We start from the raw sequence: 72,089 nt of genomic DNA, 5'->3' as shown, positions 1-72,089 counted from the left end.
GTGACTCCGCTGAACATCTGAACAACCTGGAAGAGGTTCTACATCATCTGGACAAAGTGGGACTCAGACTGAAACGCTCGAAGTGTGTCTTCATGGCACCGGAAGTCGAATTCCTGGGGAGGAAAATTGCTGCTGACGGTATCAGGCCTACGGACCCGAAAACCAAGGCCATCAAATATGCACCCAAGCCTCAGAATGTGACGGAGCTGCGTTCGTTCCTTGGTCTACTCAACTACTTCGGTAATTTCTTACCTAGATTGAGCACCTTACTAGAGCCACTGCACATGCTGCTAAGAAAAGGCGACAACTGGGTTTGGGGTGCGTCTCAAGATAGAGCTTTTGAGAAAGCTACTAATCTGCTTTGCACTAACAAGCTGCTGGTACATTATGATCCGTATAAGCGTGTAGTATTGGCCTGTGATGCTTCGTCACATGGAGTTGGTTACGTGCCCCAACAAGCTAATGAGTCGAGCAAATTACAACATGTTGCATATGCTTCAAAAAGTTTGTCAAAGGCAGAAAGAGCCTACAGCATGGTAGAAAAAGAAGCACTAGCCTGTGTGTATGGAGTTAAAAAGATGCACCAGTACCTGTTTGGTCTTCGGTTTGAACTGGAAACAGATCACAAGCCACTCATTTCATTGTTTTCGGAAAACAAAGGTATCAATACCAATGCATCATCCCACATCCAGAGGTGGGCGCTGACATTATCTGCCTATGATTATGTCATTTGCCATAGACCTGGCACTGAGAATTGTGCCGGTGCATTGAGCCGTCTGCCGTTGCCCACACCGGAGGTGGAAACGCCACAACCGGCAGACCTACTGTTAGTCATGGATGCTTTTGAAAGTAAGGGAACCCTTGTCACGGCTCAAGTCCAAATCATCGATATATACTGTTATGTATACAATACCCTGTAACCAGCATTCTACCGCCACCAGAGGGCGCATCTGTTGGAGTCCCAAGGGATCCCAGAATCCCTTGGGAGCACTGTATATAAAATAGGCCTTCCATGCTGTGCGGGCACTCTGGAGTCAGAATAAAGAGACTCAGGTCACACTTACACAAGTCTACAGTACTCAGTCATGTTGCTTTATTTGAGACGTAACAACTGTCGATGAGTAAGATAACGAACCAACATGCGAAAATGCACCAACAAGTTAAGACCTGGATCAACCAGGACCCGATATTATCAGTTGTGAAATGCTGTATCCTTAATGGTGATTGGTTTGCCATACCCAAACAAATGTGTGAGGAGACCAAACCTTACATCCATCGCAAAGACAAACTAGCCATTCAATCAGATTGTATACTGTGGGGTAATCGTGTTGTTATGCCTAAGAAAGGCAGAGAGAAATTTGTGCATGATCTACATAGCACGCATCCTGGTATTGTCATGATGAAAGCCATTGCCAGGTCTCATGTATAGTGGCCTGGAATTGACTCTGATCTGGAGTCATGTGTGCATCAGTGCAACACTTGCATGCAGCTTAGTAAAGCACCAGCAGAATCGCCGCTGAGTCTGTGGTCTTGACCATCTAAACTGTAGTCCACATCGACTTTGCAAGTCCCTTCCTGGGAAAGATGTTCTTAGTTGTGCTGGATGCTTATTCCAAGTGGATAGAGTGTACAATCATATCATCCAGCACATCCACAGCTACCATTGAGAGCCTTGGTGTCATGTTTGCTACGCATGGTCTACCTGAAATCGTTGTAAACGACAACGGATCTTGCTTCACCAGTATGGAGTTTCAAGAGTTCATGAAACTCAATGGTATCAAACATGTGAGGTCAGCACCATTCAAACCCGCATCCAATGGACAAGCAGAGCGTGCTGTCCAAACCATCAAGCAGAGTATGAAACGTATAACTCAAGGTTCACTGCAAACTCGCTTGTTACGCATATTGCTTAGCTACAGGACAAGACCCCATACACTTACCGGGGTCCCCCCTGCTGAACTATTGATGAAGAGAGGTCTCAAGACCAGGCTCTCTGTTGTCCACCCCGACTTCAATAATCATGTCGAATACAGACATCAAAGTCTGTTGTGTATGTATAATATAAGTATACTCCCTGTACACTCAATGTACAGTTACATAAGACTGCTGGATGTACCTTCACACTGTATACACTATGCCTGTACCACCAGAGGGTGCAACTGGTGGAGACCTCAGGGTCACCTGTACATGACAAGTAACCAGGTATGCTGTACCTTCACTCAGGAGCTGTAATAAATGGACTAAGGTCACCACAGTTCAAGTACAATACCTTGCGTCATGGAGTCATTACTAGAGTGCTTACAGACACAACAACTGGTGACGAGATTACGAATTTCCACGCGAAAATGGCTAACCTTGGCACATTTCAACAATTCGCCGATGGGGAAGATTGGGAGGCCTTTGTGGAAAGGCTCGAACACCTTTTCATTGTGACCGACCTGGTGGGTCCCGACCTCGCTGGCTAATAAGTGCAGAGCTATCCTGCTCAGCAGTTGTGGGCCCACCGTCTATGGCCTCATCACGGACTTGCTAGCCCCAGAGAAGACAACAACCAAAACATATACGGAGCTCGTAACGATGATACAGGAACAGCTCAAACCTAAAGAGAACATCCTCACAGCCAGACACCGGTTCTACATCCACCGGCGGCCCGAAGGCCAAGAAATTGCAAAATATGCTGCAGACCTCAGACGATTGGCTGCACCGTGTGATTTTGGCAACCACCTCAGTGAAGCACTGCGGGACACTTTCGTTATTGGAATCGGCCACGAGGGCCTTCTCCACAGCCTGCTCTCTGCGGACACCATGGTCACCTTGCAGAAGGCAATTAACGTGAGCCAGGCATTCATGGCCTCAGCCTGTGATTCCAAGCGGATGACTCACCCCCAGGACGCTAACCCGGCAAGTACTGTGAACCAACTGGTGCCTTTTTGAGGCAAGGCTGCTGCAAGCAGTCTCTCTCAGGGAAGAGAGAACAGAACCCCGAGTCCCGCAACCCTGAGTCCGCCACATAGGGCCAACCGGCCAACTCTGTGCTGGCGCTGTGGAGGAAATCACAGGGCCCACCAGTGCCACTACAAAGACTATACTTGCAAAGGCTGTAGCAGAAAGGGTCACCTCCAGCGAATGTGCAAGAGAACTTGTACTCACCAAGTTGATGAAGAGTTGGCCGATCATCTGGATTCCAATGACGATGAAGAGAGAGTCCATGAGGCAGCTCAGCCCCACGATGAGGTGTACGGAGTGTTTACCTGCACCACCGAGAGTTCTCCGATGAAAATGGAAGTTGAAATCAATGATGTTCCAGTCACGATGGAAGTGGACACAGTGGCGAGCCAGTCACTGATGAATCAGGCGGCCTTTGAGAAACTTTAGGACAATCCAATCAAACAACCTAAAATGATCCCGATCCAAGTGAAGCTGCTCACCTACACAAACGACACATCCCAGTCGTTGGCAGCGTGGATGTCCAGGTGTCCCATGACGGTGCGATGCACAAGTTACCTTTGTGGATCATTGCTGGTGATGGTCCAATGCTGCTAGGAAGAAGATGGATGAAACAAATCCGTTGGAGCTGGGAAAACCTCCAGCCTCCAGCGATCGACGTCCTCCGCGGCCCCGAATTTGGATCCAGCACAGCATCTGAAAACCCAGCCGTCCAACTCGACTGCATGGAGACGACCCAGACCGCTCAACCCAACGGTGAGATGATCCAACCGAAATGACCCAATCTCACCTTCCAGGCTCCAGTAGCAGGACTCCGGATGAAGAAAATCGGCGCAGAAGGCAACTTCTCTGCTTCCTTGTTAGAACCTGGGGAGAAAAGGATCACCGCAGCCTACCTCATGGAGAGAAAGAAGATGGCGCCCGCACCATGAGGTGAAGCACCTGAAGTAAAGATGGCGGCGGCCAGACCACAAGGGGCAGCATTGATGGAGCAACATGTGATGCCGAGCAGCGAACCGGATTGGGGTAAAGATTTCAAGGCCCTCTTAATGGAGACCGGCAACCCATCACAATTAAAGGGTTCCACTCTTCATACAACGATGCCGGTGATACATATGTAAGTGATGTAATTGACAAATGCAAATATGTAAATGTAACTAACCATGTTAAGTCAGATGATTGCGGTCGTAACCAATGTATTATGACAGTAAATGCAGTAAATGAAGTGATGATCTGCGATGCCGGGTTCTACATGTATGCCGACAAAACCAAGGGCAACCTCCCGTTGGAAGCACCCAGGTCCAGCGAGCTACCTGACCATATAGCATGCACCTCCGGGACCAATGTGATGCCCCAGAGGGAGCGTGGCCACACACAGAGGGAGCATACCAGCTGCAGGGCCAGCGATCAGAGGACGGCAAAGGCACCACTACAGGTACCCTGCCCCTGATCGGCTCTACCTCTCTGGCCACCAGGGCCAGTACCGGGAGAAAGAGGCTAGCACCCTCCAGTTCTCCCAATGGGACCTAGGATGACCAGGCTCCCACTATCGCTGAAGGACAGCGAAGAGATACCTCAACCCTCAAAGGAGGACAGGGAGGCCACACATTCCTGTGGCTCTGCCCACCACTACACAACGGCAAGTGCCCCGAGACTCAGCCAGGTGAGCGATCCAAGCCCACCCAGCTGGCAGGGGACACAGCGCCACCATCAGACAACCGGGACACAGTCCGGTTACTCTGGAACTAACGTCCTCACCCACCTGCACCTACACAACCCAGGGGCAAGACTGTGATACCACGTATGTACCTTACCTGTAAAATGTACTTGTTCCACTACTGCAGAACCCAACCAGTGATGTAATTAATCCTATATTTTTTCTGTTCATTCTTTCTGTACATGTATGCACATGCAGGTGTTGAGCCACACAAATGGTCTATGTATGGGGGGGGGAAGATGGATGTATGTAGCCATGGACATATATGGATCACACCCAGAACCCACTCAACCCCCACTGCAACCTCAAACCGTCCACTGCTGACCATCTCCCAATGTTGTGGCAATAAGGACTTGGGGGTCAACAGGGAGAGAGCCAAGCCAAAGCATAGACAAGGTGCAAGGGCACTCAAGTCTAGGACCAGAGCACACAATGCAAAGGCCAGTGGCACTAGGGGTGAGTGATGTTGTGTATGTATAATATAAGTATACTCCCTGTACACCCAATGTACAGTTACATAAGACTACTGGATGTATCTTCACACTGTATACACTGTGCTTGGACCACCAGAGGGTGCAACTGGTGGAGATCCAGGGGTCACCTGTACATGACAGGTAACCAGGTATAAAAGGGAGCTCACCATGCTGTACCAGGAGCTGCAATAAATGGACTACGGTCACCACAGTTCAAATACAATACCTTACCTCATGGAGTCATTACTAGAGTGCTTACACACACAACAAAGTCAGCAAGGGTATCATGATTGCACTACTGTGTCATGCAACATTTCTGTCAATGATCCTGTGTATGTACTGAATTATGGTCAAGGTCCCAAATGGATCACCGGTACTGTCACGGCCAAGGAGGGTAACAGAGTGTTTGTCGTCAAGCTCAAGAATGGGCAGACATGCAGGAAACATGTTGATCAGATAAAGCTGCGGCACACGGATGAACCGGAATAGTCTGAAGAAGACATAATCAGTGACCAACCAACCTACCCTCAGTCATCAGAGGACTCCACTGTCATCAATAAATCTGCACTTTCAATCCCTGACATGGTCAATGAATCTTGACTTTCAATCCCTGATGTGGTCATAGCCACTCCCATCAGATCGGTTACCCAGTCCCAGTCATAACAGACTCTGAACGCTCGCCCAAGGCTGGAATTGAACTGAGACGTTCAACTCCAGCAGAAAGCCCCAGACCATCTCAATTTGTAAAAAGACCGTTACTAATATCTTAAAGAGGGATATTGTCCACCTTTATTAACCACCAGGTGGCGCCACTGTCAGAGGTCATTGGGCTGTGCGCAAGTATAAAAGGTCAGCCATCTTGTAATGTGATCACTTCGGGCCCTAATAAAGTAGAGGCAGCTTTCGGAGTCTACAGTATTCAATCTTTTGAGTTATTGCATACACAACAACCAGATAACCTGTTTTTTTGTTTTGTTGATTGAGGGATAAATATTGGCCAGCACTAACTCCCCTGCTCTTCTTCAAAATAATGCCATGGGATCTTTTACATCCACTTGAGAGAGCAGACAGGACCTTGGTTTAACATCTCATCCAAAAGACAGCACCTCCGACAGTGCAGCACTTCCTCAGCATTGCACTGGAAGTGCCAACCTAGGTTTTTTTGTACTCAAGTCCCTGGAGTGGGATTTGAACCACATAAACCTTCTGACTCAGAGGCAAGAGTGTTACCCACTGAGCCACAGCTGACACTACATGGTGGAAGGTTTCGGAGCATTAGGAGCAGGAGTAGGCAGTTCAGCCCCTCGAGCCTGCTTCACCATTCAATTAGATCAAGGCTGATTTGCGTGGACCTGCTAGCCAATAAAGTAGATGAGGGATAAAACAGCGTGCATAATAAGGGTTGACTAAGTGCTTAATCCGGTATGAAATTTAATTTTTCATTTGCATATTAGCTTTTACCATTCTGAGAGATGTGAATGTAATTAGATCAATTTAAATGTATTATGAATGGAAATCATATACGGGAACAATTTTCTCCACAGGAGCAGCATTCTTTCTAATTAGTTCTCCAGAGTTCATCTTAATAGCTGCTTCCTGCAGATTGATGAGACGCAGGATCAGGCATCAAGTAATTGTATCTGTACTTTTAGTGAAAAGTCATTGTGTTGTCAAGGTTATCTGTAATTTCATTGCCTGCAATTATGGTTTTCTTACGCGATTTTTCATTTCTTCCTCCTTTTCTGAAGGCGTTCTGCATTCTTAGCAGGGTACAGCTCTGTCCAATATTCGCCCCTGGTATTTTTGGGCGGCGCACGCATTACTTTACAGGTTTACACATACATGGAAAAAGAAAGACTTGTATTTATATAGCTTCTTTCACGACCACCGAACGTCTCAAAGTGCTTTGCAGTTAATGAAGAACTTTTGGAAGTGTAACCACTGATGTGGGAAACGCGGCAGCCAATTTGCGCACAGCAAGCTCCCATAAACAGCAATGTGATAATGACCAGATAATCAGTTTTTTTTGTCATGTTGATTGAGGGATAAATATTGGCTCCAGGACACTGGGGATAACTCCCCTGCTCTTCTTCAAAATAGTGCCAACGGGGCCTCGGTTTAATGTCTCATCCGAAAGACGTCACCTCCGACAGTGCGGTGCTCCCTCAGCACTGCACTGGGAGTGTCAGCCAAGATTTATGTGCTCAAGTTCCTGGAGTGGGACTTGAACCCACAACCTTCTGACTCAGAGGCGAGAGTGCTGCCCAAAGCCAGTCCCCGGGGTGTGCAGGACCGGCAGAGTACTGCATGGCCACGCAGCTTAGAGAAAACCATGCCTCTGTCTCTCTTTCACCTTGTCCAGGAGACCGCTGTACCTCTCTGAGACAGGACCCTCCAAGCTTTCGATCTTCAAGCGTAGCTTGGAGCCACAAAACCTCTCAGCTGAAGGATGGCACCTCTGACAGTGCAGCACTCCATCAGTACTGCAGTGGAGTGTCAGCCTGGATTTTTGTGCTTAAGTCGCTGGAGTGGGACTTGAATCTACAACCTTCTGACTCTGTCTATCTCTGTCTTAAATGCATTCAATGTCCCAGCTTCCACAGCTCTTTGAGGCAGCAAATTCCACAGATTTACAACCCTCTAAGAGAAGAAATTCCTGCTCATCTCAGTTTTAAATGGGCGGCCCCTTATTCTAAGATTATGCCCCCTAGTTCTAGTCTCCCCTATCAGCGGAAACATCCTCTGTGCATCCACCTTGTCAAGCCCCCTCATAAGGGGTTATGAGGCGCGGGTAGGGAAGTGGACCTGAGTCCCTGATCGGATCAGCCATGATCGTATTGAATGGCGGAGCAGGCTCGAGGGGCCGAATGGCCAACTCCTGCTCCTATTTCTTATGTTCTTATGACTCAGAGGCACGAGTGCTGCTCACTGAGCCACGGCTGGCACTAGCTACTTAGGAGCTGCTGGTCTTTTTATGCCCTGCCCAAGTAGGCATTAACGTGTGAGATTAGATCGGGAGTGTTGGCGGGCTATTTTTCTCGAGGAACACTGCAGCTGTGACTGATCCTGTCCTCATCGGGACATCCACACATTCTACCGTGGGGAGGGGTCACTGGAAGGCAATCCGGAATTGGAAGTTCTGAGCTCACCGTCCAGTCGCTAAACCAGGGTGCTTAGGCCAATTGTAGTGCCCTATCGCCAACCCAGTCTAACATCAGCTAATACAGTACTGCCTGACCTCCAATCCGGGACCCTCCTGGTCTCTACACTCAGCTGTTCACTGCTTGAACCCGCTGAACTATCAGGGGGGGAAATCGATAAAGTTTGAAAACAATTTTCAGCATGTTCTACACTGTTCATTTATTCTGGCTATATAGCGGCCGTTTTCTGCATTTAGCAATATTGGTGTTGCAAGATTGTGAAATAAATTCTGCTATAATTAAATTTATTGTTCAGTCACTTATGTAGATATAGAAAAAATCAAATCAGCAGAAAAGACTAAATGTAGCAAACCTGCTGAGACAAGTATGTTTATAAAACACCGTGTTACCCAGCTAAAAATAAAAAGCAAGTTAGTCACTACTTGTTCTTGTCCACAGCTCCCTCCGTAACCTCAGCCCACTCTACCTCGGTGACCTCCTACAGCGATATATCCAATCCACAGTCCCTTGGTCCTCCAACTCTGTCCTCCTGTGCATCCTCTCCTCCCTCCGCTGTACCACCGATTTGAGCTGTCTCAACCCTCGTCTTTTTTTTTTGGTTTGGAACAGAATAGGCTGAGGAGAGGCGTATTTGGGGTGTATAGAATTATGAGGGGCCTAGATAGGCTGGATTGGAAGGACCTGTGTCCCATCCGATATTCCAGTCCTGAACTCCGATTGAAGGGTGGAAGATGCCTGTGCGTGGATTCTTTTAACGTGTGGTGGCCGTTGCACATCAGCCACCACACGGGGCTTGACAGAGCTAGGTCTTGGTCCAGTGGCAAGGGTTAACCAGGACGACTGGAGACCTGCTCTGCCCATGTGGAACAGAGATGAGGAGAAATTTCTTCTCTCAGAGGGTTGTGGATCTTAGGAATTCGCTGCCTCGGAGAGCTGTGGCGGCTGGGACATTGAATAAATTTGAGACGGAAATGGACAGGTTCTTAAACGATAAGGGGATAAGGGGTTATGGGGAGCGGGCAGGGAAGTGGAGCTGAGTCCATGATTAGATCAGCCATGATCTTATTGAATGGCGGAGCAGGCTCGAGGGACCGTATGGTCTACTTCCTGCTCTTGTTTCTTATGTTCTTATGCCAGACATGACATGGATCCCTTGTTTCTCCTTCCACCACTTTTCCCAACACAATCTCATCCCTAGTCGAGAGGTCAATAACCAGGGGCATAGATTTAAAAGTAATTGTTACAGATGGAGCATCCGAAATCTGGAAACATGCTTTGAAGACTTGCAAAAAAGGTATGTTAAAGTTTTAATTTTTAAAATTCGTTTTCAGTGGTTAATTCGGCTTAAAAAAATGTCCGGATTCCGGAACATTTTCCGGATTCCGGATGACCCCGCCGCGGATCGGCCTGGTGTCCAGATTCCGGAACATTCCGGGTTTCGGAACTCTGGATTTCAGACACTCAACCTATAGAAGGATTGGAGGGGGGGTTGAGGAGAACTTTTTCACCCAGAGGGTGGTGGGGGTCTGGAACTCACGGTCTGAAAGGGTGGTAGAGGCAGAAACACTCACCACATTTAAAAAGTACTTGGATGTGCACATGAAGTGCCGTAAGCAGCAAGAATCAGAGAAAATTACGACACTAAAGGAGGCCACTCGGCCCATCGTGTCCGTGTCGGACGAAAAAGAGCTACCCAGCCTAATCCCACTTTCCAGCTCTTGGTCCGTAGCCCTGTAGATCACGGCTTTTTAAGTGCACATCCAAGGATACGGACCACGAGCTGGAAAGTGGGATGAGACTGGATAGCTCTTTTTGACTGGCACAGGCACGATGGGCCGAATGGCCTCCTTCTGTGCTGTAAATTTCCATGAGTCTAGGATTCTATGAACCATCTCCCAAACCCCTATCCTGCCTCAAGTCATCTCTTCCTGCCTTTCTCAAAATCCATCTATGTGATCATACATAGAATCATAGAATCTGTGGGCTCAATTTTCCCCAGTATTTGCACCGTTTTTTTTTGGAGTAGGCTGCTTCTTCTGGCCTAAGTTAAAAATCCCCAGTTTCCCCAATCAATTTGCACCAACGTAACTCAGTTAGTTATGTTTTTTTTTAGGTACGTTTTTTTTTCTCAAAAGGGGGCGTTACCAGCCACCTACGCCAATTCTGGCCATTTAGGGAACTTTGGCCAGCTGATAGTTACTCCATTTCTACTTAGGCCAGCATATGTGGCCTCCCGAGAAAGCCCTTGCGGAGAGTTAAAGAAATCGGCACAGGTAAGTAAATCGGAGGCCATTCAGCCTGGGCTAGGGGCGGGATTTGGAGCGGACCTAGACCGGCACGAAATCGGGGGCCACGGAGCAGCGGGAAGGCACTGGAAAGGCTCGAGGTGAAGGAAGCGAGCTGGCCGGCATGAAATCGGGGGCCAATGTTTCCGTGTCGTATATCCTAAGTAATCCTATATAAATCAGAGGTCAGAGTTGGATGACTACGTGGCACAGGCAAGGCTGAAGGAGGTTTGCAGAGGCAGAATGGAACAAAGGCCAAGGGAGGTCTAAAGAAGGACAAGGATTTAGGAATTGAATATTATATAGGATTACACAGGATGTACGGCACAGAAACAGGCCGTTCGGCCCAACCAGCCCATGCCGGCGTTTATGCTCCAATCGAGCCTTCTCCCGTCTTTCCTCATTTTGAGACGTCCGGTGGTCGTGAAAGACACTATATAAATCCAAGTCTTTCTTTCTTTCTATTAGGTCACTCCTCAGCCTTCATTTTTCAAGAGACGCAGCTTGTTCATCCTTTCCTGATATGTATTTCTGGTATCATCCTTGTAAATCTTCTCTGCACCCTCTCCTCTATATCCTTTTACAATATGGCGACCAGAACTGTACGCAGTACTCCAAGTGTGGTCTAACCAAGATTCGATACAGGTTTAGCACAACTTCCCTACTGTTTAATTCTATACCTCTAGAAATAAACCCTTGGTTGGTTTGCTTTTTTATGCCCTTGTTAACCTGTGTTGCAACTTTTAGTGATATGTGTATTTGTACTCTGAGATCCCCTTGTTTCTCTACCCCATCAGACTCGCACCCTCCAAGTAATAAATGACCTCCCTATTTTTCCTCCCAAAATGTAATCATCATCATAGGCGGTCCCTCGAAACGAGGATGACTTGCTTCCACGACAAAAAAAAGACGAGTTCACAGGTGTTTCAATGAAGGACCTGAACTACATCCTGAAGGGTGGAAGATGCCTGTGCGTGGATTTTTTTTAACGTGGGGTGGTCGTTGCACACCAGCCACCACACAGGCTTGACAGAGTTAGGTCTTGGTCCAGTGGCAAGGGTTAATCAAGGCGACTGGAGACCAGCTCTGCTGCACGGGCCTAGTGCGCACACATATCGCAGTGTGCGCTGGCCTGTGCTGCCCCTGGGCTCCTAACTCGCACCTCCCCTGGGCCCCGATCACGTCCCTCTACAGTCTCTTGCCGCTCCTGCTGTATCTGCCCACGCTCCAATCACCCACCTGGATCTTGATGGTGTCACTCTTCACAGCCGATGCCCTCCTGCACCAGCTCGCGCTGTACCTTGAAGTAGTATGCCTCCACGCTGCCCATGGCCGCCTCCCGACCTGCCACTTCACATTTGTCTGTGTTGAACTTCATTTGTCAATTATATGCCAATTCTGCAGGTTTATTAATGTCATCCTGTAATATGTTGGATCACAACGGGAGAGGTGTGCACGTGTGAGATTTATGGCATCATAGGTACCATCATCATCGTAGGCAGTCCCTCGGAATCGAGGAAGACTTGCTTCCACTTCTGAAATGAGTTTTTGATGGCTGAACATTCCAATACGAGAGCCACAGCCCCTGTCACAGGTGGGACAGATAGTCGTTGAGGGAAGGGGTGGGTGGGACTGGTTTGCCGCACGCTCTTTCCGCTGCCTGCGCTTGGTTTCTGCATGCTCTCAGTGATGAGACTTAAGGTGCTCAGCGCCCTCCCGGATGCATTTCCTCCACTTAGGGCGGTCTTTGGCCAGGGACTCCCAGGTGTCAGTGGGGATGTTGCACTTTATCAGGGAGGCTTTGAGGGTGTCCCTGTAACGTTTCCTCTGCCCGCCTTTGGCTCGTTTGCCCGTGAAGGGGTTCCGAGAAGAGCGCTTGCTTTGGGAGTCTTGTGTCTGGCATGCGGACAGTGTGGCCTGCCCAGCGGAGCTGGTCGAGTGTGGTCAGTGCTTTGATGCTGGGGATGTTGGCCTGGTCGAGGACGCTAATGTTGGTGCATCTGTCCTCCCAGGGGATTTGTCGGTCATCATAGACTGCAGTGGAGGTTTGTTTGGTGCCTGCAAACAAATTGCTGTCAGTAGGAAAGTTAGTTTAGGCTGAGGTTTTGGGACTAACTACAATGGAGAGAATGTGGAGAGAATGAGGTTGAATAGGTTGGGCCTGTACTCTCTCTGGAGTTTAGAAAAATGAGAGATTCCAGGTGGGTTTGACAGGGTAGATGCCGGGAGGATGTTTCCCTTGGGCTGAACTGTCTAGAACCAGGGGTCACAGTCTCAGGATAAGGGGTTGGCTGAGATGAGGAGGAATTTCTTCGCCCAGAGGGTTGTGAATCTTTGGAATTCTCTGCCCCAGAGGGCTGTGGATGTTGAGTCTCAGGCAGGAAGAATGTTCCAGAGTACTTAAGGAAGTGGCCCTAGAAATAGTGGATGCATTGGTGATCATTTTCCAACAGTCTATCGACTCTGGATCAGTTCCTATGGACTGGAAGGTAGCTAATGTAACACCACTTTTTAAGAAAGGAGGGAGAGAGAAAACGGGTAATTATAGACTGGTTAGCCTGACATCGGTACTGGGGAAAATGTTGGAATCAATTATTAAAGATGAAATAGCAGCGCTTTTGGTAAGCAGTGACGGGATCGGTCCAAGTCAGCATGGATTTATGAAAGGGAAATCATGCTTGACAAATCTTCTAGAATTTTTTGAGGATGTAACTGGTAGAGTGGACAAGGGAGAACCAGTGGATGTGGTGTATTTGGACTTTCAAAAGGCTTTTGACAAGGTCCCACACAAGAGATTGGTGTGCAAAATTAAAGCACATGGTATTGGGGATAGTTTACTGACGTGGATAGAGAACTGGTTGGCAGACGGGAAGTAGAGAGTCGGGATAAATGGGTCCTTTTCAGAATGGCAGGCAGTGACGAGTGGGGTGCCGCAGGGCTCAGTGCTGGGACCCCAGCTATTTACAATATACATTAATGATTTGGATGAGGGAATTGAGTGTAATATCTCCAAGTTTGCAGATGACACTAAGCTGGGTGGCGGTGTGAGCTGTGGGGAGGATGCTAAGAGACTGCAGGGTGACTTGGACAGGTTAGGTGAGTGGGCAAACGTGTGGCAGATGCAGTATAATGTGGATAAATGTGAGGTTATCCACTTTGGTGACAAAAACACGAAGGCAGAATATTATCTGAATGGCAGCAGATTAGGAAAAGGGGAGATGCAACGAGACCTGGGTGTTATGGTACATCAGTCATTGAAAGGTGGCATGCAGGTACAGCAGGTGAAGAAGGCAAATAGTATGTTGGCCTTCATAGCTAGGGGATTTGAGTATAGGAGCAGGGAGGTCTTACTGCAGTTGTACAGGGCCTTGGTGAGGCCTCACCTGGAATATTGTGTTCAGTTTTGGTCTCCTAATCTGAGGAAGGACGTTCTTGCTATTGAGGGAATGCAGCGAAGGTTCACCAGACTGATTCCCGGGATGGCAGGACTGACATATGAGGAGAGACTGGATCGACTGGGCCTTTATTCACTGAAGTTTAGAAGGATGAGAGGGGATCTCATAGAAACAATAAATTCTGATGGGACAGGACAGGTTAGATGCAGGAAGAATGTTCCCAATGTTGGGGAAGTCCAGAACCAGGGGTCACAGTCTAAGGATAAGGGGTAAGCCATTTAGGACCGAGATGAGGAGAAACTTCTTCACCCAGAGAATTGTGAACCTGTGGAATTCCCTACCGCAGAGAGTTGTTGAGGCCAGTTTGTTAGATATATTCAAAAGGGAGTTAGATGTGGCCCTTACGGCTAAAGGGATCAGGGGTTTGGAGAGAAAGCAGGAAAGGGGTACTGAGGGAATGATCAGCCATGATATTGAATGGTGGTGCAGGCTCGAGAGGCCAATGACCTACTCCTGCATCTATTCCTTGTGTTGTGTGAGCTCCCAGCACTGGCTCCATGGAACAGGCACTTCTGGATGTGCGCTCTGCGCATGCGCCAATTGAGCGCGCGTGCGCAGTCTCCTCGCGGTTGACGTCACCGCCCCGCAGCCAACGCGCCTGCGTCATCAGGAGCCGCCACGTGACCCCCTGGCCCGCAGGCCCGGAGCCCGAGCACCACCGGACCGCGCCATGGACATCGCCCACCTGAGGAGCGGCAGCTCGGTGCTCAGCAACGTGGCCGAGGTGGTGGAGCGCATCCTCACCTTCCTGCCCACTAAATCGCTGCACAGGAGCGCCAGGTAACCGCCCCTGGCAACCATCCCCCTCCCCCAGGCAACCCGCCCCATCCCCTGGCAACCATCCCCGGTAACCATCACCCCTCCCCTGGCAACCAGCCCCCTCCCCTGGCAACCCGCCCCAGCAACTAGTCCCCCTCCCCTAGCAACCATCCCCCTCCCCTGGCAACCATCCCCGGTAACCATCACCCCTCCCCTGGCAACCCGCCCCATCCCCTGACAACCATCACCCCTCACTGCCAACCAGCCCCCTCCCCTGGCAACCCGCCCCAGCAACTAGTCCCCCTCCCCTGGCAACCAGCCCCCTCCCCTGGCAAACAGGCCTCTCCCCTGGCAACTCTCCCCAGCAACCAGCCCCTCCCCCTGGCTACCCGCCCTGGCAACCCGCCCCCTCCCCTGGAACAACCCCCCCCCCCCCCCCCCCCGGTAGCTGCCTTTGGCCCACCCCTGGCTACTGCCCTCTCCCCTGGGCACCCAGCCCCCCCTCCCCCTCCTCAGCCTGGCATACACCCCTCTGACCCCCCACCCTCCCAACTCAGGGGTCAGAGCCCCCATTCCCTCTGGAGGATGAGGCCAGAGTCCAGGAGGAGTATCAGTGGATTAAATGCTGTCAATCCACTGATAAATGCTTATACAATGGAGGTAGACAGAAAGAGAAAAAGAAGAAAGGCCTTGCATTGATATAGCGCCTCTCTCATCCTCCAGAGCCCCAAAGCAGCTCACAGCGATGAGTTACTTTGCAAGCGAAGTTACTGTTGTCATGTAGCCAAATGCTGCAGCCAATTTACGCACAGCAAGATCCAACAAACAGTAAATAACCAAACCGTTTTGAGAACTTCCCATGCTCTTCATATCGTGCTGAGACATTTTATCTGCAGGGCATAAGCACACACCTGTATGTATGTGTATATATATATTTATGTATATATATATTAGGCACTGCCCATGGGATGTAGGATGTAAACTTCTTTCTCTGCATCGTGCTGGTCTTTGCCTCATATGACTCATTTCTCACTGTCCTCTTATGTGTTCTATTGTTCCCATGGCAACTTAACCTCTGCTCATGCGCTGTTATGTGTTCTACGTCCTGGTCAGCAATAGGTCCTCTTTTGACTTGGGTGTGTTTGCATCTCAGTCATTGCACCTCTTTTGATGGTGCCTACGTACCCCATGTTGTCCTGCCATCCATTGTCCCACTGTCCCATGTCCTCTTGTGTTACTAAAAACCTGATGCTGCTCTATGTCCTCTTATTGTCATTGCACCCCGCCCCCCCATACCCCGTCTCTCAAAATCCTTTCTTGCTGCAAGCATTCCACCTATCATTGGCTCATGTCTGACTGTAGTTGCCCCAACCATCTATCTTATTGGTCTCTGATGCTCTCTCGTCATGTTGCCCCACGCCCCCCCCGCCAACCCCCACCTCTGTATACCCCTTGTCTCACTGCTTCCCATATGGTCCCATATCTCCCTATTTCCCCATGTTACTCCCCAATTCCCTGTGTCTCACTGTTCCCAGTCATGGCTGGGAGGCCCAACATCAGACAGACCCCATCCCAAACTATTAATCTGTATCTCTCTTTTCGGGTGCTGAAGTTTTCAATTTGTATTCCTGTTGCATAGCAATCTGCCTTCAGTACACTTGGAGACACAGTCAGCCTGAGTGGGAGGTAGTTTCACAGGGTGAAGTGCCATTGCCGGCAAAAGAAAGGAATTGCTGCAAAGGCTCTTTCACCAGGTTTGTCAACTTACTCTTTGGTTTGTGCCATTGCTGGGGTAAGCTTTTCTGCCAACAAATTAAAAATCACATTGCTGGAGGAGTATGACCCTCAGTACAAATGTTTGGTACTCAAGATCAGTATTCCCCTCGATGTTGACACTTCTATGATTTAAAAAAAAAAAAAATTTGTTCCTGGGATGTGGTCATCACTGGCAAGGCCGGCATTTATTGCCCATCCCTAATTGCCCCTGTGAAAGTGGTGGTGAGCTGCCACAGCAGCAGTTTGGTACAACAGAGTGGCTCGCTGGGCCATTTCAGAGTCAACCATATTGCTGTGGGTCTGGAGTCACATGTAGGCCAGACTGGGTAAGGGCAGCAGATTTCCTTCCCTAAAGGACATTAGTGAACCAGTTGAGTTTTTACAAGAATCCAGTAGATTCATGATCACCATTACTGATACTAGCTTTGAATTCCAGAAGATTTGTCAAGGGAAATCATGCTTGACAAATCTTCTGGAATTTTTTGAGGATGTTTCCAGTAGAGTGGACAAGGGAGAACCAGTTGATGTGGTATATTTGGACTTTCAGAAAGCTTTCGACAAGGTCCCACACAAGAGATTAATGTGCAAAGTTAAAGCACATGGGATTGGGGGTAGTGTGCTGACATGGATTGAGAACTGGTTGTCAGACAGGAAGCAAAGAGTAGGAGTAAATGGGGACTTTTCAGAATGGCAGGCAGTGACTAGTGGGGTACCGCAAGGTTCTGTGCTGGGGCCCCAGCTGTTTACACTGTACATTAATGATGTAGACGAGGGGATTAAATGTAGTATCTCCAAATTTGCGGATGACACTAAGTTGGGTGGCAGTGTGAGCTGCGAGGAGGATGCTATGAGGCTGCAGAGCGACTTGGATAGGTTAGGTGAGTGGGCAAATGCGTGGCAGATGAAGTATAATGTGGATAAATGTGAGGTTATCCACTTTGGTGGTAAAAACAGAGAGACAGACTATTATCTGAATGGTGACAGATTAGGAAAAGGGGAGGTGCAACGAGACCTGGGTGTCATGGTACATCAGTCATTGAAGGCTGGCATGCAGGTACAGCAAGCGGTTAAGAAAGCAAATGGCATGTTGGCCTTCATAGCGAGTGGATTTGAGTACAAGGGCAGGGAGGTGTTGCTACAGTTGTACAGGGCCTTGGTGAGGCCACACCTGGAGTATTGTGTACAGTTTTGGTCTCCTAACCTGAGGAAGGACATTCTTGCTATTGAGGGAGTGCAGCGAAGGTTCACCAGACTGATTCCCAGGATGGCAGGACTGACCTATCAAGAAAGACTGGATCAACTGGGCTTGTATTCACTGGAGTTCAGAAGAATGAGAGGGGATCTCATAGAAACATGTAAAATTCTGATGGGTTTAGACAGGTTAGATGCAGGAAGAATGTTCCCAATGTTGGGGAAGTCCAGAACCAGGGGGTCACAGTCTAAGGATAAGGGGTAAGCCATTTAGGACCGAGATGAGGAGAAACTTCTTCACCCAGAGAGTGGTGAACCTGTGGAATTCTCTACCACAGAAAGTTGTTGAGGCCAATTCACTAAATATATTCAAAAAGGAGTTAGATCAAGGTGTATGGCGAGAAAGCAGGAATGGAGTACTGAAGTTGCATGTTCCACCATGAACTCATTGAATGGTGGTGCAGGCTAGAAGGGCTGAATGGCCTATTCCTGCACCTATTTTCTATGTTTCTATTCCAGATTTATTTAATTAGCTGAATTTTAATTCCCCAGCTGCCGTGGTGGGATTTGAACTTGTGTCTCTGGATTATCAATCCAGAACTCTGGATTATCAATCCAGAACTCTGGATTACTAGTCCAGTAACATAACCACTATGCTACCGTGCCCTTGATGGGGTAAGTTGACGGGTACTGATGGTTAGTTCTTGGTTGCTGTGCCTTCATGCCAGGAAAAAAAACACCATCAAATCTAGATGACTCTGTACTTGAATCATTTGAGACTCTCCGCCACCCTTCCCTAGTCAAGAGCTGGTTGAGATCAGGGGCCATATTTGGGGCCCTTCTCTTTATTGCCTGTTACCACACACTGTGCTGTCATCATCATAGGCAGTCCCTCGGAATTGAGGAAGACTTGCTTCCACTCCTGAAGTGAGTTCTTTGGTGGCGGAACAGTCCAATACGAGAGTCACAGTCCCTGTCACAGGTGGGACAGATAGTCGTTGAGGGAAGGGGTGGGTGGGACTGGTTTGCCGCACGCTTTTTCCGCTGCCTGCGCTTGGTTTCTGCATGCTCTCGGTGTTGAGACTCGAGGTGCTCAGCGCCCTCTCGGACGCACTTCCTCCACTTAGGGCTGTCTTGGGCCAGGGACTCCCAGGTGTCAGTGGGGATGTCACACTTTATCAGGGAGGCTTTGAGGGTGTCCTTGTAACGTTTCCGCTGCCCACCTTTGGCTTGTTTGCCGCGAAGGAACTTCGAGTAGAGCGCTTGCTTTGGGAGTCTCGTGTCTGGCATGCGGACTATGTGGCCTGCCCAGCGGAGCTGATCGAGTGTGGTCAGTGCTTCGATGCTAGGGATGTTGGCCTGGCCGAGGACGCTGATGTTGGTGCGTCTGTCCTCCCAGGGAATTTGTAGGATCTTGCGGAGACATCGTTGGTGATATTTCTCCAGCGACTTGTGGTGTCTGCTGTACATGGTGCATGTCTCTGAGCCATACAGGAGGGCGGGTATCTACAGCCCTATAGACCATGAGCTTGGTGGCAGTTTTGAGGGTCTGGTCTTCAAACACTCTTTTCCTCAGGTGGCCGAAGGCTGCACTGGCACACTGGAGGCGGTGTTGGATCTCGTTGTCGATGCCTGCTCTTGTTGATAGGAGGCTCCCGAGATATGGGATGTGGTCCACGGTGTCCAGGGCTGCGCCGTGGATCTTGATGACTGGGGGACAGTGCTGTGCGGTGAGGTCAGGCTGGTGGAGGACCTTTGTCTTATGGATGTTTAGCCTAAGGCCCATGCTTTCGTACGCCTCAGTAAATACGTCGGCTATGTCCTGGAGTTCAGTCTCTGTATGCGCGCAGACGCAGGCGTCGTCCGCGTACTGTAGCTCGACGACGGAGGTTGGGGTAGTCTTGGATCTGGCCTGGAGACGGCGCAGGTTGAACAGGTTCCCACTGCTTCTGTAGTTTAGTTCCACTCCAGCGGGGAGCTTGCTGACTGCGAGATGGAGCATGCCGGCGAGAAAGATTGAGAAGAGGGTTGGGGCGATGCCGCAGCCCTGTTTGACCCCGGTCCAGACGTGGATTGGGTCTGTGATGAATCTGTTGGTAAGGCTCATGGCCTGCATGTGACGAACTTTTGGGGGCATCCGAAACAGAGGAGGACATTCCACAGACCGTCGCAGTTGAAGGTGTCAAAGTTTCTGTGTCTTCATGCCAGGAAAAAAAACTGCACCAAATCTGGATGACTTTGTACTTGAATCATTTGAGACTCTCCGCCACCCTTCTCTAGTCAAGAGCTGGTTGAGATCAGGGACCATATTTGGGGCCCTTCTCTTTATTGCCTGTTACCACACACTGTGCTGTACTAGCCCATTAAACATTGGAGTGTTAGGAGTGCAGCATTCATTTGGGATTGATAACACTAATATTTGTTCAACTCGCTACAAGTTTTGCTCATTTTGCCAGAAACCTGTTATTTGAGGAAACGATGCTTGAAATAGAATGCCTGTCATTTTTTTCCATTCTGATCTCTAGGGCAATCTTGGCGCAGTGTGCAGATTTCTACACTTGCTGTTTGTCACGTCGTCTGATCTCCACCATTCGGGATACAAAATCCTAGAGGCAGTAATAAAGCCAGTTTCCGTTCAGTAACAAATCTCTTGCCTGTACTGACCTCTTAATACTAATTCCGCCGTACACCGTATTTCAGCATTTAATATTTGTGTTTCAGGGTATGCAGGCTGTGGCGAGACTGTGCACGGAGGGTCATCAGGATGCATCAAAGGCTGTCGTGGATCTCCACAAAAGGCCAGTCCTACATAGATGACGATGATGGCTATCACTTTCTGGTGAAAAAAATGATTGTTGACTTGGAGGTCAGTGGTGTGCGTTGTTCCTGTGAAAGGCTAAGACTGTTAGGACATTTAGTAAAATATAAAAGTGATGCAGGATTCCAGTTAGCCCGCATATATTTCCTGCAGCGTGGAGGCCTCGATCTGCGTGAGAATACCAGTGGCAGGTCGGGGCCATAAAAGGAGCGGCGAGCAGTGGCCTGGGAGCAGCGTGGAGTCATGCCACTTCAGGGAGAAGCACGAGCTGCGATGGCAGCAAAGAGCGACGTCGTCAAGGTCCAGGTCGGTGATTGGAGCGTGGGCAAACATAGCAGGAACGGCGAGATCGGGGCGAAGGAGCGGCGAGAGATTGTGGAGGGATGTGACCGGGGCCCGGGAGAGGCGTGAGTTCGGGGTCAGGGGCCCAGGAGCAACATGGCCCAGCCCACACTGTGCGATATGTGGGCGCACTAGGTCCGTGCAGCAGAGCAGGTCTCCAGTCGTCCTGGTTAATCCTTGCCACTGGACCAAGGCCTAGCTCTGTCAAGCCCGTGTGGTGGCTGGTGTGCAACGGCCACCGCACGTTAAAAAAAATCCACGCACAGGCATCTTCCACCCTTCAGGATGTAGTTCAGGACCTGGAATTTTAGTTCCTTCATTGGAACACCTGTGAACTTATCCTTTTTTGGTGTGGAAGCAAGTCATCCTCATTTTGAGGGACTGCCTATGATAATGATTTCCTACATCACAACAGCGACTTCACTTCAAAAGTACTTTGTTGGTTGTAATGTCCTGTGGTTGTGAAAGACGCTTTATAAATTCATATTGGCACCCCATCCATCACCTTCAACATTCACTCCCTCCACCACCGGCGCACCGTGGCTGCAGTGTGCACCATCTACAGGATGCACTGCAGCAACTCGCCAAGGCTTCTTCGGCAGCACCTCCCAAACCCATGACCTCTACCGCCTAGAAGGACAAGAGCATCGAAATCACCTCCACATTCCCCTCAAAATCACACACCATCCCGACTTGGAAATATATCGGCCGTTTCTTTGTCGTCGCAGGGTCACAATCCTGGAATTCCCTCCCTAACAGCACTGTGGGAGTACATTCACCACACGGACTGCAGCGGTTCAAGAAGGTGGCTCACCACCACTTTCTCAAGGGCAATTAGGGATGGGCAATAAATGCCGGCCTTGCTGACGATGCCCACATCCCAGGAACAAATTTTTTTCAAAATTATTTCTTTATCAGCAGCTTTGTCATGGGCCAACAGTAAAGTTGAATTCAAGAAAAAGCACATTCTAACAGTTTGTTCCAGTATTTTCTGTTTTAAGATTTGTAGCATTTCTGCCTGATTTGTATGTCTGTAAAGCGCCTTGGAATGTTTTCCTACATTTAAAACGCTGAACAGGAACAGGAGTAGGCCATTTAGCATTGCGAGCCTGTTCCACTATTCAGTTAAATCACAGCTGACCTGTACCTCAGCTGCATTTACCTGCCGTTGCTCCATAATCCCTTGATGCCCTTACCTAACAGATATTTGAGTCTTAGCAGGGGAAGGGGAACATTTACTCTAAATTTTGTAAACCAAAGTATCAGCCCAGATTGTTTGCTCAAGACGGGAGAGGGTTTAAATCCATAATCTTCTGCCCCTTGGATGAAAAGGTTACCAACTGAGTCAAGCTGACATTAAATGATGATCTCATTGCCAATTAACACAGATGAATCTGAATGTTGCCTTTGTCCTATCCGACACTAGGCCCTGCTCGTCCATCATCCCCGTCCTCAACCACCTATATTGGCTGCCAGTTCCCCAACACCACAAATATAAAATCCTCGTCCTTGTTTTTACATCTCTTCACTGCTGCACTCCTCCCTATCTCGCTAATCTTCTCCAGCCCTACAATGTCCCCGAGCACTAAGCCTTCATTCCTCTGACTCGAGGCTCTTGTCCGTTCCCTCCCTTTGGCAGCCGTTCCTTCAGGTGCCAAGGCACAACATTCTGGAATTCCTTCTCTTAAGTTGCCCTGCTCTCCATCGCCGTCTCCTCAAAACTAGCTTTTGTCAACCTTTTCCTTTCTTTGACTTGGTGACCATTTTGTTTTCTCCTGTGAATCATCGAGGTGTTTTTTTTCTACATAGAAGGTGCTCTATAAATGTCAGTTTCTGTTAATTGTGTTTTTCTTCATTTTTCTTTGCTTTTCAAAATCAAGGGAAGAACCAAGTTGCCAGGGCAGCAATATCCTACGTGAACCAGTTTGTGATTTTACAACAATCCGGTAGCTATTTTCTTTCCCCTCTCTTGTAGCCTGCCCACAAATGACCAAATTTATTGCCTGCAATTTCACACTTTAGCGAGGTGGGATTTGAACTCGTGACATCTAGTCCCAGTAGCGTAACTACTACATGATTGAACTATCCTCCATCAAATTCCACTCGCTGTTCCTAATGGCTGCCATCCTCGGTGCATACTGATGTGCTGCGATTGGAACTCAGACATCAAAGCCAGCGGGCACTCATTTAAATTTAGACTATTTTAAATGATCAGCAGAGCTCCCGTGGCTTGGCTCACAGTAAGTGCAATGATGCGTGTCACACAGTATAGAATTCATGTTGTTATGAAACACAATATATTCTGCGGCTAAGATGGAGATCTGTTTAAAATGATACGTCCTTTGAGGCAGCAAAGTCTTAAGCCAGTCAGATTTTAAGAAGGTAAGAAATGGGAACAGGCCATTCGGCCCCTCAAGCCTGCTCCACCATTCATTAAGTTGATGGATCTATCTCAATTCCATCTTCCTGCACTGTCTCCATATCCTTTGGTTCCCTTAGTATTCAAAAATCTATCGATCTCTGTCTTGAATATTCTCAACGACTGAGCATCCACATTCCAAGATTCAGAACCCTCTGAGTGAAGAAATTTCTCCTCATCCCAGTCCTAAATGACCGACCCCTTATCCTGAGACTGTGAAGCCTGGCTCTAGGCTCCCCAGCTAGGGGAAACATCCACCCAGCATATATCCTGCCAAGCCATGTTTCAATGAGATCACCTCTCATTCTTCTAAACTCTCAGGAATATAAGCCTAGTCTACTCAATCTCTCCTCAAAGGACAATACCCCCATCCCAGGGATCTGTCCAGTGAGCCCTGGACTGGGTAAGGCAAGTGTATCCTTCCTTGAGTAAGGAGATCCAAACTGTACACAATATTCCAGGTGTGGCCTCACCAGGATCTGATATAATTGCAGTGAGATTCTTCACTCTTGTCCTCCAATCCCTCTGTAATAAAGGCCAACAAACCATTTGCTGTTTGGTGAGAGGGGGTTTGCTGATTGCATGGAGCTTATAATTTCTGGCTCCCGGTCAGAATTAAAAACAGCACAAAAATGCCTGCATCTCTTTCTATTTCTACATAATTTGGACACTTTGAAATGTGATGGGACTCAACATGGACTAAAGATGGAAATTGGGAACCTTCCCCGTTTCAGTCCCGGATTACTTCCACGTTACCCTGTGTACAGCTGAGCTGTCGGAGCTATCAGCGATGCTATCTCCAAGTACAAAACCTTTTTCTAAAAAAACACCCGTTGCCTTGCTGTTTTTTTGACTTGCTCTTGTGATCATAGGCTGGTTCTGGGCATGTTTCTGCTCTGTCGTTTGGACAGTGTGTTCTATTGATATTACTGCAAGTCTTTCTTTTGAACAGGAGGTCTATGTACTGCCAGACACAGTACTTTACATGGCTGGCACTGACACCTTCAGCGCACAGAGCTCCAACAGACGAAAGAAAGGTGAAATACTTTTTGGGGATTATAAACAAGATGATTTCTTAATTTCAATTACGGAGTGACTCTTGACAACGACTGGAAGCAGCGCAAATTTAAAAAAAAATAACCGGCAAATTAAAAACAAATCACGGCTCGTGTAGCTCCGTGGCGATGAAGCCACATCGCTTCGCTGTTAAAATGCTTTTTACTGAAATCGAGAGCCCTCTAACCACCCTAGCTCAGGAGTTCAAAGGGGCCGTGACATTTTTTTAGAATTGTAAAAATCTAAATGTTCATTTAAAGAGCCGAAGATTTTTGGAGGAGAAAGAGGATGCGAGGGGATACACCTGTTTAGACTGTTGCCATCACGCTAGACTGAAGTCAATTGAAGCAATCCGCTGATTTATAGGAATCACGAGGGCTGATTTTGAACCAGTGCCCCCTCCACGTGTCAAATGCAACTTAAACGTATTCAGCACGACGCAAGTAGGAATGGAGATCTGTATCACTTGTCAGGGCTGTCAACGCGGGAGCTGTTAGCTGATCAGAAACACGGAGGCAGATCACAATCTCTTTTCAAACAAGTGGTTCAACCCTGAATCAATTCTACAATTCACACAGCTAATAAATCAAACTACAACTGAGCAAGATTTTAAAAATTCACTTCTTAATTCTTCATTTTGGAGAATCGGGCGGCAAGAAACAAACAAAAATGAACTGCGCATGTGCAATTACTTCCAGTTCGTTGGCAGCAGTCGCGTCCCCTCAGTTAAGCCGTGCAAATAACACACTTCATTCTGAATTATCAGTGAATTCGAATTGAGCAAGTTTGAATTAAGAGAAGTGACTGTATTTTGATACAAATTACTTATGACTTTTTTTTATAGCAACATTAATATGGACTTTCGTTTATATTCCACTCGAGCCTCCTCCCACCCCTCTTCATCTAACCCTATCAGCATACCCTTCTATTCCTTTTTCCCTCATGTACCTATCTAGCTTCCCCTTAAATGCATCTATGTTATTCGCCTCAACCACTCCCTGTGGTCGCGAGTTCCACATTCTTGCCTCTCGCCGGGTAAAGCGGTCGTTCCTTAAAACTAACGGGAATGAAAAAACAGACATTGTCTGTGCTACTCCCTAATTAATGGCCTTTAACTAACTCCCATGCTTCAGAGCTGTGCTTCCCCATAATTCCATCAGTGAAATGATAGCGGGGACAAAAATGGAGTGCTCTGCTGTGAAGAGAAATTTCAGGCCCATTAAATACAAGCTGGAAAACATTATCTTACAAATGCTTTATTTTGGAAATAGTTGCTCAAAAAATATTTTTTCCCACCTCCGAAACAAGTGTGTTTGGGATTTATGACGGTTTCACGCTGTCTGATTTTATTATTCTGAAGTTGCACACTGCTACTTTAAGACAGCTACAGATGGAAACCGTGCCGTGTACAATTAGTCACAATGGAAATCTTTCGTCTGTTATTTTATTAACTCATTTATTTTAAAGATTAAACATTCAGTTGAAGTAGTAGACTGAGGAATTTCATAGATTAATGCAATCATTTTTAATGTATCACAAATTTCTATTGTGTCAGCTGTGGCTCAGTGGGTAGCACTCTCACCTCTGAGTCAGAGGCTGTGGGTTCAAGTCCCACTCCAGGGACTTGAGCACACAAATTTAGGCTGACGCTCCCACTGCAGTGCTGAGGGAGCGCCGCGCTGTCAGAGGTGCCGTCTTTCGGATGAGACGTTAAACCCAGGACCCTTCTGCCCTCTCAGGTGGACGCAAAAGATCCCATAGCACAATTTTGAAGAAGAGCAGGGGAGTTTCCCCCAATATTTATCCCTCAACAAACATCACTTAAAAAAAAAACAGATTATCTGGCCATTATCACATTGCTATTTGTGGGAGCTTGCTGTGTGCAAATTGGCTGCTGGGTTTCCCACATTACACTCCAAAAAGTACTTCATGGCTGTAAAGCACTTTGGGACTTCCGGTGGTAGTGGAAGGCGCTATAGAAATGCAAGTCTTTCTTTCTTTAACTGTTTAGACAGAGCTGCTTTTCTTTCTAACATTGGCATGTATCATTTTTGAGATGATGGGAGAAATTATTAGTTTAATCACTTCTCTCTTTTCCTCCCTGGTAAGTTTAACCAAATTGCTTCAGGTTTAAAAACATTTTTATGGTTTTGTTCCTTATATTGTTAATTTGTTAAAAGTATGTGTTTGTTTACATTTGGCGTAATGTAAAATGGTTTCATTGCCTGTAGCGTGGCCCCTTTTCATATGCTGTACTTGCATGGATGCATATATTAGGCCATAGCTAGTAATTCTCTTTCCTTTTTCTAAACAATTGCATACTACAGAGAGGAGAGATGGGCCGTCAAAGAAAAACAAGGATGCAGAAGTGGCAGCTACAGTGGAGAATTTACTGCCTGCGGAGTGCAAAATAGTGGGGGTCAGTTGCCCCGGAATCGTCTGTAAGTGGCATCTCTTGGGAGTACCTTGTGTGCTGTAGATTGTGCGATTGAACTGCATGAGGTGAACTGGAACAAAACATTGAAGAGATTAAATATTACAATATTTACAGTTCTTCGGAAAATAATTCCACCTCAAATTTTTACCCCTCGAAGGTTAATGCTGTGATGCCAATCTGCAGGTTGCTCTCTGTTAGTACACCTGCATGGCCGTTTTTCATGCGTGTCTAGAAAGTGAATGTTGCCTGGCCATTCAGCTAAGGGAGGCATCGTAGCTGAGCCTACTCCTGTCCTCAGCCAACACACACTTGCATGCTTTCCAGCAGGAGTTCCTAGTTTGCCTTTAGTAATGGGATCCCTCGCTGATTTATTTCTCCCCCCCCCCCCCCCCGCCCCCCGAGTGCTGAGGTGAACTTTTATTTTTTTTCGTTCATGGGATGTGGGTGTTGCTGGCAAAGCCCAGCATTTATTGCCCATCCCTAATTGTCCTTGAGAAGGTGGTGGCATTCCGTGAGCTGAAGGTGCTCCCACAGTGTTGTTAGGGAGGGAATTCCAGGATTTTGACCCAGCGACGATGAGGGAACAGCCAATATATTTCCAAGTCAGGATGGTGTGCAACTTGGAAGGGAACTTGGAGGTGGTGATGTTCCATGCGCCTGCTGAAGAACTTGAGCATATCCAACCCACTTGTTTGCCAATGGGTCGTGGTCCTGTAACTATACGTAAAATGGAGGACTTGTTTAGTGACGGCGTTGGTAAGAAAATGCTTGTTGAATGATTTGAGTGCTTGCACAGGCAAATACATCCAGCTTTGCATCCTCATGCAAGATGTAAAGCATGCCTTGAGAAGAGAAACAGTTTCAATAAATTGCTTTTTTGCGGTTCTAAGTTGCCGTTCTAACTGATGTTTCACAGAGGGACTGTGCAATTCGAATGGAAAGATGGATCTATCTTCAGTATGCAGCTGATTAAATTTTTGGATAGTTGGTTTTCTGGTATTTGGGCACAAGCATGTCATTTTGCAACCTGTCTCCCTGATGCTTTATATTTGTGATCTGCGGAAATGTAATAAAACATTAAACTAGGGCCCCGTCTGCTCTGTTGGGTGGATGTAAAAGATCCCACGGCACTATTTGGATATCAAGGGATATGGGGATAGTGCAGGAAAGTGGAGTTGAGGTCGAAGATCAACCATGATCTTATTGAATGGCGGAGCAGGCTCGAGGGACCGATTGGCCTACTCCTGCTCCTATTATGTTTTTATTTCGAAGAAGAACAGGGGAGTTATCCCCCGTGTCTTGGGCCAATACTTATCCCTCAATCAACATAACAAAAAACAGATTATCTGGTCATTATCACATTGCTGTTTGGGGGAACTTACTGTGCGCAAATTGGCTGCCACATTTCCCACATTACAACAGTGACTACACTCCAAAAGTACTTCATTGGCTGTAAAGTGATTTGGGACGTCCGGTGGTCGTGAAAGGCGCTACAGAAATGCAAGTCTTTCACTCATACCTGACTCCAGGTAATGGATGCAAAAATCCTTTTGCTGTATGAGACCAAGTCCAAATACACACAATATCTTTAAACTTTAGATATTACAGAGAAATAAAACGACCGTGTGATACCTCACTGGTAGAGAACTCATCGTTGCTCCTTCCACTGCTGATTTTCTCTACAAATTGTACAGAAAAGCTTGGAATATTTATAGTGGGGTTCTCACGAAACAATGTCAGTAACGATCACGCAACAATGACTAGGGTTATTGAACAAGACTCCTAGAAAGGATATATTTCCTTCAAAATAACAAGTATTTCCGTGAAAAACAACAGATGCCACATGTTCATATCCTATTAACCATTGTTATAACCGTGACTAACTCATAAGTGGCCACAAACCAAGTCACTAATCTAACGTTCTGTGTTTCAGCAAAGAGTTGAAAAGTAGTGTCAACTAAACCAGCTGCTTGACGCATCAAATTCTAAAGCATCTTGGGAATGAATAACTTTGTCCATTTCATTCAGTATTAGGAAGCCAAAAACGTCAACCGTATAAGATTAAACCATAATCCTAATCTTACGTGTGTATATATAGGTATATAACTACAAAGGTATCTTGCAGAAATTGGGGTGTAACTTGTCAGTTGTGTTGCCAATTCTTTCATTGAGTACGATTTCCCAAAAGATAAATCATTAAACAGCCCTCCGCTACAAACCGCCATTGGAATTTTTCTTTAACTGGACTCCAACACGTAAATTTCTCTAACTAGGTATGAGACAGAAATGTGTTGACTAATTTGAGATGGGGAACCCTACCTTGTATTTAACTTATGCAGTTAAAGGTTACATCCCAAATTACACGCAGTCACCTTCTGAGTCCGTGTGCGGAACAGCCTGTCAAACTACTGCATTAAACTGCTGACATTTATAAGAACATATGAACATAAGAAATAGGAGCAGGAGTCGGCCATTTGGTCCCTCGAGCCTGCTCTGCCATTCAATAAGATCATGGCTGATCTGATCTTGGCCTCAACTCCCACTTTCCCGCCCGCTCCCCATACCCCTTACTCCCTTATTGTTCAAAAATCTGCCTATCTCAGCCTTGAATATATTCAATGACCCAGCCTCCACAGCTCTCTGGGGCAGAGAATTCCAAAGATTCACGACCCTCTGATTGAAGAAATTCCTCCTCATCTCTGTTTTAAATGGGCGACCCCTTATTCTGACACTATGCCCTCTAGTTCTAGATTCTCCCATGAGGGGAAACATCCTCTGTGCACCTACCCTAAGCCCCCTCAAAATCTTGTTTTAATAAGATCACCTCTCATTCTTCTGAACTCCAATGAGTATAGGCCCAACCTGCTCAACCTTTCTTCATAAGACAACTCCCTCATCTTAGGAATCAACCTCGTGAACCTTCTCTAAACTGCCTCCAATGCAGGTATATCCCAAATTGGTTGTATCTGTACCTGTAATGTTAGCAAGAAAGAAATAAATACTTGCATTTATATAGCACCTTTCACAACCACCGGACTTCACAGCCAATTAAGTGCTTTTGAAGTGTAGTCACTGTTGTTTCTACAGAGCAAGCTCCCACAAACAGCAATATGATAATACCGTATAATCTGTTTTTTTGTTATGTTGATTGAGGGAGAATTATTGGCCAGGACACCGGGGATAACTCCCCTGCTCTTCTTCAAAATAGTGCCATGGGATCTTTTACGTCCACATTGAGAGCAGATGGGGCCTCGGTTTAACGTCTTAACTGAAAGACGGCACCTCCGACAGTGCAGCACTCCCTCAGCACTGCACTGGGAGTGTCAGCCTAGATTTATGTGCTCAAGTCCCTGGAGTGGGACTCAAACCTACAACTTTCTGACTCAGAGTTGAGCATGTGCTACCCACTGAGCTACGACTTGACAAAAAAACTGTTATTCTTTGATGCATTGAACCTCAGTAACAATATCTTGCCAGTAAATTGTCCATCAGTTGATGAATATGTGTTTTTATAAGCATAGTTAGCAAGAGAGACTTCAAAAACCCACTGCACAGAACTACCTACAAGCCAGAGACTGCACTCTGTATCATTGTAGCCTATGTTTATAGACAGGATTTCCATTCTAAATGTTTACACAGGCAGTTTCAATGTTAAACATTGACATAAAAGCATGACCAAAAGTTGATTTTTTTAAAAAAAGAAACTAGTTTATTTAAATCAAATAGTTTTCTGTGACTTCAAACCTATTGACCGGTTAATTTGTTTTCCAGACACTCCTATGGGATGTGGCACGCAGAGACCTCTAGAGGCAGAGGATGGAATTGCAGGGTTTGCACTGCTCTTGCCGAAGATCGACGGGGTGACGGTCAAATTCTTCCATTTGTCCAACAAAGATTTGATCAAAAACGCTTTCGATCACGAGAAACTGCAAGAGGCAGGCAAGTTTCCGCTCTTTTGCGTCAGCTGTGGCTCAGTGGGTAGCACTCTCGCCTCAGAGTCAGAAGGTTGTGGGTTCAAGTCCCACTCCAGGGACTTGAGCACTAAATCTAGGCTGATATTCCCAGTGCAGTGCTGAGGGATCGCGGCACTGTCGGAGGTGCTGTCTTTCACATGAGACGCTAAACCGAGGCACCGTCTGCCCTCTCGGGTGGACGTGAAAGATCCCATGGCACTAATTTGAACCAGAGCAGGGGAGTTATCCCCGCTGTACTGGCCAATATTTATCCTTCAATCAGCATAACAAAAACAGTTTATCTGGGTCATTATCACATTGCTGTTTGTGGGAGCTTGCTGTGCGCAAACTGGCTGCCGCGTTTCCCACATTACAACACTTCAATAGTACTTCATTGGCTGTAAAGCGCTTTGTGATCGTGAAAGGCGCTATATAAATGCAAGTCTTTTTTCTGTGGGATAAATACAAAATAATGTAGAAAGAATTAGAAGTGAAAAGTTTATTTTTGAAGTGAGTCACTGCTGTAATGTGGGAAATGCGACAGCTAATTTGCACACAGCAAGCTCCCACAAATAGCAATATGGTAATGACCAGATAATCTGTTTGTGATGTTGGTTGAGGGATAAATAGTGGCCCCGTACACCGGGGGAGAACTCCATTGCTCCTCTTCGATGTTTTACGTCCACCTGAGCGAGCAGACGGGGCCTCGGTTTAACGTCTCATCTGAAAGACAGCACCTCCGACAGTGCAGCGCTCCCTCAGCACTGCATTGGCGCGTCAGCCTAGATTTTTGTGCTCCAGTCCCCTGGAGTGGGACTTGAGCCTCTCAATCTTCCGACTCAGAGGCGAGAGTGCTACCCACTGAGCCACAGCTGACAAAAGAGGATAGAATCGTAGGATAAAATAGGGTTACATCATCTGGATTGCTTGTTTCTGTGTTTAAATGCTGATAATGAAAATCAAGTTAGGTAAGGATCAATAAATGAACAATTGACAGAGAAAATAAGACTTAAAATAAAAAAAAGTATTGTTTAAAATTAAAAAAAATAGACTATGACTTTTGTCAGTTTTCGACTGAAACTCAAAGGACTCAGCATTTTAAGATTGTTCTCACTTGCCCATCACCATACCATTTTTAATCTTTAATAAGTTGTGCAGTTTTTTTTTTAAGTGCATAAATATACTAAAGAATTTAAGAATTTTTCTTTGCAGTTTAGAAAGTCTATTGGATCTCATAGCAAGCAGTACAGGCATGTTGTCACAAGCAAATGATATTTGTGATGCTGTCACCTTTTACTCACTGTATACTGGAGTTTGATATGCTTGCTTTACTCCCACGGTGGGTGGCTGGAAGGGAAGGAGAGGCACACTGGAATATTTGGCTGGTTTGAATCCAGGGCGACGGCTGTAAGCCATCCATCATTGAAATGAGGCTTCCATTTCCTGCCAGCGTGCCCCGTGCAGGTCTCTGCGAGCAACTTGCACAGCACGGGCAATTCCAAATAAAGATGTTACAGTTTAAACACAGAAGGCATGTTACAGCTAAGAGCAACAAACCTTGGGAGCGGAAGTTGTCTTTCGTAATGGATATAAAGACTTGTTGTCTGTTCATCTCGACCGTAGGGCAGCTAACAGGTGGATCTAAATTTCGAGTGCAATCTAATTGGATTGATTGCAGTTCATATACCGTAATAAAATTGAGGGGCTAAAATGAATTGCTAAATATTGCACCGATCCCTTTTTATTAGAAAAGGACCCAGTATTGGCCGGGACGTACAGCTTGCTGCTGTACTACCGCCGAGATGTGGAACAGCTACTCCTTTCAGCTCTCCATCTGGCATGTCCTGCATTTCATTCTGGGCAACGCAGCTAAGCGTTTTGTGAGGTAAGCGTGTCCAGGGTTATGCATCAAAGGTGGGGAAATGGAGTTGAGTTACTGAGCAGCCATGATCGGATCAGATAGTGGAGCAGGCTTGAGGGATAGATAGAAAATAGATGCAGGAGTAGGCCATTCGGCCCTTCGCGCCTACACCGCCATTCAACAAGATCATGGCTGATCATCCACCCCAGCACCTCCCCACGCCCCCTCCACACCCCCCCCCCCCCCCAGCCGCAAGGACCACATCCAACTCCCTCCCGAACACATCCAATGAACTGGCATCAACAACTCTCCGTGGCAGGGAACCCCACAGGCCAACAACTCCCCGAGTGAAGAAGTCTCTCCCCAATCCCAGCCCCAAACAGCCCACCCCCCATCCCAAGAGCGTGCCCCCCCCCCCCCCCCCCCCGGCTCCGGACCCACCCAACACCGGGAACACTCCCCCCGCACCCAACCCGTCCCGTCCCGTCAGAATCCTTCCCAAATGCTGAACACCCCCGGATGTCGAGCCCCCAGCCCCGGCCACCCCGAAGCCACGCCCCCGCGACGCCAACCACACCACATCCACCAACCGCCATCTGCGCAGTCAACTCGCCCACCCCACTCTGAACACTCCCCGTACCGAGGCACAGAGCCCCCAAGCCCGCCCCTCCAACACACTTTGCCCCCCCCCAGACCTCTGCTGCAATGTGGCCCCTCCTGTCCCCCGCCCTGGGTTTCTTCCCCCCCCCCCCCCACCTCCACCACTCTTCCCCCCCCCGTCTCCCCTCATCTTCCCTCTGCCTCCCCGCACAGGCTCCCATCTTGGGGGCGGTAACCTTCTGGGACCGGGAATTTTAGCCCCCAGCGTGGAAGTCCTGCTCCCGCCACAGAATTGGCCTTACCCCCCCTCAATGGAAGCGGAGTGCAATTTCCCACACTCCACTTCCTTTGGGGGCAGTTACCGGGGCAAGAATGGATGCTCCTGTGACAGTGGGAACTGGTGCTCTCCACTCTCTGTCCTGTGACAGTTTGAACTGGTGCACTCTCCCGTCCTGTGACAGTGGGAACTAGTGCTCTCCACTCTCTGTCCTGTGACAGTGGGAACTGGTGCTCTCCACTCTCTGTCCTGTGACAGTTTGAACTGGTGCACTCTCCCGTCCTGTGACAGTGGGAACTGGTGCTCTCCACTCTCTGTCCTGTGACAGTGGGAACTGGTGCTCTCCACTCTCTGTCCTGTGACAGTGGGAACTGGTGCTCTCCACTCTCTGTCCTGTGACAGTTTGAACTGGTGCTCTCCACTCTCCTGTCCTGATGACTGGCCTACTCCAGTTCGCAGGTTCCTAAGCAGGATACGAGAGGCTTGCTTTTGAGAGTGGCCCCGGGTTGATACTAATGTGCGACTAAAGGTGATCTTGACATCCGATTTTTTTTTTTTCCGGCAGTTCCTTGCTGACTTTCTGCCGAGCACGGGGATGGGGTTGAGCTAATTGTAGCCTGTTTATCCAGGTCCGTTAGCTCTGCACAGATGACTGATTGAAGCTATCTGACCAATGTTCCCTTTAAGCTGCGCAGCTGCCTTGGTGCTCTCAGAGAGCCGGCTCACCAGCTTTTAAATGCAAAGAATGGGTCGCGTGGCCCCAAACAATTAGCGGGAACTTTGCCTGTGATAACCTTGGTCTGCATAGGTACCTTCACCAACAACAACAACTTGTATTTATATAGCGCCTTTAACGTAGTAAAACGCCCCAAGGCACTTTACAGGAGTATTTTAAGACAAAACAAATGAATTTGACACCGGACCACATAAGGAGAAATTACGACAGATGACCAAAAGCTTGGTCAAAAAGGTAGGTTTTGAGGAACATCTTGAAGGAGGAAAGAGAGGTAGAAAGGTTTAGGGAGGGAGTTCCAGAGCTTGGGGTCCAGGCAGCTGATGGCACGGCCACCAATGGTGGAGCGATTATAATCAGGGATGCTCAAGAGGGCAGAATTTGAGGAGCACAGATATCTTGGCGGTGGGGGGGGGTGGTGGTGAAGGAGATTACAGAGATAGGGAGGGATACGTAAACAAGGATGAGAATATTAAAATCAAAGCCTTGCTTAACCAGGAGGCAATGTAAGTCAGCGAGCACAGGGGATGATGGGTAATCGGGGCTTGGTGCGAGTTAGGACACCACTGGGAGAGCTGAAATTATAATTTTTAAGCTGAGGTTTCGCATATAAAAATTAGGATGCATTTACTAATTTTATACCAAACGTGTTTAATAATCAATCCTCCTTTCCATCTAGTAGCTACTTATAACCCTGAAACACTAATTACAGCAAATCAACCATGCTATCCCTGTTGCGAAAATTGTTCCTGTATCTGATTTCCATTCATAATACATTTAAATGTATCTAATTACATTTGTGTCAGAATGATAGCCAGTAGTATGCAAACGCAGAACAAAATTTCATAAAATCTCGGTATAATAAGTACTGGTGATTGAGTATCTTGCCCGTTGACTGGATTTTGTCAGAGTTAAAGGCGGAAAACTCCAATTTGTTAGTGAGCTGTTTTGCCTTTCTTTCCAGACATTGCACAGACGGGGTTGTGACCTTTCAGGGTCTGCATTTCTAATTCCAGCCTAGTTGGACAGGTTGAAAGCATCTTGCTTTTGCTTTCTTGACAGCTGTTAAACGTATTAAGTGAAATATTTGGACAGTTTTAAATTAATCCCCGGGGTCTGCTGTATCAAAGCTGTGTCTGATCCACGGCTGATTTGGCTGTCTTGCTTTATAATGCAACGTCATTAAGTATTTTGACAAGTAAAGTTGGACTGCTTTTCAGTACTTTGTGGGCTGTTGACCAGGAGCCAATGTCTACTGAAAGCTACTGGTCTCAACACACACATAGGCACACACACACACACAGCCTGGCCGTAGAGCGGTCTGGAGGTCTCGTGCAGCCGGCTCACCAGCCATTGGTTAGGAGATGCCCTACTTTGAAGTGCAGTGATTTCGTATTATAAAGAAAAAGACTTATATAGTGCCTTTCATAACCACCGGACGTCTTAAGATGCTTTACAGTACTTTTTTGGAAGTGTAGTCACTGTTATAATGTGGGAAACGCGGCAGCCAACTTGCGCACAGCGAGCTCCCACAAACAGCAATGTGAAACTGACCCGGTAATCTGTTTTAGTGATGTTGATTGAGGGATAAATATTGGCCAGGACACCGGGGATAACACCTCTGCTCTTCTTCGAAATAGTGCCATGGGATCTTTTACGTCCACCTGAGAGAGCAGGCGGGTCCTTGGTTTTAACGTCTCATCCGAAAGACGGCACCTCTAACAGTGCAGCGCTCTCTCAGCCCTGCACTGGAGTGTCAGCCTAGATTTATGTGCTCAAGTCCCTGGAGTGCAATTTGAACCCCACGACCTTCTGACTCGGAGGCGAGGGTGCTGTCCACTGAGCCACGGCTGACAGTTGGGAAACACAGGAGTCATTTGGAATTCCCAGTTGGACAGCTGCTCGCTGTTTCCTGATTTTCCCATCAATTTATTAAAACAAATCCTGTTACTTTGTTTGTTTGTGGTGGTACTGTTTCGATATCTGATCTATTACCACTGGATGGTGCTGCAGCTAAGCTATGTATTGCACTGTACTGAGCACAAACCGAGAATGATGTTGCATAGGATTTTGTAGTGAAGCGATGACTGGAAATGTGCACAGTAACATTTGAGCTTATTTTCAGTGTAGGGGTTCGTTACAGCGCTGCCCACTGGCAGAGTTCAGGTGCCGGAGCAAATGATCCCGTTCCGCAGTGGAATTGAGGCTTTCTGCTTGTCGCAAATTTGGGTCAATTCTATCCATGGGGGAAAATTGCTGAGAGCATTCCTCTCTGTCGGAGGGAAAAGAAGAATTACATTTGTATAACACCTCATCACGTGTCTCAAACCCCTTTGCAAACAATGAATTACTTTAAAGTACAGTCACCGTTATGTAGCAGCCATTTGGAATTTCACTTGGAATGTTATTCATAAAGAATAAGAAAACTGGGTTACTATTGCTGTTTGTAATGGGCAGTAAATGAAAGGGGAAGGATATACGAATACATATCACTGAATTGCATGAATATGGGCCAAAAGTCACATTTTGTTTAATTTGATGCAAAAGAATGAGTTCCCTGTTGGCAAGCATTCCAGGTTTTGTTTTCCGCTGCTTGGTAGGTGCCTGCCGCTAAATCTTTGGAGAAACGCTCCCAAATCCAAGGTACGGTGAGAAATTGTCTGCATAGCTTTATTAAAGAAAAGAAAGACTTACATTTAAACAGCTTCTTTCATGACCACCGGATGTCCCAAAGCACTTTACAACCAATGAAGTACTTTTGGCGTGTAGTCACTGTTGTAATGTAGGAAACGCGACAGCCAATTTGCGCACAGCAAACTCCCGCAAACAGCGATGTGATAACGAGCAGATAATCTGTTTTGTTATGTTGGTTGAGGGATAAACATTGGCCCAGGGCACCGGGGATAACTTCCCTGCTCCTCTTTGAAATAGTGCCATGGGATCTTTTACGTCCATCTAAGAGTAAGAGAGCTGGTTTAACGTCTCATCCGAAAGACGGCACCTCCGACAGTGCAGCACTCCCTCAGCGCTGCACTGGAGTGTCAGCCTAGATTTTTGTGCTCGGGTCTCTGGAGTGGAACTTGAACCCATGACCACCTGACTCAGGCGAGAGTGTTACCCACTGAGACAGGGCTGACGCATTCTTCACTTTTCCCCTCTCAGGCCTTCAGGATAACCCTGACCTGCGTGTCGTGCTCCTGTTTGGATACAACACGTTTAAACCTGCCGCAGCTGACTTCATTCAACGGCTCACCCGGCCATTCAACGTGAGGAACACTGTTGTCATTGGGGGTCACATTGACCGGGTGTTTTCACCCAGTTCTGAAAGGTAGGTTCAGTGTTGATGGTACCCACTTACAACTGTGCCTTGATTGGTTTTTGTACCTCGTTAATGCTGGGAAGCAATTGCTTCTGTCCTTTTCCCCATGCAATTAATTAATTCCATGGCTACGAGCGATTTATCCGTCCATCAAGATGACTCCCCGCAGTGTAATTAAGCTCAGCGCCACCACATTGCCGTGTAACCACATTGCTTCCAGAATGCAGTTTAAAAACTTTCAAATCCGCTCCATCAAAGGTCCAGATATAAAATGCACCATTTTAAGTGTCAGTGAGCCCTGGTGATTGGAGCGTGGGCAGATACAGCAGGAGCGGCGAGAGACTGTGGAGGGATGTGATGGGGCCCAGGAGAGGCGTGAGTTCGGGGGCCCAGGGGCAGCACGGGTCAGCCCACACTGCGATATGTGTGCGCACTAGGCCCGTGCAGCAGAGCAGGTCTCCAGTCGTCTTGGTTAACCCTCGCTACTGGACCAAGACCTGGCTCTGTCAAGCCCGTGTGGTGGCTGGTGTGCAACGGTCACCACACATTTTAAAAAAATCCACGCACAGGCATCCTCCACCCTTCAGGATGTAGTTCCGGATCTGGAATATTAGGTCCTTATTGAAACACCTGTGAACTCATCCTTTTTTGGCGTGGAAGCAAGTCATCCTTGATACGAGGGACCGCCTATGATGATGATGATGATGCGCCCTGGCGATCAGGAATGTCGAGGGTTTGGTCCCTAATCGGTACTGTGCTAGTTATTCCAGGGGAGGAGTGTCCTCGGCATCACAATCCACGGGCCGTCACAATCAGGATAACCTTCACCCTGTCCCCTGGAGAAATGAGACATCAGCTTAAAATCCTGCTTTAGGAGTGTGTGTGTGTGTGTGTGGAGGGTGGGACTGGGACAACATCAGCTCATGGTCACTCGTGTGGCATGTTAAAGATTTTGGATTGTGGAAGGGGCCATTTCTGATTCCCCATCACCACCATCACAGTTGGTGAGAGGGGAGCGACCTGTCAAAAGCCCAGCGGGAGATCGAGCCAGCGGCAGTTGGTGAGAGGGGAGCGACCTGTCAAAAGCCCAGCGGGAGATCGAGCCAGCGGCAGTTGGTGAGAGGGGAGCGACCTGTCAAAAGCCCAGCGGGAGATCCAGCCAGCGGCAGTTGGTGAGAGGGGAGCGACCTGTCAAAAGCCCAGCGGGAGATCGAGCCAGCGGCAGTTGGTGAGAGGGGAGCGACCTGTCAAAAGCCCAGCGGGAGATCGAGCCAGCGGCAGTTGGTGAGAGGGGAGCGACCTGTCAAAAGCCCAGCGGGAGATCCAGCCAGCGGCAGTTGGTGAGAGGGGAGCGACCTGTCAAAAGCCCAGCGGGAGATCCAGCCAGCGGCAGTTGGTGAGAGGGGAGCGACCTGTCAAAAGCCCAGCGGGAGATCGAGCCAGCGGCAGTTGGTGAGAGGGGAGCGACCTGTCAAAAGCGTACCGGTGCAGCTACAGCGGGAGAGAAAGCAAAATAGAAGTAGAAAGTAATCAAAAAGTGACGTAACAGCCAATGGGGTAAGTGATTGGCTGGTGTTGGGTGAGTAGCTTTTCTTTTATTTTTTATATCAGTAAGTGAACTATAACATTGTTATTACCAATTTAAGGGTATCTAAGGTTAAGACATGGCAGGAGAGCTCAGTCATGTGATATGCTCCTCCTGTACCATGTGGGAACTCGGGGACACTTCCGGTGTCCCTGACGACTACGTGTGTGGGAAGTGTATCCGCCTCGAGCTCTTGACGGTCCGCGTTGCAGAATTGGAGCTGAAGGTGGATTCACTCTGGAGCATCCACGATGCTGAGAATGACGTGAGTATCACGTGTAGTGAGTTGGTCTTACCGCAGGAGAAGGGTCCACAGCCAGATAGGGAATGGAAGACCAACAGGAAGAGCAGTGCAAGAAAGATAGTGCAGGAGTCCCCTGTGGTCATCCCCCTGCAAAACAGATACACTGCTTTGAGTACTGTTGGGGAGGATGACTCATCAGGGGAGGGCAGCAGCAGCCAAGTTCATGGCACCGTAGGTGGCTCTGCTGCAAAGGAGGGCAGGAAAAAGAGTGGGAGCGCGATAGTGATAGGGGATTCGATGGTGAGGGGAATAGATAGGCGTTTCTGCGGACGCAACCGAGACTCCAGGATGGTATGTTGCCTCCCTGGTGCAAGGGTCAAGGATGTCTCGGAGCGGGTGCAGGACATTCTGAAATGGGAGGGAGAACAGCCAGTTGTCGTGGTGCACATTGGTACCAACGACATAGGTAAAAAAAGGGATGAGGTCCTACGAAAAGAATTTAAGGAACTAGGAGCTAAATTAAAAAGTAGGACCTCAAAAGTAGTAATCTCGGGATTGCTACCAGTGCCACGTGCTAGTCAGAGTAGGAATCGCAGGATAGCGCAGATGAATACATGGCTTGAGCAGTGGTGCAGCAGGGAGGGATTCAAATTCTTGGGGCATTGGAACCGGTTCTGGGGGAGGTGGGACCAGTACAAACCGGACGGTCTGCACCTGGGCAGGTCCGGAACCAATGTCCTAGGGGGAGTGTTTGCTAGTGCTGTTGGGGAGGAGTTAAACTAATATTGCAGGGGGATGGGAACCTATACAGGGAGACAGAGGGAGACAAAAAGGAAGCAAAAGCAAAAGACAGAAAGGAGATGAGGAAAAGTGGAGGGCAGAGAAACCCAAGGCAAAGAACAAAAAGGGCCACTGTACAGCAAAATTCTAAAAGGACAAAGGGTGTTAAAAAAACAAGCCTGAAGGCTTTGTGTCTTAATGCAAGGAGTATCCGCAATAAGGTGGATGAATTAATTGTGCAAATAGATGTTAACAAATATGATGTGATTGGGATTACGGAGACGTGGCTCCAGGATGATCAGGGCTGGGAACTCAACATCCAGGGGTATTCAACATTCAGGAAGGATAGAATAAAAGGAAAAGGAGGTGGGGTAGCATTACTGGTTAAAGAGGAGATTAATGCAATAGTTAGGAAAGACATTAGCTTGGATGATGTGGAATCTATATGGGTGGAGCTGCAGAACACTAAAGGGCAAAAATCGTTAGTGGGAGTTGTGTACAGACCTCCAAACAGTAGTAGTGATGTTGGGGAGGGCATCAAACAGGAAATTAGGAGTGCATGCAATAAAGGTGCAGCAGTTATAATGGGTGACTTTAATATGCACATAGATTGGGCTAGCCAAACTGGAAGCAATACGGTGGAGGAGGATTTCCTGGAATGCATAAGGGATGGTTTTCTAGACCAATATGTCGAGGAACCAACTAGGGGGGAGGCCATCTTAGACTGGGTGTTGTGTAATGAGAGAGGATTAATTAGCAATCTCATTGTGCGAGGCCCCTTGGGGAAGAGTGACCATAATATGGTGGAATTCTGCATTAGGATGGAGAATGAAACAGTTAATTCAGAGACCATGGTCCAGAACTTAAAGAAGGGTAACTTTGAAGGTATGAGGCATGAATTAGCTAAGATAGATTGGCTAATGATACTTAAGGGGTTGACTGTGGATGGGCAATGGCAGACATTTAGAGAACGCATGGATGAATTACAACAATTGTACATTCCTGTCTGGCGTAAAAATAAAAAAGGGAAGGTGGCTCAACCGTGGCTATCTAGGGAAATCAGGGATAGTATTAAAGCCAAGGAAGTGGCATACAAATTGGCCAGAAATAGCAGCGAACCTGAGGACTGGGAGAAATTTAGAACTCAGCAGAGGAGGACAAAGGGTTTGATTAGGGCAGGGAAAATGGAGTACGAGAAGAAGCTTGCAGGGAACATTAAGGCGGATTGCAAAAGTTTCTATAGGTATGTAAAGAGAAAGAGGTTAGTAAAAACAAACGTAGGTCCCCTGCAGTCAGAATCAGGGGAAGTCATAACGGGGAACAAAGAAATGGCAGACCAATTGAACAAGTACTTTGGTTCAGTATTCACTAAGGAGGACACAAACAACCTTCCGGATATAAAAGTGGTCAGAGGGTCTATTAAAGAGGAGGAACTGAGGGAAATCTTTATTAGTCGGGAAATTGTGTTGGGGAAATTGATGGGATTGAAGGCCGATAAATCCCCAGGGCCTGATGGACTGCATCCCAGAGTACTTAAGGAGGTGGCCTTGGAAATAGCGGATGCATTGACAGTCATTTTCCAACATTCCATTGACTCTGGATCAGTTCCTATCGAGTGGAGGGTAGCCAATGTAACCCCACTTTTTAAAAAAGGAGGGAGAGAGAAAGCAGGGAATTATAGACCGGTCAGCCTGACCTCAGTAGTGGGTAAAATGATGGAATCAATTATTAAGGATGTCATAGCAGCGCATTTGGAAAATGGTGACATGATAGGTCCAAGTCAGCATGGATTTGTAAAAGGGAGATCATGCTTGACAAATCTTCTGGAATTTTTTGAGGATGTTTCCAATAAAGTGGACAAAGGAGTACCAGTTGATGTGGTGTATTTGGACTTTCAGAAGGCTTTCGACAAGGTCCCACACAGGAGATTAATGTGCAAAGTTAAAGCACATGGGATTGGGGGTAGTGTGCTGACGTGGATTGAGAACTGGTTGTCAGACAGGAAGCAAAGAGTAGGAGTAAATGGGTACTTTTCGGAATGGCAGGCAGTGACTAGTGGGGTACCGCAGGGTTCTGTGCTGGGGCCCCAGCTGTTTACATTATACATTAATGATTTAGACGAAGGGATTAAATGTAGTATCTCCAAATTTGCGGATGACACTAAGTTGGGTGGCAGTGTGAGCTGCGAGGAGGATGCTATGAGGCTACAGAGTGACTTGGATAGGTTAGGTGAGTGGGCAAATGCGTGGCAGATGAAGTATAATGTGGATAAATGTGAGGTTATCCACTTTGGTGGTAAAAACAGAGAGACAGACTATTATCTGAATGGTGACAGATTAGGAAAAGGGAAGGTGCAACGAGACCTGGGTGTCATGGTACATCAGTCATTGAAGGTTGGCATGCAGGTACAGCAGGCGGTTAAGAAAGCAAATGGCATGTTGGCCTTCATAGCGAGGGGATTTGAGTACAGGGGCAGGGAGGTGTTGCTACAGTTGTACAGGGCTTTGGTGAGGCCACACCTGGAGTATTGTGTACAGTTTTGGTCTCCTAACTTGAGGAAGGACATACTTGCTGTTGAGGGAGTGCAGCGAAGATTCACCAGACTGATTCCCGGGATGGTGGGACTGACCTATCAAGAAAGACTGAATCAACTGGGCTTGTATTCACTGGAGTTCAGAAGAGTGAGAGGGGACCTCATAGAAACGTTTAAAATTCTGACGGGTTTGGACAGGTTGGATGCAGGAAGAATGTTCCCAATGTTGGGGAAGTCCAGAAGCAGGGGTCACAGTCTAAGGATAAGGGGTAAGCCATTTAGGACCGAGATAAGGAGAAACTTCTTCACCCAGAGAGTGGTGAACCTGTGGAATTCTCTACCACAGGAAGTAGTTGAGGCCAATTCACTAAATATATTCAAAAGGGAGTTAGATGAAGTCCTTAGTACTCGGGGGATCAAGGGGTATGGCGTGAAAGCAGGAAGTGGGTACTGAAGTTTCATGTTCAGCCATGAACTCGTTGAATGGCGGTGCAGGCTAGAAGGGCTGAATGGCCTGCTCCTGCACCTATTTTCTATGTTTCTATGTTTCTATGTTTCTATCACTGAACAAGAGAGAGGTAAAATCATCTCGGATTCCTGCTCTCTTTAGTTATGTCCCCGGTGTTTCCCCAGTTGTCCAAGCTCGGTGGAAAATGTTCCGTGTGTACGCATAAACAGACTATGAATGTGGATGCAGAAGAGAGCTCGATAGTGGAATGATTGCTTTGGCACAGTTTATGAAAGTTGGCTTAAGTGGTTTTGATGTATTTACGTGACTGGTTGTTCTTGCATCAGCCAGCATGACTGTATGCACTTTCTGTGTTCTATGAACATACGGACAATGACGGACAGGTAACGACCCCCTGTCCCATCGAGCCTGTGCCACACAATTGCGATACCTTTTGTATCGCTGTATATACTCTTCACCCTCGCCCGAAACCATGTGATCACCTGGGAGAGGCGAAAAACAAGATTTAAAAAAAACCCCAGGGCCAATTGGGGGGGGGGAAACAAAAATCTGAGAAATTCCTCTGACCCATCGAGGCGATCGAAACTAGTCCAGGAGATCACTCTGGCCCTGAATTCCCTGAAGTTACCTACCTTCTGTAAGAGGTGATCTCCACCCCAGCTAGAAATAAATCCAGCTCTCGCTTGAAGGAATTCAGCGAATCAGCGTCCAGCACACGAGGTGACAGCGTGTTCCAGAGGTCCACTATTCTTTGGGAGAAGAACTATCTCCTGACATTCTTCATCATAGGCAGTCCCTCGGAATCGAGGAAGACTTGCTTCCACTCTAAAAATGAGCTCTCAGGTGACTGAACAGTCCAATACGGGAATTACGGTCTCTGTCACAGGTGGGACAGGCAGTTGTTGAGGGAAAGGATGGGTGGGGAGTCTGGTTTGCCGCACGCTCTTTCTGCTGCCTGTGCTTGTTTTCGGCGATGAGACTCGAGGTGCTCAGCGCCCTCCCGGATGCTCTTCCTCCACCTAGGGCGGTCTTGGGCCAGGGACTCCCAGGTGTCGGTGGGGATGTTGCACTTTATCAAGGAGGCTTTGAGGGTGTCCTTGAAATGTTTCCTCTGCCCACCTTTGGCTCGCTTGCCGTCGAGGAGTTCCGATTGGAGCGCTTGCTTTGGGAGTCTCATGTCGGGCATGCGGACAGTGTGGCCCGCCCAACGGGGCTGGTCAAGTGTGGTCAGTGCTTTGATGCTAGGGATGTTGGCCTGATCGAGAACACTGACATTGGTGCGTTTGTCCTCCCAGGGGACTGGCAGGATCTTACAGAGGCAGCATTGGTATTTCTCCAGCGCTTTGATGTATCTACTGTATATGGTCCACGTCTCTGAGCCACACAGGAGGGCGGCTATCACTACAGCCCTGAAGATCATGAGCTTGGTGACATCCAACCCAGATCTAGCCTTACACAATTTAAATTGTGAGCCCTGGTCCTCCCTAATCTATTTCATTGGAACAAACTGTCAACTGGACCACAATCTTTTCCCTTCAATATCTTTATAAACCTCAATCAGGTCCCCCCAAAAGTCTACACTTCTCTAAAGTGTAGAGTGCCAGCTTCCCTCTTGATTAAAAGTGACAATAGGCACATCGGCTCACCGTTGCCATTAAAAAGGCTTCACTGCGTTTTGACTTGCATCTTAAAGAAAGACTTGCATTTATATAGTGCCTTTCACGATCACCGGACGTCCCAAAGCACTTTACAGCCAATGAAGTACTTTTTGGAGTGTAGTCACGGTTGTAATGTGGGAACTGCGGCGGCCAATTTACACACAGCAAGCTCCCACAAACAGCAATGTGATAATGACCAGTTAATCTGTTTTTTAGTTATGTTAAGTGAGGGATAAATATTGGCCCAGGACACCGGGGATGCTCTTCTTCGAAATAGTGCCATGGGATCTTTTACGTCCACCTGAGAGAGCAGACAGGGCCTCGGTTTAACGTCTCATCCGAAAGACGGCACCTCCGACAGTGCAGCACTCCCTCAGCACTGCCCCTCCGACAGTGTGGCGCTCCCTCAGTACTGCCCCTCCGACAGTGCGGCGCTTCCTCAGTACTGCACCTCTGACAGTGCGGTGCTCCCTCGCACTGCACTGGGAGTGTCAGCCTAGATTCTTGTGCTCAAGTTCTTGGAGTGAGACTTGAACCCACAACCTTCTGACTCAGAGGTGAGTCATCTTCATCTTAGGCGGTCCCTCGAACAAGGATGACTTGCTTTCACGATTTCACAGGTGTTTTGACGAAGGACCCGATCTTCCAGTCCTGAACTCCAATTGAGGGGGTGGAAGATGCCTGTGCGTGGATTTTTTTTTTAGCGTGTGGTGAGTCTGCTGCCCACTGAGCCACAGCTGACACTTAAAGAAGGAGGAAAGCTCCAATAGGATTCCTTTTGAGCTCACAGTGCTTCCTTTTCTCCGCCCCCCCCCCCCCACCTTTATCATTTCAAAAGCTATGTTTCTCATTTCGTGTGGGAAGTTCCATCATCATTTTTAATATCAAAATGAAGAGTCAGAGCACAAAAATGAGTCAGAGCACCCAGCACCATATGGGCCGGGAACTTCTAGTTAATGAAACAAGGTGTAGGACATAGCACAAGGCAGCAGTTAGTCAGAGAAATTAAGGATTGGAGAGAGACATTCTTGGAGGTGAAACTGCTGTCTTAACAATAATATAAGGATGTATATTTCTCTCTCATTGGAAATCACCAACTAAGTTGCATCAGAAGTTGCACATTTTAAAGCCATATGTTCCAGTGATTTTGTTCGCAGGTTGTTAATTGTTGGAGGAAAGAGTCATTCTCCAGGCTTTTTTTTAAACACTCTGGCCCACCTGTGTTAATTTTTTCCCCATCCAATTTACAAATTCTACGGAATTAACACTTTTGAAGAGAAGGAAAGTGTTTAAATGATACCTCTCGTCTGCGTGTTCGTGAGGTGACTGATTTAAGCAGGTAGCGTTTGAACCACAGAAGGAGGTCATGAAACCGACCCCATCCCAGTCAGCTTTTCTGTTTCTCTGAATTTTATGCTGATCGAGGTGAGGGATGTCTGTGCAGGAAGATGTCAGTGGACTGGTCAGGTGGGCAGAACAGGGGCAAATGGAATTCAATCCGGAGAAGTGTGAGGTAATGCATTTGGGGAGGGCTAACAAGGCAAGGGAATACACATTAAACGGTTGGGCACTGAGAAGTGTAGAGGAGCAAAGGGACCTTGGAGTGCAGGTCCACAGATCCCTGAAGGTAGCAGGCCAGGTATATAAGGTGGTTAAGAAGGCATACAGAATATTTGCCTTTATTAGCCAAGGCATAGAATACAAAAGCAGGGAGGTTATGCTTGAACTGTATAAAACACAAGTTAGGCCACAGCTGGAGTACTGTGTGTACTTCTGGTCGCTACTTTACAGGAAAGATGTGATTGCACTGGAGAGCGTACAGAGGAGATTTACGAGGATGTTGCCTGGACTGGAAAATGTTAGCGATGAGGAAAGATTGGATAGGCTGGGGTTGTTTTCTTTGGCTCAGGGGTAGACCTTATTGAGGTGCATAAAATTATGAGGGACTAGATAGTGGATAGGAAGGACCTATTTCCCTTAGCAGCGAGGTCAATTTCTAGGGGGCATAGATTTAAAGTATTTGGTAGGGGATTTCAGGGGAAATGTTTTCACCGAGGTTGGTGGGGGTCTGGGACTCACTGCCTGAAAGGGTGGTATAGGCACAAACCCGCACCACATTTTTAAAAAGTACTTAAACATGAACTTGAAGTGCCATAACCTACGGGGCTACGGACCAAGAGCTGGAAAGTGGGATTAGGCTGGATGGCTCTTTGTCGGCCGGCGCGGACACGATGGGTCTAAATGGCCTCCTTCCGTGCTGTAAATTTCTATGATGAGGAAAGGGATGCTAAATTTCAGGAGAGCCAGGATCACCAGTAAACACCGTCAAGTTAGATATAAAACATTCCTCTACTCTCCACAAACAATATGCCTCAGCCCCAAACTCAAAAGAGCACTCCTTGTTTCACCAGTGGGCAATATCCATTAAGGGTGGTTTTAGAAACATAGAAAATAGGTGCAGGAGCAGGCCATTCAGCCCTTCGAACCTGCACCACCATTCAATAAGATCATAGCTGATCATGCAACTTCAGTACTCCACTCCTGCCTTCTCTCCATACCCCCTGATCCCTTTAGCCGTAAGGGCCACGTCTAACTCCCTTTGTGTTGTAGCCTTATTTCTAATCGCAAATAGATTGAGAGATTTTTCTAAACAGTTTTAAGTTGGACCTTTTCAGCCAACAGATAAGAGATCATCCTGCTCGGCCTGTATTTAATTCGAACATTGGTCTCCGAGGTGAAAGACACCAGTCTAATCCACTGCAGTCCCTTGTTTGCACAGTACTTCTGTAGAAATGTCTTTCCTAGCTAGCCTTTTCTTGGAACACAAAGCGAAGTGTAAGCAGTTACTCATCATTGAGCTGTTTTATATCTGCATGCATTAAGGACTGAGGATTCAATAATGACAACAACAACTTTTATTTATATAGTGCCTTTAATATGGTAAAATGTCCCAAGGCGCAGTGTTGCAACACAAAACAGATACATTTGACACAAAAGAAGAAATTAAGGCAGATGACTAAAAGCTTGGTTAAAGAGGTAGGTTTTAAGGAGCATCTTAAAGGAGGAAAGAGAGGTGGAGAGGTTTAGGGGGGGAGTTCCAGAGCTTGGAGCCCAGGCAGCTGAAGGCACGGCCACCGATGGTTGAGCAGTTGTAATGAGGAATGTTCGAAAGGGCAGAATTTGAGGAGTGCCGACATCATCATATGGGGTTGTCACGCAAAAAAATTATAGAGATAGGGAGGAGGAATTTGTAAATAAGGATGAGAAATTTAAAATCGAGGCGTTGTTTAACCGGGAGCCAATGTAGGTCAGCGAGCATAGGGGTGATGGGTGATCAGGACTTGGTGCGAGTTAGTACACTGGCTGCTGAGTTTTGGATGACCTCAAGTTTGCGTCGGGTAGAATGTGGGAGGCCAGCCAGGAGTGAGGTGGAGTAGTCAAGTCTGGAGGTAACAAAGACATGAATGAGGGCTTCAGCAGCAGAAGAGCTGAGGCAAGGATGGAGGCGGGCAATGTTACAGAGGTGGAAAAAGGCAGTTTTAGTTATGCCGTGGGTATGTGGCCGGAAGCTCATTCTATTCATTAGAAATTCATTCTATTCTGTTTCTTCGAAAACGCTTGCGCGCGGCTCCCAGTCCGACCGAGCTTTCACGATCCGTGTTTTACTTTTACACCCCTCCACCCTTTCCAGTATTGACGTCCAGCACATGTACGGCTTTTTCGGCCTGTCGTTGAGCGGGCGACCGATCCAGGCGGCCTCTGTCCTGCTGGACGAGGAGGTGGAGACGCCCAAGAGCGCCGAAGCGGCCATGCAGCGCCTGAAAGCCGCCAACATCCCCGAGGGCAACACGGTGGGCTTCATGTTCGCCTGCATCGGGAGGGGCCAGAACTACTACGCCAACCGGGGCAACGTGGAAGCCGACGCCTTCAGGAAGCAGTTCCCCGCCGTCCCGCTCTTTGGCTTTTTCGGCAACGGGGAAATCGGCTGCGACCGCATCGTGGCGGAAAGCTTCTCGCTGAGGGAGTGCGGCGTCTCCTCGGATTGTGCTGAATTGCTCCATGGCTACACCACTGTCATGGCACTCATTCACCTGGGCCCAGCCAAATAAAAACAGCAAACCCTACCGACCGGCTCACCCGGGATGGTAACCATTGGGCCGATGCCCATACAAGGAAACGTGCACGTTTGGCGGGTCAGTCTTCATCTCTTCCAAAATATTTGCACAAAAGTGCTGTAAGTTGTTTGGACAGACCAAGAACATTTACAGCCTCGGCCCCATACAATGGCTGAGTTTAGTCACCTGCTCCTACAAACCTGGCACCAGAAACAGCTACGCTCTTAGACGTCGTCAATTCAATCGTTTCTGTAGTTTTAAGACACAGTTTTGATTCTCAACTTCATTCCATTTGAATGTAGAACTAATCATGGATAAATACTCGTGGATAAACTCAGTTATTTCTAGTGAATTTTTAATTGTGTCATTTAAAAAAAAAAAATTGTGAACTTTGTGATTTCACCCAAAGTACTCTGCAGGATTTGAACAGCTGTGATGGGTAACATCTGGAATGGGCTTCTTGATATTGGAGAATGCAAACCAGCTGACTCCCAATAAAATCCTCTGTCTGAGACTCTCTTGTCATTAAGGTTTCAGTAAATCGCGGTGAAAATGGGATGGAAGAAGGGTGCACATATCCATTGAAAAGATTTGGAAAGAAAAGAAAGACTTGCATTTATATAGCGCCTATCACAGACTCGGGACGTCCCAAAGCGCTTTACAGCGAATGAAGTACTTCTGAAGTGCAGTCACTGTTGTGATGTAGGAAATACAGCAGCCAATTTGCACACAGCAAGCTCCCACAAATGTGATAATGACTAGATAATCTCTTTATGTTGAGGAATAAACATTGGCCAGGATACCACCAGTTAGTGCTCCCCTGCTCTTCGAACAGTGTCCTCGGCTGTGAGAGGAAAAAGGCAGCACCTCCAACAGTGCACTGAAATGTCAGCCTAGATTTTGTGCTCAAGTCTCTTCTTAACCAATAAGGGAATATCTTAACTGAGAAGGAAATAGGGGGTTATGGGAAGCGGGCAGAGAAGTGGACCTGAGTCCATGATCGGATCAGCCGTTATCGCATTGACTGGCAGAGCAGGCTAGAGGGGCCGAATAGTCTACTCCAGGTCCTATTTCTTATGTGGATTTGAACCCACAACCTTCTGACTCAACGCGAGAGTTCTACCCACTGAACCACGGCTGACACTGCAGAGGGAACGGTAGCCCAGTGGTTATATGACTGGGCCAGTAATCCAGAGGCTTGCACTAATGATCTGGTGACATGAGTTCAAATCCCACCCCGGCAGCTGGGGAATTTAAATTCAGTTAATTAAATAAATCTGGATTTAAAAGCTAGTATCAGTAATGGTGATTATGAAACTCCCGGATTGTCGTAAAAATCCATGTGTTTCACTAATGCCTTTTGGGGAAGGAAATCTGCCGCCCTTATCCGGTCTGGCCAAAATGTGACTCCAGACCCACAGCAATGTGGTTGACTCTTAACTGTCCTCTGCCACTCAGTTGTATTCAAGGCGGCGGCTCACCACCATCTTCTCATGGGGCAATTAGGGATGGGCAATAAATGCCGGCCTTGATGGTGACGCCCAATAGTATAATTGTAACTTTTGCCCTTCTTGGGATGGCTTCTGGAGAGAGTATTTTGAGTAGTGTGTGCTCCGCTGGGGAAATCAACCTCATTACAAAATGGACTAAAACAATAATAACTTGTATTTATATAGCAGCCTTTAACGTAGTAAAATGTCCCAAGGCGCTTCACAGCGGTGTCATAAGACAAAACAGATAAATTTGACACCGAGCCACAGATGAAGAAATTAAGGCAGGTGACCAAAAACCTTGTTTAAAGAGGTAGGTTTTATGGAGCGTCTTAAAGGAGGAAAGAGAGGCGGAGGGGTTTAGGGAGGGAGTTCCAGACAGCTGAAGGCACGGTCAACAACGGTTGAGCAGTTACAATGTGGGATGTGCAAGAGGGCAGAATTTGAGGAGTGCAGACATCTTGTGGGGTTGTGAGGCTGAAAAAGATTACAGAGACGGAGGGGCGAGGCCGTGGACTGATTTGTAAAATCACTGAATAAAGACACTTCCTATTTCCCACTGTGAATGCCCTGGGAAAGGACCACGTTGAGCTTGCAGCGATCTATACCGACCTTCGTGGTACTTTGTTCCCTTTGCCACTTGCAGAACACAGGACTTATCCGTAATATAAGATAATTCAACCAATAAATCTGATTTTATAGTCTTAATGTGAGGCAATATTCACCCAGCGTTGCCATTGGTGTGCAATTTTAAACCGAGAAAAGGGCCGTGATATTGGGGCCTAATCACATGCATTTATTTAAAACCCTTCCTCCATTATAAAAAGAAAGTTAATGAGTGTAATTAGCAATTTTAATTATAGTAACAAAAGTGCTTCCAATTCAGATAATGATCTCTGATCTCACAACAAACAGGTCACACCTGCTACAAAGGCTGCTGTTATCCCAGCACACAGCAGCCTTGCTCACACAACGACTGCAGTCTAAGATCGGAAATTGTAAAGAATGACGGGATAAACTCTGTTTGGATGTATTCCCGGAGGATCCGTTACATGACCTCACTAACCCCACCCCCCCGCCCTCTGCCAACGGTCATGCCCAGTCGAAGATCCTGTTTTGCTGTGTCAGCTGTGGCTCAGTGGGTAACACTTCCGACGCTGAGTCAGCAGCTTGGATTATAATCTACAGAACTGGTTACTCCAAAAAAAAACATACGCCACTTAACTAACTGGAGTAAGAATACCTCCACTTGCTGTTTGTAGAGACATCTCTGTCTGACAGAATCCCAAGTGAAAGGATTTTGGAAATATAAGAACATAAGAAATCAGAGATACAAGGAGCAGGCGTAGGCCATTTGGCCCCTCGAGCCTGCTCCGCCACTTAATAAGATCGTGGCTGATCTGATCATGAACTCAGCTCCATTTCCCTGCCCGCTCCCCATAACCTTTTACTCCCTTATCGTTCAAAAATCTGTCTATCTCCGCCTTAAATCTATTCCATGACCCAGCCTCCAAAGCTCTCTGGGGCAGAAAATTCCTCAGATTTATAACCCTCTGAGAGAAGAAATTCCTCCTCATCTCAATTTTAAATGGGCGGCCCCTTATTCTGAGACTATGCCCTCTAGTCTTAGTTTCCCCTATGAGTGGAAATATCCTCTCTGCATCCACCTTGTCGAGCCCCCTCGTTATCTTATATGTTTCGATAAGATCACCTCTCATTCTTCTGAACTTCAATGAGTATACGCCCAACCAACTCAACCTATCTTCATAAGTCAACCCCCTCATCTCCAGAATCAACCTAGTGAACCCCTGAACAGCCACCAATGCAAGTATATCCTTCCTTAAATACAGAGACCAAAACTGCACGCAGTACTCGAGGTGTGGCCTCACCAATACCCTGTACAGTTGTAGCAGGACTTCTCTGCTTTTATACTCCATCCCCCTTGCAATAAAGGCCAACATTCCATTTGCCTTCCTGATTACTTGCTGTACCTGCATACTAACATTTTGTGTTTCATGCAAAAGGACCCCCAGGTCCCTCTGTATTGCAGCATTTTGCCATTTTTCTCCATTTAAATTATAATTTGCTTTTCTATTGTTTTTCTGCTGAAGTGGATAACCTCACATTTTCCCACATTATACTCCATCTGCTAAATTTTTGCCCACTCACTTAGCCTGTCTATATCCCTTTGCAGATTTTTTGTGTCCTCCTCACAATTTGCTTTCGCACCCATCTTTGTATCATCAGTAAACTTGGCTACATTACACTCGGTCCCTTCATCCAAGTCATTAATATAGATTGTAAATAGTTGGGGTCCCAGCACTAATCCCTGCAGCATCCCACTAGTTACTGTTTACCAGCCGGAAAATGACCCATTTATTCCGATTCTTTGTTTTCTGTTAGATAGCCAATCTTCTATCCATGCTAATATACTACCACTAACCCAGTGAACTTTTGTGCAGTAACCTTTTATGTGGCACTTTATAGAATGCCTTCTGGAAATCCAAATGCACCACATCCACTGGTTCCCCCTCATCCACCCTGCTTGTTGCATCGACAAAGAACTCCAGCAAATCTAAAACGAATCTCATTTGGGTAAGTCACTGAAGTGCTCTGCCCCACGCTGAGCTCAACTAAGCCAACACAGACTGGGGATTGAATCTATAACAGTTCCTGGCTCATAAAGCACTGTTTTACATTGGCTTTACAGCAAGAAACAGGCCATTCGGTCCAATTGGTCGTGCTCCACGCAAGCATCCACCCACCCCTCCTCATCTCACCCTATTGGCATATCCTTCTATTTCCCTCTCCCATATGTGTTTATCTAGCTTCCCCTTAAATGGCAAACCAGACTCCCCACCTACCCTTTCGTTCAACCACTGTCTGTCCCACCTGTGACAGAGACTGTGGTTCTCGTATTGGACTGTTCAGCCACCTAAGAACTCATGCTAAGAGTGGAAGCAAGTCTTCCTCGATTCCGAGGGACTGCCTATGATGATGATGATGAAATGCATCGATGTTATTCGCATCAACCCCTCCCTGTGGTAGCGAGTTCCACATTCTCACCGCTCCGGATAAAGAAGTTTCTCCTGAATTCCTTATTCGATTTATTAACGATGATCTTATATTTATGACTCCCAGTTTTGGATTCCCCACAAGTGATAACCTTCTCTCTACGCCTACCTTATGGAGCCCTTCATAATTTTAAAGACTTCTATTAGGTCACCCCTGAGGCTTCGCTTTTCTAGAGAAAAGAGGCCCAGCCTGTTGAGCCTGCCCCGACAGTTATAACCTCTCAGTTACATAGTATTTACAGCACAGACACAGGCCATTCGGCCCAACAGGTCCATACCGGTGTTTAGGTTCCACACAAACCTCCTCCCACCCCTCTTCATCTAACTCCATCAGGATATCCTTCTGGCATCATCCTTGTAAATCTTGTTTTTTTCCTCCACCAGCGTCTCTATATACTTTTTGCCAAAGACCGCCCTAAGTGGAGGAAGTGCATCCGGGAGGGCGCTGAGCACCTTGAGTCTCATCGCCGAGAGCATGCAGAAACCAGGCATTTTAAAAGTTCAACAAACACATAACAATGGTACCACGCATCTGTAAAGCAACACCACGCATACCAATAGCTTACACATTACAATGGTTCCCTCTTTCACGCATAATAGCAGTACACACCCTTTTTCTCTACTGGTCACACATTATTGAATTGATCGGAAAATTTTATTTTCAAAATACCAAATATATGTGATTGCCTCCTGTCTGGAATTAGAGGTTTTTCCACACAATTTAAACCAACCAAAATTTTACCATGGCCGTAGTAAAAGTCTGGTTTTCACAGGTTAATTAACCTCAATAACTCCAAATTAATTCAAACCAATCTCAAACTAACAGCGGAAGGAGCGTGCGGCAAACCTGTCCCACCCACCCCTTCCCTCAACGACTATCTGTCCCACCAGTGACAGGGACTGTGGTTCTCGTATTGGACTGTTCAGCCACCTAAGGACTCATTTTTAGAGTGGAAGCAAGTCTTCCTCGATTCCGAGGGACTGCCTATGATGATGCTACTTTTTGCAATATGGGAACGAGAACTGTGCACAGCGTTGGGGCGCGCTGAGGCATTGAAAGGCATTGTTTCTTTTCAGATAGTGGTGGTAATTTGTGAGGCTCCGCTCCTGAGGTGAGGCCTTGCTAGTGGAAAGAGTAATGGAGATAAGGTTACAAGACTGAAGCCTCTGTGTTTCCGACCCATGTTCCCCGTTAATGAGTCTGAGTGCCAGGAGACTCACTGAAGTACCCCCAAGTATTGTTATACCTGCACTGTAAGTGAATACAACAACAACAACTTGCATTTATATAGTGTCCCAAGGCGTTTCCAAAGCGTTTCACAGGAGCGTTATCAAACAAAATTTGACTGAGCCACATAAGGAGATATCAGGACTGGTGACCAAAAGCTTGGTCAAAGAGGCAGGTTTTAAGGAGCGCCTTACAAGAGAAGAGGCAGAGAGGTTTGAGGACATAATTCCAGAGCTTAGGGCTCAGGTGGCTGAAGGCACGGCCACCAATGATTGAGCAATTACAATCAGGGATGCTCAAGAGGGCAAAATTAGAGGAATGCAGACATCTCGGGGGGGGGGGGGGGGGGGGGGTTGGGGTTGGAGGAGGTTGCAAAGATAGGGAGGGGCGAGGGCCATGGAGGGATTTGGAAACAAGGATGAGAATTTTATAGTCTTGATTCCAGAGATGAGGGAGTTGACTTATGAGGAAAGGTTGAGTAAGTTGGGCCTCTCCTCATTGGAAGTCAGAAGAATGAGAGTTGATCTTATCGAAACGTATAAGGTTATGAGGCGGTTGATAAGGTGGATGCAGAGAGGATGTTTCCACTGACGGGGAGACTAGAACTAGAGGGCATGATCTTAGAATAAGGTGCCGTCCATTTAAAACTGAGATGAGGAGAAATTTCTTCTCTCAGAGGGTTGTGCATCTGTGGAATTCGCTGCCTCAGAGAGCTGTGGAAGCTGGGACATTGAATAAATTTAAGACAGAAATAGACAATTTCTTAAATGATGGGGGTTATGGGGAGCGGGCAGGGAAGTAGACCCGAGTTCATGATCAGATCAGCCATGATCGTATTAAATGGCGGAACAGGCTTGAGGGGCCGTATGGCCTACTCCTGCTCCTATTTTTTATGTTCTTATGACCTGGCCTGACCCCACCTGACCCACACCACCATTAGTACAGGTTGTGCCTCTCCAGTCCGGGACTCTTTGGTCTGGAAACATCCGTGGTTAGCCATGAGCTGGCTGATCACCATCATGCCGCTTTTCTGCTCAGTCACGGCTGATGACCCAGAGCCCGTTCTCATCCACCGCCAGGTTGATGTCTGACTTGCGCGCCCTCTCCTCCCTCCCCCCAACCCATCTGTAGGGGGTGATGTGGTGAGAGTTGGCGACGATGGCCTCGCCACTTTTGATGCGCGTCTTCAGGTTGCACTTGACGATGTTCCTCGTGCGCTCCTTGTTGAAGAAGGCCGCGCCGTCGTACACCACGAAGTTGGTGCTATCGACGTGGCGGGGCAGCTTGTCGGTGGTGGTGTTGCGGCCGGAGGTGAAGCCGTCCAGCGAGGCGCACTTCATCAAGGCGTCGGTGCGGTGTGATGCGGTGCCCACGGCATGTAATAGATCTTGTCCCCGGCCTGGAGGGGGGCAAACAAAAACTGAGAAACGGGCGGCGAGGGAGAGAACAAAAGAAAAAAAAAATCAATTGGCAGCATGACCTCCTGTGGTTCGGAAAATTCTCTGGTCCGGCACCGGTCAGATCCCAAGTGTGCCGGACCGGAGAGGTACAACCTGTACTTTGTCTATCTTGGTACCATACGTACGCTCTTGATTTTCTTGTCCGAAATCCAGGAAAATATGAAAATCGTTACGGTCTCGGTCCCGGAGTTTGCCGGATTTGAGACCTTGTACCTCTATTAGTTTTTTATTCCAGATTTATTTAATTAACTGAGTTTTAAATTCCTGCCGTGGTGGGATTGGAACTCATGTCTCTGGATACTGACGAGGGCAGCGTCTGTTACATGTCCTTCAGCTGTTTTCACGTCCAAGGAGTTGGTAAAGTACCGACTAAAAAAAATAATTACAGCTGTAAATGTTCGGAGTTTTAAGAACTTTTACCTCTGGTAAAACAACTTGAGTTTCTTAGCCGAGAATGGAATGACTGATGTGCTTAGAGGGACGTGGATGGAAATCCGGGAGACATTTGGAGATCCCTGCTACTAAAGGTCTGGGAGAGGGTGGGGGCGGGGTAGGAGGGGGAACACCCTGGGAAAAAGCTAGCCAATGATCCTGACACGTGTGTCGTTAAACCTTTGCTGCTCGTTAATTTGAAGTCAGTCTTTCTCACATCGCAGTTCAGAAATGTCACTCATTTCAACATGAACGCCAAGCCCCCCTCCCTCCGATTATATAAATGGGTACAGGGTCCACCTCCTGCTATTTGCTGCTGGGTTTGACTCCTAACATTTCTCTGACATTGACGGTTCTGCGAGTCATCACTGTGTGGTACAGGCTGGTGTTCTGCTGAGTGCTTCTCTCGGTCTCTGTTTCCTGAAAGTGCAAGAAACTGTGAATAATTCATGTTAAGCGGTAGGCCACTTAATAGTGTAGGTGTGAGTTCGGGGCTCAGAAGAGGCGAGGGCCCCAGGGGCAGCACGGGCCAGCCCACACTGCGATAGGTCCGTGCAGTAGAGCAGGTCTCCAGTCGTCCTGGTTAATCCTTGCCACTGGATCAAGACCTAGCTCTGTCGAGCCCATGTGGTGGCTGGTGTGCAACGGCCACCACACGTTAAAAAAATCCACGCACAGGCATCTTCTACCCTTCAGGATGTAGTTTGGGACCTGGAATATTAGGTCCCTCAATGAAACACCAGTGAACTTTTTGGTGTGGAAGCAAGTCATCCTCAACTCGAGGGACTGCTTATGATGATGATGATGATCATAGTGTAGATGAACAAAGGGACCTTGGAGTGCTTGTCCACAGATCCCTGAAAGCTGCAGACCAGGTGGATAAGGTGGTTAAGAAGGCATACGGAATGCTTGCCTTCATTGCCGAGGCATAGAATACAAGAACAGGGAGGTTATGCTAAATTGTATAATACTTTGGTTAGGCCACAGCTGGAGTGCTGCGTGCAGTTCTGGTTGACGTAGTATAGGAAGAACGTGATTGCACTAGAGAGGGTGGAGAGGAGATTTACGAGGATGCTGCCTCGAATGGAGAATCTTAGTTATGAGGACAAATTGGATAGGCTGGGTTTGTTCTCATTGGAACAGAAGAGGTTGAGAGGAGACCTCATTGAGGTGTACAAAATATTGAGGGGCCTGGACATAGTGGATAGTAAGGGACTATTTCCATTGGTAGAGGGGTCTATTACAAGGGGGTATAGTTTTAAGGTGGTGGAAGATTTAGAGTGGATTTGAGGGGAGCTTCTTTATGCAGAGGGTTGTGGGGATCTGGAACTCACTGCCTGGAAGAGTGGTGGATGCAGAAACCCTCACTACTTTTACGAGATGGTTGGATGGTCATTTAAAGTGCCGTAACCTGCAGGGTTGGTAACTGGGATTAGACTGGATGACCTGTTGTTGGACGGTGCAGATATAATGGTAAGTACTGCAGGGAATAGAATACTGTCAGGGTGATCTGGACTAGTTTCGATCACCTGGATGGGTCAGAGAGGAATTTTCCCAGATTTTTTTCTCCCTAAATTGGCCTGGGTTTTTATCTGGTTTTTGCCTCTCCCAGGAGATCACATGGCTCCGGTTGGGGTGGGTGCTCTTTGCCTTTCCGTCATTGTTCATGGGTTTATATGTAACCTTCAGGGCTGTTGACCGAGGGCCATGCGGCTCTTTGTCGGCCGGCGTGGACACGATGGGCCGAAATGGCCTCCTTCTGCACTGTAAATTTCTATGTTTCTATGTGGCCAAAACACTCCCCTCCTGCAGGCTCCTATTGCTGCAAGCTCTGCAGTAGACCTATATTGCAAAGAGTGATTTGGAAATCTTGGGTTGGGCGGGGTGGGGAAACACTTGAGCTGATCCAAAACCCTGCTGCCCGAACCCTAAGCGGCACTATGTCCCGTCCCCCATCATTCCCGTTGATCGACACTGGCTCCCGCTCTAGCAACGCCTCGATTTTACATTTCTCATTATTGGCCTCTTCTCCGTGGCCTCGCCCCTCCCTATCTCTGTAACCTCCTCCAGCCCTACACCCCTCCCTATCTCTGTAACCTCCTCCAGCTCTACACCCCTCCCTATCTCTGTAACCTCCTCCAGCTCTACACCCCTCCCTATCTCTGTAACCTCCTCCAGCCCTACACCCTCCCTATCTCTGTAACCTCCTCCAGCTCTATACCCCTCCCTATCCCTGTAACCTCCAGCCCCTACACCCCTCCCTATCTCTGTAACCTCCTCCAACCCCTACAACCCTCCCTATCTCTGTAACCTCCTCCAGCCCTGCACCCCTCCCTATCTCTGTAACCTCCTCCAGCACCTATAACCCTCCCTATCTCTGTAACCTCCTCCAGCCCTACACCCCTCCCTATCTCTGTAACCTCCTCCAGCTCTACACCCCTCCTTATCTCTGTAACCTCCTCCAGCTCTACACCCCTCCCTATCTCTGTAACCTCCTCCAGCCCCTACAACCCTCCCTATCTCTGTAACCTCCTCCAGCCCCTACAACCCTCCCTATCTCTGTTACCTCCTCCAGCCCTACACCCCTCCCTATCTCTGTAACCTCCTCCAGCTCTACACCCCTCCCTATCTCTGTAACCTCCTCCAGCTCTACACCCCTCCCTATCTCTGTAACCTCCTCCAGCCCTACACCCTCCCTATCTCTGTAACCTCCTCCAGCTCTATACCCCTCTCTATCCCTGTAACCTCCAGCCCCTACACCCCTCCCTATCTCTGTAACCTCCTCCAGCACCTATAACCCTCCCTATCTCTGTAACCTCCTCCAGCCCTACACCCCTCCCTATCTCTGTAACCTCCTCCAGCTCTACACCCCTCCTTATCTCTGTAACCTCCTCCAGCTCTACACCCCTCCCTATCTCTGTAACCTCCTCCAGCCCCTACAACCCTCCCTATCTCTGTAACCTCCTCCAGCCCTACACCCCTCCCTATCTCTGTAACCTCCTCCAGCCCCTACAACCCTCCCTATCTCTGTAACCTCCTCCAGCCCTACACCCCTCCCTATCTCTGTAACCTCCTCCAGCCCCTACAACCCTCCCTATCTCTGTAACCTCCTCCAGCCCTACACCCTTTCCTATTTCTGTAACCTTCTCCTGCTCTATTCCCCTCCCTATCTCTGTAACCTCCTCCAGCCGCTACACCTCTCCCTATCTCTGTAACCTCCTTCAGCCCCTACACCCCTCCCTATCTCTGTAACCTCCTCCAGCCCCTACAACCCTCCCTATCTCTGTTACCTCCTCTAGCCCTACACCCCTCCCTATCTATGTAACCTCCTCCAGCCCCTACAACTCTCCCTATCTCTGTAAACTCCTCCAGCCCTACACCCCTCCCTATCTCTGTAACCTCCTCCAGCCCCTACAACCCTCCCTATCTCTGTAACCTCCTCCAGCCCTACACCCCTCCCTATCTCTGTAACCTCCTCCAGCCCTACACCCCTCCCTACCTCTGTAACCTCCTCCAGCTCTACACCCCTCTCTATCTCTGTAACATCCTCCAGCTCTACACCCCTCCCTATCTCCGTAACCTCCTCCAGCCCTACACCCCTCCCTATCTCTGTAACCTCCTCCAGCCCCTACACCCCCCCTATCTCTGTAACCTCCTCCAGCCCTACACCCCTCCCTATCTCTGTAACCTCCTCCAGCCCCTACACCACTCCCTATCTCTGTAACCTCCTCCAGCCCCTACACCCCTCCCTATCTCTGTAAACTCCTCCAGCCCCTACAACCCCCCGAGATCTCCGCGCTCCTCCAATTCTGGTCGCTTGCGCCTCCCCAATTTTTATCACCTAACCATTGGCGGCTGTGCCTCAGCCAAGGCCCTAAGCTCTGGAATTCCTTCCCTAAACCTCTCCACCTCCTGTTCCTCCTTTAAGGCATTCATTACAATCTACCTCTTTGACCAAGTTTTTGGTCACTGTCCTAATTTCTCCTTATGTGGCTCGGTGTCAAAATTTGTTTGATAACGCTCCTGTGAAGTGTCTTGGGATGTTTTACTACGTTAAAGGCGCTATATAAATGCAAGTCTTTCTTTTTTTTCCCCTTTAACACACAAACAATGGCGACATCGAGAGGTACCAGAAGACCCGGAGGCACCTTTGAAACCAACCCCAGCAAACGTTCTCGCCTCCGGAAGAGGTGGAGGGGAATTGAAGACCGGGAGAGGCCATTTTGTCTTGTCTTAGGATACAAGACGGAAAAACGTCAGTAGGACATTTACCAGCAGAGAACAACCAAGACCACCCCCCCCCCCCCCCACTTCCGCCCCCTCCTCCCCATCCCACCCTGGCTGGTGCAATTCTGTGAACAACAACAACTTGCATTTATATAGTGCCTGTAGAGTAATAAGATGTCCCAAGGTGTTTCACAGGAGCTTTAAAAAACGAAATTTGACACCGAGCCACATGAGATATTAGCACAGGTGACCAAAAGCTTGGTCAAAGAGGTAGGTTTTAAGGAGCGTCTTAAAGGAGGAAAGGTAGCGAGGCGGAGAGGTTTAGGGATGGAGTTCCAGAGCTTGGGGCCCAGGCAGCTGAAGGCCCGGCCACCGATGGTGGAGCGATTAAAATCGGGAATGCTCAGGAGGGCAGAATTGGAGGAGCGCAGACATCGCGGAGGGTTGTGGGGCTGGAGGAGATTCATCATCATCATAGGCAGTCCCTCGAAATGAGGATAACTTGCTTCCACGCCAAAAAAGGGATGAGTTCACATGTATTTCGATGAAGGACCTGAACTACATCCTGAAGGTGTGGAAGATGCCTGTGCGTGGATTTTTTTAACGTGGGGTGGCCGTTGCACACCAGCCACCACACGGGCTTGACAGAGCGAGATCTTGGTCCAGTGGCAAGGATTAACCAAGGCCACTGGAGGAGATTACAGAGATGGGGACAAGTCAAGCCGATTGCAATTACTCAGGTGCGCTTACCTGCAGTAGAAGCAATGATTACAAATAACGCAATGAGCGTGGTCACTAGGATGATAATGATCAGCGACGGACATGGTCCCGTCTGACTGCTGGCTCGGGATCAGTAACGCTTGACGTCGGCCTCCTTTGAAACTGTTAGGGCACCTGCGGAAGGTATCAAGTCTGAATTAGGCCACACAACGGGAAGACTGGGTGTGGCTAACTGGCGTGATTCCAACGAGAACAGTCTGTAAGCATTGGATTACTGACACCAGCGTCGATGGCACAGTCCCAACCAGCAAGGGCGACACCTCGACTTGTGTCAGCAAGCACACCTGTGGCTTCCACTGTTCAGTCCCCTGCCTCTGTTGAGTGAGGTGATCTCAATGCTGAAGGCATAGGGACAGCAGTCGGCCCCTCGAACCCATTCCGCCATTCAATTAGATCGTGGTTGATCTGTCTCTTAACTCCGTCTTACCCACCTTGGTTCCCTAACCCTTAATACCCTGACCCTAACAAAAATCTGGCGATCACAGTTTTGACATTTTTGGTTGACCTCCACAGCTGTTTGGAAAGCGCGTGTGTGAGAGGACAGGGTCTGACTTAGGTGTGATGGCTCTCACAGTTGAATAACTCACTGCCCCCTCCCAGAGAAAAAAAAATCAGACTGCCTGGTTTAGAATCCAACACGTGCCCCTGGTGTGTGACACTTGCACTTCCAACCTGTGACCTCTCTGAGTTAAATTGGCCAAAGGGTGAAATGAAGTGGGGTGGGAGGAGGCTTGTGTGGACCACAAACACCAGCACGGACCACTTGGAGCCGAATGTGCTGTACATTCTATATAATTACCAATTAGTGCTGTTAATTATAAAAGAAAAAGGAAAGACTTGCATTTATAGAGCGCCTTTCACGACCACCAAATGTCGCAAAGCACTTTACAGTCAATGAAGTACTTTTGGAGTGCAGTCACTGTTGTAATGTAGGAAACGCGGCAGCCAATTTGTGCACAGCAAGCTCCCACACACAGCAATGTGATAATGACCAGATAATCTGTTTTTTTTTGTTATGTTGATTCAGGGATAAATATTGGCCCAGGACACCAGGGATAACTCCCCTGCTCTTCTTCAAAATAGTGCCATGGGATCTTTTACGTCCACCTGAGAGAGCAGACAGGGCCTCGGTTTAACGTCTCATCTGAAAGACGGCGGCTCCAACAGTGCAGCACTCCCTCAGTACTGCCCTTCCGACAGTGCGGCACTCCCTCAGTACTGCCCCTCCGACAGTGCGGCACTCCCTCAGCACTGCACTGGAGCATCACAGCCTAGATTTTTGTGCTCAAGTCTCTGGAGTAGGATTTGAACCCACAACCTTCTGACTCAGAGGCAGGTGTGTACTTCCCACTGGGGCACTGGCTGATACATGAGGACAGCCATGCGATGCTTTTTGCAGTCAAGTAGTCCAGTGGCTGACAACAAGTTATGAGCGGTTCTGTGCTGTGAATTTGGACACATTGGGAACTGGGGGGTGAGGCAACTGATTTGCTTTCAGCCCTCACAGTCAACAGAAGGAGCAAGCTCTGATCCCATCGGGCAGAGCGGGGATTGAACCCAGGTCCCCAGCTCCCAGAAAGGAGCACCCACTGCTACACCTGTGATCTACCTATGGAGCCACACATCAACTGTATGTGCAGTGACACAGATGGGACATGACCATGATTCAATATACGCTGAGGACTATATTTGACTTACCAGCAGAATGGACCGGACGGCATTACACTGTCGCAGGTGCCTCCGTGAAGACAGTAGGAACTGTACGCAATTGGGCAGGGCTCCTCATGTACTAACAGAATTAAAAGTGAAGACCCAAAGGAGGGGATAAGTGTATAACACCTTTTAAGAACAAACGAGGCAAGATATTTTACTGTAATGTATTTGCTTCACGGGTTCTTTACTTAAGAATTCGTAGCAACACATTGCTATTAAGAACTAATTGGTTTATTAACAAAAGTTTAACAATCACACTACACATTACCAGTTCATCCACTAGGTTTACAACTGCATACCTCATCGTGGATCCTCCAAACCCAACTGGCCGGGGTTTTATTGAGTCTTGTGAACAACACGTGACTGGCTAAGCCACTCACAATGCAATAGCTCGACAAACCTGTGAGCGTACTCACAGGGTGCATACCTTACATTTACCCTCTACATTCAAAGTGCGTCGGGAGATCGTGGCGGAGGTGCGGCGAGTGTTTTTTGTGGCGGAGGAGCGGCGAGAAATCGTGGCGCTGATGCGGCAAATGAGTTTACGGGGCCCAGAAGGGCCGAGGGCCCAGGAGCAGCACGGGCCCAGCCCACACTGCGATATGTGCGCGCGCTAGGTCCGTGCAGCAGAGCAGATCTCCAGTCGTCCCTTGCCACTGGACCAAGGCCTAGCTCTGTCAAGCCCGTGTGGTGGCTGGTATGCAACGGTCACCCCACGTTAAGAAAATCCACGCACAGGCATCTTCCACCCCTGGAGTTCAGGAATATCGGGTCCTTCATTGAAACATCTTGAACTCATGTGGAAGCAAGTCATCCTTGTTCGAGGGACCGCCTATGATGATGATGACATTGGTATTCCATTTGCTATTCCAGAAAGGCTGGAGTAGTTCACCACTTGTACAGTGCGGCAGTACTGAGCGCTGCTAAAGATGCTTTTACACATGGTGCACATTTAATTCAAATCCCGCGAAACAAGTGTAAGTAGTGTCATCATCACAGTCCCTCGGAATCGGGGAAGACTTGCTTCCACTCCTGAAGTGAGTTCTTTGGTGGCTGAACAGTCCAATACGAGAGCCACAGACTCTGTCACAGGTGGAACAGACAGTTGTTGAGGGAAGGGGTGGGTGGGACTGGTTTGCCGCACGCTCTTTCCGCTGTCTGCCCTTGATTTCTGCATGCTCCCGGTGCTCAGCGCCCTCCTGGATGCTCTCCCTCCACTTAGGGCGGTCTTGGGCCAGGAACTCCCAGCTGTCAGCGGGGATGTTGCACTTTATCACGGAGGCTTTGAGGGTGGTCCTTGTAACGTTTCCTCCGCCCACCTTTGGCTCATTTGCCATGAAGGAGTTCCGAGTAGAGCGCTTGCTTTGGGAGTCTCGTGTCTGACATGCGAACAATGTGGCCTGCCCAGCGGAGCTGATCATGTGTGGTCAGTGCTTCAATGCTGGGGATGTCGGCCTGGTCAAGGACACTAACGTTGGTGCGTCTGTCCTCCCAGGGGATTTGTAGGATCTTGCGGAGACATCGTTGGTGATATATCCCCAGCGACTTGAGTTGCCTTATATACTTCGTTCAACCATGATTTTATTGAATGGCGGAGCAGGCTCGAGGAGCCTTATGGCCTACTCCTGCTCCTATGTCTTATATTCTTATGTGAATGGACGCATTTACCTGCTGTTGGAAACTATTTGCTAAACTGACCGTGTGTATGGCGGTGATCGTTTGTTAGATTGCCAACGAGCGCAATGGGGAAATGGCTACTGTGATAGTTCTTATCATAAGCTGACACGGATGTCGCCACTCACCAACCAGATTCGATCTAGTTGTCAAAGCAATTGATGTGATCAACATCCCAGAGAGCAGCGAGCCTCAGGAATGCATTGTCCGCTGGTGCGGAGGGTGCTGGCCAGGTTCTTGACTGAAACAGAGATTACGTCATCCAGAAAGTAAGTGGATTAACAGGTAACATGGTCAGTGAGATAGAAACATTGAAATTTGCAGCACAGAAGGAGGCCATATCGGCCCTACGTGTTCGCGCCGGCCGACAAAGAGCCGCACGGCCCTTGCTCAGCAGCCTTAAAGGTTACATATAAACCTATGAACAATGACGGAACAGTGATCTCCTGCAGTGGTTTCGATCATCGGAGGTGGGGGTCGTGAGGAATTCTACAGAGTATCCCCCCGCCCCTGCCCACCTTACCGGCCCTGTGTTTTATTCACCCCCTGTGCTCGTTGACCTACATTGGCTCCCGATTAAACAACGCCTCGATTTGAAAATTCTCATCCTGGTTTTCAAATCCCTTCATGGGCCTTACCCCCTCCCTATCTCCCAGCCCCACAACCCCTCCCAAGATGTCTGCACTCCACTAATTCTTCCCTCTTGAGCATCCCTGATTATAATCGCTCAACCATCGGTGGCCGTGCCTTCTGTTGCTTGGGCCCCAAACTCTAGAACTCCCTGCCTCAACCTCTCTGCCTCTCTACCTCTCTTTCCTCCTTCAAGACGCTCCTTAAAACCGACCTCTTCCTGCGTTAATTTCGACTTGTGTGGCTCGGTTTCAAATTTTTATCGCATAACGCTCCTGTGAAGCGCCTTGGGATGTTTCACTACGTTAAAGGCGCTATATAAACACAAGTTGTTGTTGTTGTAATTAAGTAAGGTCAAAAAAAGGAAGATGGCAGAAGGTCTCCTAGTGAATGAATCTGCCGAATCTCAGCACTTCACCTTGTCATTGAACGATCAGGCTCACTCAGGATTGCTGACGTAGGAGATGGAATTTTCACACTGATGCATTGAGGAGTGATCTGACTGTGTGACCTGTGACTGCTTGACACCGACACTGGGTGTGACATACAGAAAGAATGTTCCATCGCCCGAGCACTGACATTCCTCACCTCATGAACCCACAGTGTGTCAAGACAGAAACAGTGGGAGCACCTTAAAGGGAACACAAATCCTTTTTTTTTTAACTATAGAAGGGAACCTTGCATTTATGTTGCACTGTTTCTCAACTTCAGAGACAATGCTGCCAATTCACGCACAGCAAGATCCCACAGACAGCAAACGAGGCGGATTACCAGTTAATCTATTTTCGGCGGAGTTGGTCAAAGGAGGAATGTTGGCCAGGACACCGGGAGAACTCCCTGCTCCTTTACAAGAATTGCCACCGGATCTTTTACATCCACTTCCATAAGAACATAAGAAATAGGAACAGGAGTCGGCCATTCGGCCCCTCGAGCCTGCTCCATCATTTAATACGATCATGGCTGATCCGATCATGGACTCAGCTCCACTACCCCGCCCGCTCTCCATAACCCCTTATTCCCTTATCGTTTAAGAAACTGTCTATTTCTGTCTTAAATTTATTCAATGTCCCAGCTTCCACAGCTCTCTGAGGCAGTGAATTCCACAGATTTACAACCCTCTGAGAGAAGAAATTTCTCCTCATCTCAGTTTTAAATGGGCGGCCCCTTATTCTAAGGTCATGCCCTCTAGTTCTAGTCTCCCCCACCAGTGGAAACATCCTCTCTGCATCCACCTTGTCAAGCCCCCTCATAATCTTATACGTTTCAATAAGATCACCTCTCATTCTTCTGAATTCCAATGAGCAGAGGCCCAACCTACTCAACCTTTCCTCAGAAGTCAACCCTCTCATCCCCGGAATCAGCCTAGTGAACCTTCTTTGAACTGCCTCCAAAGCAAGTATATCCTTTCGTAAATATGGAAACCAAAACTGCATGCAGTATTCCAGGTTTAACATCTCGCCTGAAACACGACACTTCTGGCAGTGCGGCACTCCCTCAGTCCTGCACTGAAGTATCAGCCTAGATTATGTGCTCAAATTCTAGAGAGGGGCTTGAATCCACGTCCTTTAGACCAAGCCAGCATCATTTATACCTTTACTTCCTTTCTCCAATCCTTGCGTGGCAGTCTAACATATATTGCCCGTTCCTTTGTGGTGTCATTTACTGTGTAGTTTTAAGTAACCAATAGGTAAACATGTTCATGTTTCGTGGGGGTGGGGGGGGGGGCGGGGGCGAGGAAAGGGTGGTCACACCCCATAACCACAGGTAATCATGAATTAAAAGAGGGAGAAAGACTTGCATTTATATAGCGCCTTTCACGATCTCAGGACGTCCCAAAGCGCTTGACAGGTAATGAAATACTTTTTTTGAAATGTAGTCACTGTTGTAACGTAGGAGACACCAATTTGCGCACAGCAAGTTCCCATAAACAGCAAAGTGATAATGACCAGATCATCTGTTTCCTGGCAATGCTGCTTGGCCGCACGACACTGGGGAATTTGGGGCCGACACAGCTCTATAGCCAATTAAGTATTTTTGAAGTGTTGTAGGAAACCGCAGTCAAAAGGACATGGGTTCAAGCCCCTCTCTAGAATTTGGACACATAATCTAGGCTGATACTTCAGTGCAGTACTGAAGGAGTGCTGCACTGCCAGAGGTGCCGTATTTCAGGTGTGACGTTAAACCGAGACCTTGTCTTCTTACTTAAGTGGATGTGAAGGATCCTGTGGCCCTACTTGTAGAAGACCAGGGAGTTATCCCGGCCGATATTCCTCCTTCAACCAACTCCGCCGAAAATAGATTAACTGGTAATTCGTCTCGTTTGCTGCCTGTGGGATCTTGCTGTGCGTAAATTGGCGGCATTGTCTCTGAAGTCTCATCCAAAAGACAGGATGAGATGTTCGATCGACCATCCAAAGGGCCAGCAAGTGATGAATTCCCCATGCAGAAGTGACAGGGAGCACAGACCTACTTCTTTCCCTGCATCGCTATATTCTCTAGAGTTTAGAAGAATGAGAGGTGATCTCATTGAAACATACAAAATTCTTACAGGGCTCGACAGGGTAGATGCAGGGAGGATGTTTCCCCCGGGCTAGGGAGTCTAGAACCAGGGATCACACAGTCTCAGAATAAGAGGTCGGCCATTTAGGACTGAGATGAGGAGGAATTTCTTCACTCGGAGGGTGGTGAATCTTTGGAATTCTCTGCCCCAGAGGGTTGTGGAGGCTCAGTCTTTGAGTATATTCAAGACAGAGGTTGATAGATTTTTGGATACTAAAGGAATCAAGGGATAGTGCAGGAAAGTGGAGTTGAGGTAGAAGATCAGCCATGATCTCATTGAATGGAGGAGCAGGCTCGAGGGGCCGAATGGCCGACTCCTGCTCCCAGTTCTTACATTTATCCCTGCGGGAATCTGTGCATGCGTGAGGACTGCTTGAGGACAGGATAAGGGACGGGAGGAGTGGGTGGGCTGTGATTCACCCCACTGAGAGGTCTAGGCTGCCAACATTCACTGCTCCGGCCCGTGCAGGGTGACTGCCCTCTTGGGCAAGGTACCAGAGGAGATTCTGCCCTGTGAACCCATGACCCAGTGAGGGGTCAGCACCTTGGTGAAGTGCGGGGGGGAGGGGGGGAAATGTTTTAAAAAAGAAGTATCTGTTGCTTGACTGCAAGTCCAACTCATACTTATAAACAACATCTTCCAATAATAGGGCCAGGGTTATGAATTCCAATATAGTTTGCAATTCCTTTGTTTCCCGTGGAGCAACAACAATAACTTTTATTTATATAGCGCCTTTAATTTAGTAAAACGTCCCAAGGCGCTTAACAGCAGTGTTAGAAGAAAAAAACAAATAAATTTGACACCGAGCCACATACGAAGAAGTTACGGCAGATGACCAAAAGCTTGGTCAAAGATGTAGGTTTTAAGGAGCATCTTAAAGGAGGAAAGAGAGGCAGAGAGGTTTAGGGAAGGAGTGCCAAAGCTTAGGGCCCAGGCAACAGAAGGCACAGTCACCGATGGTTGAGCGATTATAATCAGGGATGCTCAAGAGGGCAGAATTTGAGGAGCGCAGACATCTCGGCGGGGGGTTGTGGGGCAGGAGGAGATTACAGAGATAGGGAGGGGCGAGGGCCATGGAGGGATTTGAAAACAAGGATGAGAATTTTGAAATCGAGGCGTTGCTTAACCGGGAACCAATGTAGGTCAGCGAGCACAGGGGGTGATGGGTGAGCGGGACTTGGTGCGAGTTAGGACACGGGGCAGCGAGCACAGGGAGTGATGGGTGAGCGGGACTTGGTGCGAGTTAGGACATGGTGCAGCAAGCACAGGGGGTGATGGGTGAGCGGGACTCGGTGCGCGTTAGGACACGGGGCAGTCGACTTTTGGATGACCTCAAGTTTACGCAGGGTGGAATATGGGAATGCAGGAGTGCGTTGGAATAGTCAAGTCTCGAGGCAACAAAGGCAATAAGACAATCTCGTCCCACTAAACACATTTGGCACCAGCACTGCTCAACTGGCGACCCCATGTCACTGTGATCCTTTTGATCTGCGATAATCTTCCTGCAAAACAATAAAAGATCATTTTAGACGGATAATCCAGTCTCGCTCGGCATTTGGTGACGTCTTGTCAAACCGCGGCAGCGAAAGCAGTCTGCGTGGGAAAGGGAGATGTCGAGACTCATGTTCTGGGTGGCATTTGACACGGAGATTCTGTGTCATCCTGTGCACTTTCAGCATAAATGGAACCTGTTTGGAACAACAACTTGCATTTATATAGCGCCTTTAACGTAGTGAAATGTCCCCAAGGCGCGTTAGCAAACAGAATTTGACACCAAACCGCACAAGGAGATATTAGGAGCGCTGATCAAAAGCTTGGGTCAAAGAGGTAGGTTTTGAGGAGTGTCGCAATTGAGAGGGACGGAGAGGCGGGGAGGTTTAGGGAGGGAATTCCAGAGCTTGGGGCCCCAGCAGCTGAAGGCATGGCTGCCAATGGTGGAGCGATGAGAGTTGAGGATGGGCAAGAGGCCAGGATTGGAGGAGCGCTGAGATCTCGGATGATTGTTGGACTGGAGGAGATTACAGAGATAGGGAGCGGCGTGGCCAGGGAGGGACACCTCCCCTTTAGACTCCAGAGCCAAGGCAGGCGTCGAATGGTGCTTGACCTCTGTTATTAATTCACGCTTTCTACTTGGGCATGAGTTGCAGTCCTGTAGCTGATCTCAGTGTTTACTTTGGCACATCACCTGGAGTATTTGTGCTTTTCAAAAGCAAACTTGTGCTGTAAGCCCACAAGGAGTGCTAATTATGCTGTCCAGGAGAGGCGTGAGTTCGGGGCCAGGGGCCCAGGGGCAGCACGGGCCAGCCCACACTGCGATATGTGCACGCATTAGGTCCGTGCAGCAGTGCTGGTCTCCAGTCGTCTTGGATAACCCTTGGCACTGGACCAAGACCTAGCTCTGTCAAGCCCGTGTGTGGCTGGTGTGCAACGGTCACCACACATTAAAAAAATCCACGCACAGGCATCTTCCACCCTTCAACATGTAGCTCAGGACATAGAAACATAGAAAATAGGTGCAGGAGTAGGCTATTCGGCCCTTCGAGCCTGCACCACCATTGAATAAGATCATGGCTGATCATTCACCTCAGTACCCCTTTCCTGCTTTCTCTCCATACTCCTTGATCCCTTTAAGGGCCATATCTAACTACCTCTTGAATATATCTAACGAACTGGCATCAACAACTCTCTGCGGTAAAGAAATACACAGGTTAAAAACTCTCTGAGTGAAGAAGTTTTTCCTCATCTCAGTTCTAAATGGCTTACCCATTATCCTTAGACTGTGACCCCTGGTTCTGGACATCCCCAACATCGGGAACAATATTCCTGCATCTAACATGTCCAGTCCCGTCAGAATTTTATATGTTTCTATGAGATCCCCTCTCATTCTTCTAAACTCCAGTGAATACAGACCCAGTCTCTCCTCATATGTCAGTCCTCATTCTTGCTATTGAGGGAGTGCAGCGAAGGTTCACCGGGAATCAGTCTGGTGAACCTTCGCTGCACTCCCTCAATAGCAAGAATGTCCTTCCTCAGATTAGGAGACCAAAACTGGACACAATATTCCAGGTGAGGCCTCACCAAGACCCTGTACAACTGCAGTAAGGACCTGTAATATTAGGTCCTTCTTTGAAACTCATCCTTTTTTTGGCGAGGAAGCAAGTCATCCTCATTTCGAAGGACTGCCTATGATAATGATGCCCTTTATCAAAAGAGCCCAGCCCACGAATGCCTGAAGGCAGCGCTGATTCCTCTTCAAGTGGAACACACTTGACCTCGAGTGAGTCCCTCCACTATGGGCCATAGCCAAGGCCAGCAGTCCACCATCCCACAACACAGCTCCTTTTTTGTCTCTCTCAACAGTTCACCCCTTCCTTCGCTCACCTGCAGTCGTTCACTCTTCCTGTGCACCCTTATCCTAGTGGTGAGCCTGGAGGGTGAGGGTCAGCAGCCCTAACCAGGTCAAGCAGGATGTCCCCCCCGATCCTGGTCCTGATCCTCGCCAACAGCCACATCTGCTCGTTCTGGCTGAAGTCAGTAAAGTCCATACTTTGGAATTCTCTACCCCAGAGGGCTGTGGATGCTCAGTTGTTGAGTGTATTCAAGCCAGAGGTCAATAAAATTTGGGGAACTAAGGGAATCAGGGATATGGGGATAGTGCGGGAAGGTGGAGTTGAGGTAGATCAGCCATGATCTTGCTGAATGGCGGAGCAGGCTCGAGGAGCCGAATGGCCTACTCCTGCTCTTATTTCTTATGTTCTACAGTGGGGATTCTGGCTGACCGTGGGTCAGCTACTTGCTGGACAGACCAATGGGCAACCCCCCCCGCCACCCCCAAAGACACTGCTTACGATCCAATGAT

General features: G+C 48.0%; 1 protein-coding gene across 1 annotated transcript; it reads left to right on the top strand.

The window, feature by feature from the left end:
- The first annotated feature begins 14,626 nt into the window (after positions 1 to 14,626).
- Positions 14,627 to 49,474, top strand: fbxo22 (F-box protein 22). The gene is made up of 7 exons (XM_070865011.1): positions 14,627 to 14,817; positions 20,485 to 20,629; positions 24,295 to 24,379; positions 26,726 to 26,839; positions 30,607 to 30,774; positions 37,422 to 37,587; positions 48,539 to 49,474. The coding sequence occupies exons 1-7, from the start codon at positions 14,708 to 14,710 to the stop codon at positions 48,954 to 48,956; spliced, it is 1,206 nt and encodes a 401-aa protein (XP_070721112.1). The 5' UTR covers positions 14,627 to 14,707; the 3' UTR covers positions 48,957 to 49,474.
- Positions 49,475 to 72,089: the final 22,615 nt, after the last annotated feature.

Source organism: Pristiophorus japonicus, chromosome 21 (assembly GCF_044704955.1).
Source record: "Pristiophorus japonicus isolate sPriJap1 chromosome 21, sPriJap1.hap1, whole genome shotgun sequence".
Lineage (NCBI taxonomy): Eukaryota > Metazoa > Chordata > Chondrichthyes > Pristiophoridae > Pristiophorus > Pristiophorus japonicus.
The sequence above is the reverse complement of the archived record's forward strand: the minus strand, read 5'-3'. Positions and strand labels throughout refer to the sequence as shown.

What these genes read in the sequence shown, in the direction of transcription:
- fbxo22 (XM_070865011.1), top strand. Translation starts at nt 14,708, where the DNA reads ATGGACATCGCCCACCTGAGGAGCGGCAGCTCGGTGCTCAGCAACGTG. An exon ending in TCGCTGCACAGGAGCGCCAG is followed by an intron (nt 14,818 to 20,484) that starts GTAACCGCCCCT and finishes TTTGTGTTTCAG; the next exon opens with GGTATGCAGGCTGTGGCGAG. An exon ending in CAGTTGCCCCGGAATCGTCT is followed by an intron (nt 26,840 to 30,606) that starts GTAAGTGGCATC and finishes TTTGTTTTCCAG; the next exon opens with ACACTCCTATGGGATGTGGC.